Genomic DNA, 68,170 nt, shown 5'->3' with positions numbered 1-68,170 from the left:
ACGACAGGCGAGTCCGTCCCCGGGGGCTCGAGAACGGAGACCTTGTCCTGCGCCGGATACAAGGAACGAAGGCCGGGAACAAGTTGACTCTGAAATGGGAGGGGCCCTTCCGGGTAGTGCAGGTGACCAGGCCGAGGGCTGTCCGCCTGGAAACCGAAGACGGCTTGCCGGTGCCCAATAGCTGGAATATTGAGCACTTGCGCAAGTTCTACCCGTGAAGCGGCGGAGCCCGACCCTCAGGTGATGCCTCCGATGCATACCTCTCGAACTAGTGTAACCGGGCAGCCCCCGCGTGTAAACCGCTAGTTAATCGTGAATAAAAGATAAGTGTTTCGCCCCTGAGCTTTGGATTTGCCTTGTTTATTCGCGTGTTCCTCTCTCTTCTGTCTCCCGCTTCAAGTGCACAAAGGTGTCTTTCCATACTTGGTTGTGAGCAGGGGGCTGTTGAGGTCTCGAAACATAAACCCGTTGCCGGATCATTCCGGCACGGGACATGCCGTTGGCGGGCTTCCCGCAACGTGCATCACTGGACATGCCATTAGCGGGCTTCCCGCACGGTGCATCACTGGGTGTGCAGTTGCCAGGGCCCCCGCAGCGTGTACCGCGCAGTCGCTGCGCCTAGGAAAGGAAATGCTCACATCCAAGTTTGGCATTGACCCCTTTGTGCCCGGGGGCTGGGAGGCAGGAGGGGTTTGTCTGTGTTGTTTATTCTCGTAAGTTTCGAAAAAAATTGCAGCACCTCGGGCCTGGTAAGAGTCTAACCTGCAGAAAAGGGTGGAATCTTGTACACTGTGGTGCTCGTGAGCTGCCCACGGGTCGCACCATATACCGATGCCTTGTGGTGCGGGAGGACCGCAACACAAGGGGCTCACCGCACTTCGAGGCTTCTGACTCGGCAGGTTGTCGCCACGTGTGCCACGATTGCCTGGTAAACATGGCGGCGGAAACTGCGCTGCGTTCGAGGGAAGGGCGCCATGGGTGCTGCGCGGGTCCGTCGCGCGTGGTGGCAAACCCCCCTCCCACGCCTATAAAAGGCGCGCCCCAACCATGGAGCGGCTCGGAGCGAAGCCGGGTCCGGGGCCGTTAAGGCGGGTGATGCCACGGAGGCGCGAAGGTGGTGCTTCCCGTCAGCGCTTAGCGGCGGCGGGTGCGCTGCCATCGCGCCCCCGCCGCATCACCCCATCGAGCCCGCCCCGAGGGACGCCACAGAGGCACGATGGTAGTGCATGCCATCAGCGTCCTGCGCCGACGGGTGCACTGCCGTTGTGCCCCTGCCGCGTTTCCTCAAGTGGGCGGCTCCTGGGCGAGGGTCGCCGCAGAGGCACTGTGGTGGTGCATCTCATCAGCGTCCGGCACTGACGGGGTGCATTGCCGCAGTGCCCTTGTCGCCCCCCTCCATAGGACACCTCCGCAAGGAGCAGGGGCTGCCGCGGAGACCCTATGGTAGTGTATGCCATCCGTGCCTTGTGCCGACGGGTGCGCTATCATAGAGGCCCGGCCGCATTCCCTTTGAGAGAGCCTTTTTTCGGGCGCAGGTCGTTGCGAGGACGTTGTGATGGCGCCGGTGCCGGCGCCCGCCGCCGTTCCGACCCATCACCGCGTCCCTGCCACGACCCTCGAGCAGTTCTGCTCCCGGGCAACAAGGGTTGTCACATCCCTTAGGACGAGCTCCCTAGAAAAAACCAGGTCTCCCCGGTTGCGGGGGCTGTCGCCGGGAGGCTATAACTTCCTCGCCACCCGTGCCCGCCGTTCGTGGTGGGGCGCAGCTGGCGGTGAGGACGTTATAGCCGTCTTGCGGCTGCTCCCGGGGTGGAGTCCTCCTAAGCCAGGGTCCGTCCCGGGTCCCGGGTCCCTGGTCTGGTCAAGGGTGAGGCGTGCGAGTCCCCCGCAACACAAGGCAAAATACGCAAAGGCTAAAAGGGCCACCCCGCTAGACAGCACCGGGAACAACGAGCATGTCGAAAAACTTAATTGACTAAGAATTGGACGCTGCTTCGCCAAGTGTGGCCCCAGAACCCGCGCGTGGCCGGGGTGTGAGGAGGACGCTTGCGGGGGGAGTGCGCTCCCCGTGTGGCTTCCGGGTCCGTCTTGGGAGGGCATGGCTTGGAGTAATTACCCCGCAAGTGGAGTGGCTCGCCGCCTACCGCTTGACCCCAGGTCGGCACTGCGGGTCCGTCTCGGGTCCCTGGTCTGGTCAAAGGTGGAGCGTGCGAGCCCCCAGCAACACAAGGCACAACACGCAAAGGCTAAGGGAACCACCCCGCGAGGCAGCCCCGGAAACAAGGAACAAAAATTGAGCAAATTAACAAGCTTGATTGACTAAGTGCCGAATGATTACATGGCCTAATCAAAAGGTGATTGTTCAAACGGCGCTAAGCGTCATACTTGCAGGAAAAGCAAACAAAGCAAGATACAGAGGGAGCAACGAGCACGACTGGGGGCTGCGGCAACTAGTTGTCGCCGTCTTCGGCCGGGGGGTCAGTGGGGAGATCAGGCTCCGGCTTCATCTGCATTCGCTCGACGACCTCATCGACGAACTCGCGCACTGCTTGGGTGTGCGTGGGCTCGTCCTCACTCTCGAACCAAGCGTCCAGCAAGGACTCGAAGGGAAACTCCGGGTCCCGGAGGTGAATCTGCGGGAGGATTGTCCCGGCAACCTCCCGAGCGCAGTTGGCAACTTCGTTGGCGCCGTACTTGGCGATCCAGACATCGAGCGCCCCGAGCTTCCCCACCAAGTCAGAGAAAAAGGGGATCAGCGTCGTGACGTCCGTGCTGTCCACCTCCGCCGCCTGCAGCTCAAACTTGGGCAGCAGGTCGCGCAGCGACTGGGCGATCTTCGTCAGCTTCTCCGTCTCGATCTGCCGCTGCCCGATCAGCGTGCCGTGATGGAGTCGGGCGTCGTGCGCGGCCTTCTTGGCCTTGCTGACGAGGCCCTCCAGCTTCGCGAGCTCTGCAGCCTTGGCCGCGTTGTCCTCGCCGGCCTTGGCGAGCTCCTCCCGGACGGCGGCCAGCTCGGCCTCGTGCCTCGCCGCCGCTCTCGCCGCATCCTCAGCAACCTTGACCTGCACCTCCAGCATGACGCAGAGGCCTTGGATTTCGCCGCGGTAATTGGCGATCAGGACGCTCTTCTCGTCCAGCCAGGCCTGGGCCGCCGCGACCACCTCGGCGTGTTCCTTCCTGGTCGCCTCGAGGGTGGCCGACATCGAGTCGAGCTTCCCTTGGAGCTCCACGCGCTGGGCCTCCAGTTGTCGGTGGAGCTCGGCCTCCGGGACCACCGGCTCCCGGGCGTCCTCCAGGGCTTGCCGGGCCAGCCACGCCTCCTCTTCCGCGAGGCGCGTCTCCTCGCGCAGCCGGGACAGTTCACGCCGTTCTCTCTCCACGGCCTCCCGCACTTTGTCGAGTTGATTCTTAGAGGTGGTGTGGTGCTCCCTCACCTCGTTGAAGGAGGTGACGAAAGCCAATTGCTGGTCCCTTACGGCGTTCAGGGACCGGTGCCCCCGCTCGAAGACGCTCGGATCCCAGATAAGGGGGTTCCAAGCGACCTCGGCGAGGGTGCCGAGGTCGGTGCCGGGAAGCGCAGCCGAGGACGATGAGGCCCCTGCTGCAGATGTGGGGCTGTGTGCCGGGTCGCGAGCCTGCTCCCGTGGGCCTTGCTGTCCTCCCCCGGCAACCTCCCCTGCGCCTGCGCCCGGGGACCCCGGGGCTGGAGAAGCTTCCCTGCTCCTGGCGGGGGTTGCCCCTTGCTGGGCGGCAGGTGAGCTTGCGCCGGCCGCGCCCGCACCAACGAGCGCGTCGCTTGGCGCAGCCGTCACGGCGGCGGCGGTGCCCCCTGCTGCCGCTGAGTCCGCCGCAGCGGGATTGGATGTGCGAGCCGGTTCCGGCTCCACCTCCGCCCCCACGACCTCGACGACCGGGTCAAGATCGACCCCGGCCGCGCCCGTTCCGGGCGTGGGCGCACTTGTGCCTGCAACAATGAGAAGCGTGAGGATCGGCAAAGGATGGCGCCTTCAAAGGCGGCCGAGAGCGGTCAGGGCGGTTACCTTGTGCGGCCGTCGGGCTTGCTGGGGCAGCCTCCTCTGCTTCGCCTGCGCCGGCGGGAGCATCCACGAGGATTGCCGCGGGCGAGCTGCCGCTTACTACAGAAAGAAGGTATGTTCATGAGTTTGGCTAACGAAAATTGCGATTGCGAAGTAGTGATAAAGACATACCGGTTGCCGGCCCTGCCTCCGTGGGGGCTGGGTCGCCAAGGGGCGCGCCCGCGCCGTTGCCGACCCCTACGGCGATGGGGTCGGCGGCGCCGCTGGTGTCGGCGCGCGTCCTCTTGCTGGGTGTACCGGGAGAGGAGTCGCTCCTCGCCCTTTTGCTGGTACCCGCCGGCGAGGAAGACTTCGGAGGGTTACGCCTGAGCGCGAAGCCCCGGAAGACCCCCCGAGCGGGTGGCGCCGTGGGCGCCCTCGGAGTCATCGTGACCCGGAGAGCTCCGGGTGTCGACGGCGAGGCCGCCGCAGCGTCGGGAGCTGGACTCACGGAGGCCCCCGCTGCCGGGGCGAAGGCCGTCGCCGGGGCGCCGGTGACCCCTGCAGGCGCTGGCGCTGGCGGGGTACCGACGGGCACCCCGGGACCGGCTCCCGCCACGGTGCTGGCGGCTACCACCAAGACAGAGGCCGCCGCCGAGGCACCCACGGCCCCTGTTGCCGCGGATGCCGTCGAGGTGCCGACGGGCGCCCCTGAAGCGACCGCCGCCGCGAGGTTGGTGGCCGCTGCCGGGGCGGACGTTGCCGTCGAGGAGGTAGCCGCGGCCGCCGCAAACGCCCTCGATTTTCTCACGATCAAGGGCGCGCTGTCGTTGCTTTCCTCATCGTCGTCCTCCACGGCGACGACCTCCGGGGACGCAGCCACCTGGGCCACCTCGTCGTCCAGCGACTGGAGGGAGGGCCAGCTGGGATCGGACCCACCCTCGCTCTCCTCAAGCACCTGCTTCTTACGGGGTGCTTGCGGGGGAGCGTGCGGGACCCGGGTGGGGGTGTCGTCCTTCAACCCCCACTCGTTGCAGGGCGGGAAGGCGCCGACGATGTCGCTGAGCGCCTTGATGCCGGCGTGAAGAGAGGAAACCCCCGGCGGGAACTCCGTCGATGGGAAGACCTCGCCGGAGATCCCCCTCACCCATGTCCTGAGGGTCTCCAAGTCCATGCCGTCCGCCTGGAGGCGTGTCCTGTCTCCGGAACCTGTGTACATCCACGCGGGCCAGGAACGTAGCTGCAACGGGGCAATGCGCTGATGGACGAAGGTGCGTGCCACGTCCACATCGGTGAGCCCCGCCAGCCGCAGTGCCTTGATCTTCTCCACGATGGGGGAAAGGTCGGCATCGCGGTGGTACCTGTCCTGCCAGCCGTTCTGGGGTACCAGCAACTCCGTCGGCGACTGGATGAACTCCTGGGGGTCCTCCACTCGGACCCAGCACCAGTCGTCCCGCCACTCTTTTTCAATCTTCTTCCCCGACCGGACGATGAACTCGGATTTCATCTGATCGCGGGCGCGGAAGACCACCCCTGACGACATCGCCTTCGCGTTGTCGATGCGCGGGTAGAAGTAGTGGCGGAAGAGCCCCACCGACGGCATCACCCCCACGAACGCCTCGCAGAGGAACTGGAAGGTGGTGAGGAGGAACAGCGAGGTGGGGTGGAGCTGCGCCACCCGCAACTAATAAGACTCCATCAGTGCATGGAGGAACAGAGAGAAGGGCGGCACCATGCCGCAGAGGAGGAAGCGCGCGAACACCCGGAAATCGTTGTCTTGGTGCTCGGCGCCCGCCGGGAAGATCTGCGTCTCCCCGTGCTCGTTGAAGCTGGAGGCGACGACGTGCCGGAGCTTCCCCAGCGCCTCGCCGTTATAGCCGGGGCGGAACAAGGCAACTTTGGCGCACATCTCCCGCCTCTTCTGGTCCTTGGCGGCACCGCTTTGATCGCCGCCTCAGTCTTGCTCGTCGCGGCCTTCTTCGAGGTTTGGACCTCCTTCCCCTTTCTGGTGGTAGGAGGCGCCATGGAAAGCGAGGGGGGAGGCTAGCAGGAGCGCAAGGATGCGAGATGCGGAAGAGGATGGAGACGAGGGGGGCAAAGTATTGTTTCCCCTTTTGGCAACAATGGTGGCTTTATGACGCCTGGGCGTTGGTAACGGCCGGTTCCGTACCCTACGGGTGCGCGGGGATAACTCCTAATCACTGGGAGTAATGCGCGGAGTGGCCTTAACTTCCCTATTTAGGGGGGCAGTTAGGGCTGAAATCACGCGTCCACCGCTCCGTTTGTAACGGCTCCGTACAGGAGGAGGCGAAGGGACGCGGGCCCGCGACTGATCGGGGCCCACGCGTCGGTTGGGGGCGTAGCCCGGCAACCGACCGGGGGAGAGACTCTTCCGGGAACAGGTGATGCCAGCCCACGCCCGGGGGCTACTGTCGCACCAGTGGCACCCTGCGCGATGCGTGGGCCCCATTTCCGAGTTCCCAGGAAGCTTTCATCCCGGACCGCGGCTACGGGCAGCCCGGCAAGCTACCAGTCCGGAAGGGGCTAGCGGGGCTTCGGGAAACATTCCCGCCTGGGCACCTCCCGGAAAGCTGCTTCCCGGGGGAGGTTCCCGGGTCTGCTGGGCCCGGGTGCTTCCCGGGGTCGACTTGCCGAGACTGGAGGTTCTCAGGCGCATGCCCCCGCCTCAGGCGCGGGGCCCAGTGGTCAGATCAACAGCGTCACGTGGGCGCGTGGCGGGCGTGGGATGCGCGGTCCCACCAGGGCAAGGAGTGAAGCGCACGTCTCAGTAAACGAGCCGATCGACGGGTAGTTACCCGTCCGATCAAAGGAACAGTGGCTGTCCAGTCCTACCCTAGGGTTTTAGACCCCTAGTGGCGGAGGTGGCACTCATGCACGCCACCAGCTCACCGGCGGGAGTTGTGTGCCTCCCCGCTGGACACTTGTAGCCCATGCACCGTAGCACTTGTGGCATCCCCTTGTGTATAAAAGGAGGACCCATGTCAACGGTCAGGGGGTTGGACAGTTGTTCGGTTCCACATTTTTCTTTGGCTCAGTTCAGTAAGTTCACTCAATCTGGCTCGGCAGAAGCTTAGTTTGCTCCAGAAAACAGCCAGCAGAGAGCAGTGGGGAGTACCTAACCACTGAGAGAAAGCCCGGGAGCTTGCCCGGCAACTTGTAAACATTTGATCCACGATCAATATCAGCCCAGACAAGCAGGACGTAGGGTTTTACACCTCCGGGTGGCCCGAACCTGGGTAAAATACGTGCATGTGTTTGTTCTCGGGTGAGCATGCACCACTAGCACTCCATCTCGCCGGTCCCACGGGGCCTCATCGGCCGTGCCGGTGATCGCCGGGGCTCTGCCCAGACGCCTCTACCGAACCTAAAAGGAAGCCGTGGCCGCACGCCCCCGGTGTCGGAGCACCGTGCGACGACACAATGCCCATCTATGTTTTTTTGTCAAGGTTGATCAACTTGTGGATAAATTTTTGGCAGAGGAAGCTTGAGCTAAAATAGAAAATAGTCTTAGAGACCAATTTTTCAAAGTTTGATAATAATCAACAGAAATGGCTCTCGAGAAACTATCTTTTTGTTGGCCCTGTACAGATACAAACAGCAGGATTTTCCCTATATATGTGGTTTGCCCAGCTCCGACCCGGTACCTGTTAAACAGGTCTGGCTCGGGCATGGCCTGGTGAAGCCAGAGAATAGAGGGGCCAGGCCGGTCCAAAATCACGTCCTCTCGGCCCAGGCGCAACACGAAGCCTAGTGGGCCGGGCCGGGCCCGATAAGGCACAGCGGGGCCTGAGGAAGTCCATCTATGCATACGGCCCATCTAAGAAAAAATAGTTTGAATGATCCAAAATAGACAGATGATGGACCAAAACTGTTGGCGTAAGCCAGAATTTTGAGGATAGATAGGTCAAATATAGAAAAACTAAAAAAATAAACTGGCCGTGACGGGCTGGCCCGAGGACCTGAGGATGAAGCCCAGGTGCGGCACAGGCAGGCCCGGCCGATTTTGTGCCAGGCCAGGCACAACCGGGCCAAGCCTGCTGGGTTTTCGGCCTTTCCGAAAAAGGGCAGCCCGATGGCCATGTATAGTTCTCCCTTCTGTCTCGAGTCTGATTCTGAACCATAGCCAAGAGCGACCAGGACCTCGTGCTCGTCGCAGTCAAAGGCTAAAGCAGCAAACCGGCACAGACTCGCGGCGCATCGCGGGCGCGGACAAGCGAGAGCGGGCGGCGGCAATCCCTGATGGACACCGGCGAGCAAGCGGAGGAGTCTTCGGCCAGTCGCCGGGAGCGCCTCCTAGCCCTCCGCTCCGCCGCCGCCTCCGCTTCCTCCTCCGCCTCCTCGCCATCTGCCGCGCCGCCTCCCCCGCCGGGGACGGCCGCTTGGGATCTCCCGGAGCCCGACCTGATGCCCTCCTCCGCCCCGCGCCCGCCTCCGCGGTTCGACTTCTACACCAACCCCGGCGCGGCCTTCTCCTCCGCCGCCGCCCCGCACAAGCGCAAGAGTGCCCACTCCCCGCCCCGTTCTCCCGCTCCAGCCCCGCCTCAAGGTCGGTACCTCACCCTACTAGGGTATTGCTCCTTCTCTTCTCCCCCTCATGTTTATTGCATATTGTGCTTCTAGGTTAAACCTGATGTTCATATTTGTTGGGTTTCTAGGTTAGTTGCCTGTGTAATATTCATATTTGTTGGATTTAGATGTATTAGTTCTCTTAATTTGTAACACTTTTTTATTTAAAATACTGTGTTTTCCTGGGATTTGCTAAACTGCAACAAAAGAATGAGACACCAATTGGACTCGAATCGACAACGCAGCAGTTAAAAAGTATGGTACTCCCTCTGTTTCATAATTCTTGTCGAAATATTACATGTATCGAGACACTTTTTAGGAATAGATACATCCATTTTTAAGCAAATTTGAGACAAGAATTATGGAACGGAGGGAGTACATGCTAATTTCTAAATCTTGGATGATCATTTAGGTGAAAAAATTAATATAATTTTGAATATTTTACATCAACAACCATGGCGCTGAAGGGGTACAGATGCCACCTGTCGACGTTATTAAATATTAATGTTAGTTCATAAAACCGGCTAGGACAAAATTTGGACTCTTTACTGCTTAGTGCTGCAATAAACTTGCCTACTATTTTGGCCTTCTGCGTGTCCTGTAAATATTTTACATCAACAACCATGGCGCTGAAGGGGGTTCAGATTGCACATGTCAACGTTATTAATGTTGGTTCATAAAACTGGCTAGTACAATTTTTTACTCTTCAGTGCTTACTTAGCAATACTGTGCTGCAATAAACCTGCCTACCATTTTGGCCTTCTGCATGTCCTGTAAAATCTGAAAATTGCCACCATTTGTTAACTTCTAGCGAAACATAACTGTTTTATCATTTTTCTTACTGCATTGGTTGATCTTAGCTAAATGGCCATACAAAGAACTGGATTGTTAGGATTGAGTTAAAGAAATACGTGCATTGATATGTACCTCTGCTTGAGATTTGCAATTTACATGTAGGGTGCCATAAATAACTGATACAAATCATTGTTCTCAATTTGCTTGTTTAGCTGGATCAGGGAACTATGGTAACAATTATCCTCCTCCACACCAGCAGCATATGCCTCGGTCACCAATTCACTCCCCATTCCCGATGGCCCCGGGTACACCTGGGAATAGTCAATGGCAAAGTCATATGCAGTTCCAGACTCCAATGTCAGGATACCGAGGAACACATCCTGGTCCTCCACCCCAGTGGAACCCACATTCTGCTTCTCCAGCTCAAGTTTATCATCCACATCCTCCCAGCTATGGGTTCAGAGGCCCTAATGTTGGCCGAGGGGGCACCCCGATGAATTTTGTTCCAAGAGGTAGCCCGTATCCATCTCCTGGACAAGGCAGGGGCGGGAACTACTACAGCAACCCAGGTTCGAGAGGAAAAGGGGGAAGGGGTTTTCAGAACCACTCTGGATGGCAAGACCGGAGGAACTACTACAGCAAGTCTATGGTTGATGACCCCTGGCAGGACTTGCAACCTATTGTTGGCAACATAATGATCCCCGTTGGTGCCGCCTCCCAGTCCTGGCTTCCAAAATCATTGCGTGCAAAGAAGGATACATCTGATCAAGGGCCTCAAGGCTCAGGATCAAGATTGAGCCTGGCGGAGTACCTTGACTTGTCTTTCAACGAGACTTCTAATGAGACGTAAGCACTGGTGACATGCTTTTTTCTACCACAAACTTTTGTATTGTTAGGATTGCTGTTGTTCTCAGTATATTTTTGTGGCCATTTATTTTAATTCTCCTGTATGTTTGACTGCCTCCTTTCGACAAGGGAAAATTGGCTGGGGGACACCGTTATTTTGTGGCCTTTGTCGAAACACACCGCCGGAATGTGTCTTTGTCCAGTACCATTACAATTTTGTGGACATTTGTCAAAACACATTGTATGGTCCAAAACGGGAAGTTTGACTTTTTTTTTCACATTGAATTATCATTCTACCGTTCAGCAAATGTGTCTAGAATCTTTCAAACTTTTTGTTCGAAGCGTTTTTCTCTCCTATAGAGTGCAGCAACAATGGTAATGAATGCCCACATCGACCAACGACGGACCCTAGTAGATGTCAAAAATCGATTTGTACAAAGGAAAAAAGTTTTCAAAATTGGATTTACGATGGTAGTCCCAAGTAAAATGTCAAATTCTCAATTTTAGTCGATGCAGTGTGTTCTAGCAAATGTTCACAAAATTGTAATGGTACTGGGCAAAGACATGTTCCGGCGGTGTGTTTCAGCAAAAGCCACAAAATAACGGTGTCCTCCAGCAAATTTCCCCTTTCGACAGATATGAGCATGTCTGTGTGCAATATCTATCAGTTCTGTTTATGCACTTCTGCGGTCATGTTGTAACCTTGATCTAGCGTGATTTAAGGCACTAATACACTGGGAAAATAATTAAAACGTATCCTTTGAGCTGGGTGTATATCATTCACAGTAAAAAAAAATCAAATCAGGAAACATAACATTAGATGTCATGGAGCCAGGTACTAATTGCACGTTGTGAAACCGTTTGGGTGCACAGCGAAATTAGAACTCAAATATTCATGCACGTAGGAAATATACAATTGTGGAGATGAAACAAATCGAAGGTTTAGGTATCATGTTGTGTATTGTGTTTTCCAGGGCATGATGACCTAGTCACTGTTGTCTATCTTTGATACGAAATGAGCAGCTGAGATGCTGTTGTGCCAAGGTTTCGTGAATGATTCGATCTTTTGTCTGTTGAATCAAAATGAGGCTCATGTTTCCTAAATTGGCCGCATTCATGTGTGGTTTGGTCAAATGTGAAAATTACTTATTTACTTACTGGCCATGCATTTGAGGCAGAAGTGCCCACCAAAGGGTATTAATGTGAACCAGGTCTGATATTCTGCCAAACCGTGATCTTTTGGTTCCACGAATGGAGTTTTCCGAACCATAAGTATATCTATGAAAATTAGCTAGAAGGCTTTGACGAATGAAAGCAGAAAAATTGTCTGATACCGCAGCACGAATAACCTCCAATCCTCTGGCCGGCGGCTGGCATGTCTAACTCCAAATGGAATATCCTGAACAATTTAGTCGTAAATAGCATTTCACAAGAACAAACATATGATGATTTTAATTGTTTACGACAGCTCAAAATGAACATGCAACAATTTCCTACACACTGATATTTTGCTCTGAAGAGGAAATACGCAATGTTTTCAGTCACTTCAGCAATCAGTTGGTCTGTAAGTTTTGTGCTGATTTTATTTCAGTAGTGCTCACAAGGGCTACGGAGCACCCAAGCTAGATATTCCAGCCTGAACCTCAGCAATTCAGCATGCCATGACCCAGTAACTCCTACTGAATACTGATCATAGAAAATCTCCATAAAATGCATATACCTCCCGACAATCTACACTCTAGAGTTTGCTTCCCTGGAAAAGAGAAGACAACGAAAATCAAACATCCTTATTGTTATGCAAGAACAAAGCAGGTACAGGCACAGAAAGCTGAACCAAGGCAACATTACATTTGACTGACATTAAGACGTTTGCTTGTGCTAATTTTGTTAGAAAGGATAGCACAAGTAAACACAAATTGGTGTGGGGTTTATTCAAACAGTTCCCAGTATTTCTCTATAAAGCATTGGTGTCTTACATCGAGTGATTTTAGAGGTGTGACGGAGGAGGAGACTTCAGAACAATGCATGGAAAAAAGAAGATGCAACAAAATGAAGCTTAGCCTCATACGGTCACGGATCCCACAGTGACAGCTTCATCCAATGCAACGACTCCAGGAAGTTGCTTTCCTTCCAACAACTCCAAGCTAGCACCACCTCCCGTCGAGATGTGGCTCATAACATCAGCAACCCCCACCTTCTCAACAGCCGCAACAGAGTCTCCGCCTCCAATGATAGTCGTAACACCCTTTTTGCTAAGCTCGGCCAACTTCTTTGCAACGGCCTACGCGAGAGATCACAGTTAAGTTTCTTTGTGTGCAAAATGCTCGGTGGTAAAGCTGATAAATGTAACACAGGGCATTACCTCAGTTCCTACTGCAAACTTGTCAAATTCAAAGACACCCATTGGTCCATTCCAAATGATTGTCTGTGTTGTCTCCAGCGCCGCGTTGAATGTTGCAACTGAGTCTGGGCCAATGTCCAGCCCCATCCAACCATCAGGAATAGCAGATGCTGCCACAGTCTATAGAAGAATTATATGACAAGAAATTATGAGCTGCTTCAACCTGACTAGTAAAGGTCTACTGATAATTATCTTTCATGATTAGGCAAAATGTAACATACCTGGCTGTTAGCATCAGGGGCGAACTTATCAGCAATGACAACATCAGATGGCAACAAAAGGGAGACACCCTTTTCTTTTGCCTTAGCGAGGAGAGATGTTGCCAGCTCAAGTTTATCTTCCTCAACCAAGGAAGAACCAACAGAGAGTCCTTGTGCCTTGTAAAATGTGAAGATCATACCACCGCCCAAAAGAAGGATATCACACTTCTCCAACAGGGATTCGATAACCCCGATCTTGGATGACACCTTTGAGCCACCCACGATGGCAGCAAACGGGCGCTTAGGGTTTGAAACAGCTCCATCAAGGTAGTCAAGTTCCTGCAATTTAATTTTGTAACAACTATGTACAGAACTTCAGGCTGTGTCTGAAAGGAATAGAAGGACAAAAGAAGACTTTAAATCTTCTGCTCTAGATACTGTTTTTATTTAGTTGCGTGTTGCATTGTATCTTTTGAATTCAAGCGCCTAAGTTCGAAAACAAAAGTAAAATAAAGTAGTGACCTTCTGCAAAAGGAACCCTGCAACAGAAGGCTTCAAAAAATTGGTAACTCCCTCAGTCGATGCATGTGCTCTGTGGGCTGTTCCGAAAGCATCGTTAACGTAAAGATCTGCTAGTGCAGCAAGCTTCTTTGCAAACTCTGGCTCATTCTTCTCCTCTTCCTTGTAAAACCTTACATTCTCGAGGAGCAAAACAGCACCATTTGGCAGGGCAGCCACCAATTTTTCAACTTCTGGGCCAATAACATCATCTGCTTTTTGCACCTAATCCGTGACGCAAGAAGTATTCTAGTCAGTACAGCCACTGTGGCACATGCTCATTAGTATCAATGATGTAGGATAAAAGAATACCTGTATGCCAAGAAGCTCGGATAATCTTGGCACAAGGGGGGCTAAACTAAACTTAGGAGTAACACCCTTAGGGCGACCCTGCAAATCCATAGGAGACAGTGTTATGAATCACATTGTGATGGCATGAGCAATTATAAGCACCAGTGTCTCGGTAGCTAATAAAACAGGAATCTGAAGTTTCGAATTCAAATCAAAGGGACAATTCACCATTGGAGAAGTCAGCTTCCAATTTTCTATGATTGTAGAGCGTATAGTAGATGATGAATTAAAAGGATTAGGCCAGCATTTTTTATCTACTAGTTCCCTGGCAAGGATGATCAGTCGTTTTAGGACAGACTAACCGTCTGTTAATCACACGACGCAAGAAGCAAACTGGCAATAAATAGCTAGACGTTATTGTTCATATATCACATCTTCGGATCAGAGACTGTTACAATACAAGCAGTCACATTCTGCAATTCCTAGGTTCCTACGCGAGACCAAGATCGTTAATTCCTAGGAAAGGAAAAGGCTGAGAGGTCGATGCTTACCAAGTGGCTGGTGAGGATGACCTTGGCGCCGTTGCTGAGGAGGTACTTGATGGTGGGGATGGCGGCGCGGATACGGGTGTCATCGGTGATGTTCTGGCTGTCGTCGAGCGGCACGTTGAGGTCGGCCCGCACGAGCACGCGCTTCCCCTCGAGATCGGCGGGGCCGAGGTCGCCGACGCTCTTCTTCGCCATGGTGGCCACGGCGCGCGTCCCGCGGGCGGACGACGCCGCGCGGCAGCGCGAGGCGACGTGGATCGCGAGCCGCGGGTCGGCGCCGCCGCCGGCCGCGAACGCCAGCGACCGCGCCGGTTGGCACCCGGCCGCGAGCCCGGCCCGGCGGAGCGGCGAGGCGGCCGACGACGCGGCGCGGCGCGCGGCGACGAGGGCGGCGGGTGAGGCGGCCGTGGACGCCATTTGGGTTTTCGGACGGAGCCTCTGCTGGGGGCGGGGGGGGAGAACCGGAGATGCGTGCGCGAGCGAGTGAGGTGGGAGCCGGGAAGGAAGGGAAGGGGGCAGGGGGTCGTAAAGAAAGGGGGTTTTGTGGACGGGAGAAAGGGGAGGCGGATTTGCTTATCGCTGGTGAGAGGTCGGGACGATGGCTGCGGTGGCTGTGTGGGGGAGGGAGGCGGCGGCGATCACGGCGATGGAGACGTTTGGGGGGATTGGTGCCTTGTGTGCCCCCCCTGGCCCCTGTTCTTCGTATGATCTGAGCTTGGCCTGTTCTGATCATGCTACAACATTGTGTGACCGGAGTGGAATTGTCACGGGCTCATTGGTTCGTAAGAATTTTAGAGGATTTCTGTAGGATTTAAAATCTTAAGGAATTTCTTTCATAGGTGTAGCATTCGTTACATAAGAATTGGGATGCTAAATTCTTAAGGATTGGTCTCAAATTGACCTAATTTTTAAGGATTCTATACATAGGTGAGATCTCATTTAGACATGAGATCTCAATCCTTTATTTTTCCTTTTCCTATAATTCCAAAACCCTACAAACCGAATAGGCCCTACAACGCAGGACTGAAACCAACGAATGTGCCAGCGATAGGGTGGAGACAGGTAGGGAATTGTCAGTTTAATTTTTCTACCTGAAATTTGATTTAAGGTTCAGAAAATAGTTTGGAACCGGGATACATGTGAAAACCGCTTGTGTCGTACAATGACATAAATGAATGCAGCATTGTGATGCACACTAGTCTGCTCTAATAACTTTTGATTTGAAGTAGTGGTGTCTTTATTTTCTAAACTTGTCTTTGCCATCAAGTTTGTCAGTGACTTTAGTCTTAGGACGATGGGATGTTACGTACCAAATGTTGTTAGTGACTTTAGTCACGGACATGAGATGTTACGGTATCAAGAGTTGTCATTGCTAGTTAAAGAGGACTACAGAGTAGCCATCCTTTCATAGGACTGGTCTTTTGGGATAGAGAAGGCGGCTATGCTGAGTGTACATAAACGCCTGAGCGTGGAGCTGGGCTGACGAAGAGGTTATGGGAAACGACGGAGAGCAAAGACAATTCCTAGCAGAAAACCTCTGTCATTCCAACCGGACGCCTCTAGTGTGCGCGTCGTGGACGAGCAGTCGAGAGAGGAGTCCATAGTAGCATGCCCTTTTTTGACGAAGCAGCAGGAGCACTGCTTTTTCTATTAAGTGGACGGGAATAGCTGTACAAGGATCAAGTATTCTGAGAAAATAAGATAAATGAAAAACAAACACTAGCTAGCATGCAAATTAGCCAACAACTTCTCATGTTCAAGAGCACAATGCAAATAACTGAACTTTTCTCGGTCCATCAAACAACTGCACTAGCTGATTCGCTTCCATGTCCGTTGGAGAATGACCTCACCCCAGCCACATTCTTCTTGCACTCCGCATCATCGTCGTCGTCGTGGTCGTCTCCGGTCGCGCTGGCTGAGGCCACCGGCAGCGTGGTCTTTGCGTCCGCCTCCTTGTCCTGCGTCTCCCTGTGCTTGCCCCATAGCACGGCGTAGAGCCCGATCACGATCACCAGGCCGCCTAAGACGCCCCCGAGGTATATCTTCTCGGACAGGATGAACGTGCCCATGACAGCCACGATGATCATTGTCAGCGGGTTGAACGCCGATGCGAACACCGGCCCTTTCTTCTGCATCACCAGCCCCTGCACGTAGTACGCAAGGCTCGACGTCACGGTCCCCTGAAAAATCAAACACAACAACTTATCGATCATGCAAGAATGACCCACAAAACCGTCACAATTTGGGAGAAGCTAGCTAGATCATGGAGATCGGCCGGGTGGTATGGGAGTAAGAGTAAACTTACGGCATAGGCGGCGGCGAGGAGGTTCATGTCGAAGCCGATGGCCCAGATAGAGGGGCGGCGGTCCATGACGAAGGTGACAACGGTGGCCTGAAGCGTGCCGACGAAGCAGATGAGGGTGGTGAGGGAGAGCTGGGCGGAGTACTGCTTGATGGTGTGGGTCTGAAGGATGAAGAGGGAGGACCAGGCAAAGGTGGCGATGATGAGGAACATGGAACCCAAGAACCACTCCCTGGCAATGGCATCCACGGCGGCGGGGGCCTCCGGGATGGCACCGCCGTGCCTGTTCGTCCGGCCCAGCTCCATAAGCGGGCCCTTGTACAACGTCATCAGCATCGCGCCGGCCACCGTCACCACGGTCCCCAAGATCTTCGCCTGGCACCGAACCTTCTCCAGCTCTATCTTCTCCATCCTGACAATATTCAAACACCATGCATATATGCAACGTTAAACAACTTCTCTCTGGTGATCTATCGATCCGTGCATGCATGCACCAGATCAATGTGCAGATCGACTAAGTTATTCGCGAATAAAAGCTAGAGTACGTATAAAATTGTACTACCTGAAGATCATGGCCATGACGAAGGTCATGGCCGGCAGAATGTTACTCATCGCGCATGCGAACGTCGGGCCTGTGTACTTGAGCCCGAGGTAGTAGAAATTTTGGTCCATCACCGGTCTGCATGCAGCAGCAAGCGTGCAATTTCAGATGCTTTCACTTGGATCGATTAAAGATCGAACTGATAATTTATATGATGATGTTGTTCGTTAGAGGCAACGAGCACTAACCCGAGCAGCGCGAGGATGAAGATTTGGAAGAAGATCGACCACGTCATCTTCGGCCTCACATTCCTGCCGTTCGCATATCAAGTGGTGTCAATATCCGTTAGCAAGATGCATGCATATGGTAGTGAGATAATATATGTCATGGGATACGTACCTCTCGAAGACATATACTTCCTCCGATTCTAAATTGTTGTCGAAATATTACATGTATCTAGGCGTTTTTTAAAAATAGATGCATTCATACTTGAGCAAATTTGAGTTAAGAATTTAGGATCAGAGAGAGTAGTTTATTTCTAGTAGCTGTGGGTAGTCCAATATACGTGGGACAGAGAAAACGTTAAAGATCCAAGAACGTGACGGTATCTCCTCCGGGTTTTTTTTACCTCCCCCACCCCCACGGTGTTTCTTCCTAGAGACTAGCCTTTGATCCCGTTTGTACAGTGATTTCCTATTAATCAAATGCCGAAAATCGACCGTTTTTCCTCAGAAAAAAGTTGTCTTCTTCTATATGATCCACGTCATTTAAAGAAAACAATAAAACATGTTTCTGTACAATAGGTTATCTCTACATGTCCCTTCTTGCAATTAATGTTTAAGTGAATAAAATTATTAAACTTGAAGCAAAGTTGAAATTTAGGACAACGAAAAAGTGTCATTATCTTTCTTGTAAAGAGATCGTCTAGGTAAAAGAAGGACCAGGCCATTTTTTCACTTCTCTCTCTTCCAAATTAGCAATCATCTTATATAACATCATTTAGAGAAGACTGACACGCCTTAAGGGCACGTACAATGGTTGAGAAGATTACCTTATTTTATTCATCTCACGTCGTTAGAAACACACAACATATTATCTCTTAATTTCATATATACAATTGAGTATGCAAGGTAAAATGCTTTTCCCATATACAATTAATGCTTAAATGAGTAAAATTGATTAAAAAATGTTTAGAAAAGATGAAATCTATAGAATGGGAGAAATTATCTTATCTTTTGTGAAAATATAATCTCTTAGTTAAGAGAAGGCTCGTATTTTTCTTTATTACGTACTCTCTTCCACATCAACAATTATCCTGCGTGACATTGTTAATAGAAGGCTTCCTATTATACACGCCCTAAGTACGGAGTACCTTGTAGCTTTAAGCCACTAAGGTCGATATTTCACGACGTACAACGCATATGGATCTTGAAGTTTATGTGTGCCGTGTGGACTGCGGAGGACACTTGCACCGACCATGTGGCTTATATATGCCTTACTTTCTCTGTTACACAAAACACATCATATAGATTTGTGCACTTGGACCAAAACAGCTCTCGTTTCTAGTGTTTGACCACTCTTGTTGGATTGAGAGTAAATGGGTGCGGGAGGAAGAAAATCCTATACGACCCCCTGTCTGGAGACCCAATGCTGGACCACTACACTGACCGCACGATTTATATATTCTGAAGGAAGCAACGATGCAGTTGGGATTTGGAGCGGGAATCAATCAAGGGATCAAACGGTGAGAAGCTGGGTCGACGCACTTGGTCGTTCATGCAAAGGGTTGTACTCCTCCGTCCAATAAAATATGTTTCAAGTTTGTCAAAATTTGGATGTATCTAGACATGACTTAGTGTATAGATGCATTCAAATTTAATAAAAGTTGAGACATCCATTGTTGGACGGAGAAATATATGATTTTCTCTGTGTGGGAAACAAGAGAAATATGAGGTGCGTTATGAAACAAAAGTAAAAAATTATATGAGGTGTTTTGTGAAACAGAGAATGCATGCCCCTTATCCTACACAATCAACCAGTACGCCACTTATTACTTACTAGTAAGTGTGCAGGTGCACGCAAGTCCTAAAGTGTCAAATATGCATAATTATAGGTCTCCATATGCGTGTGTTTATAGAATAAGAAACTTGACGTGAAAATATACGAGTTAGCGATTTGATGGGGCAAATACTTCTTTTTATGTCGAACTCCATCCTGGCAGCGGACGTCATGATCTCTCTATCGCATCGTTGGAGGTTTGCGGCACACGGTTGTGCCCAGCAAGGAATTAAGACAGAGGAAGACAACAACATGAGTGGTCCTCGGCCTCGGTCAGAGGTGGCGCAGGAGCAGGTAGATGCGTAAACAAACTTAGGCCATGCCTGTTTGGACTTCTGCTTCAGCTTTTGGTGCTTGTAGCAATCTTAAAAGCACTTCTTCCGTTTACACATGAAGCTGAGAAGAAACACCTCAGCTTCATGTGTAAACGGAAGAAGTGCTTTTGAGATTGCTAAAAGTACCAAAAGCTGAAACAGAAGACCAAACAAACATGGCCTTAGAAAAGATGATACATCTCTAACAGCGATTATAGAATGACAACGATTATAGAAAGAATGTTACGCATTAACAAACTCTTAATATTATGTTTGAAGAATCAACTTAAAATTCCTCATGTTGCTAAAATCGCGATTCTTGTAAATATCTTTTTTTTTTGACCAAGTACATATCTAATTTTTTGTGACTGTCTTATCAATTATTTTCAACTCTCTACATCGAACAACTCCGTCCGATCCTGCAGAAATCCCAGCAAATCCTTTTTTTTCTTTTTGCAGAAAATAAATTTATTATACGACTTAGAAATATCCGGTCGGCCGCACACGGCTGTTCTCTCTCTTTCTTTCGATAGTCCTGGGAACCAAATGGCTGTTCTCGATCACATCTAGGTTGGCGAGAGCTTGGGCTTGTTTTTTGGAGTAATCAATACTTGCATTATCTTTGCTATAACTCGAACTCTCTATTTCTCCGACGTGGAGAGCGTGTATGCTGATCGATCTGCTGCAGCCAGCCCCGTTCGAACGGATCGATCGTCGCGAGCGCGTTATTAGCGCCGTCCATCTCCGTGCATGCATGATATGGCCGGCCGTATGCTGTATCTCCATTGTAATGCTAACGCGTTATTAGCGGATCAGAAGAGAACATGAGCGCAGGGCACAACATGCCGAGAAGTTACCTGAAATTTCCCAGCAAATCTGAATTATGAATCAGAATCGAAATAATTGGGAGATTGTATCAATAATTCAATATAGTACTCTCTCCGATCCTAAATTGCTGTCAAAATATTACATGTATCTAGACGCTTTTTAAGAATAGATACATCCATATTTGACCAAATTTGAGTAAAGAATTTAGGATCAGGGAAGTACAAAAGAATATTAGTTAAAGGGGGAACTAGTTTTTAGAACATGCATGTTTTCTTATGTACAAGGGGGGATATTAGTACAAGAGTAGATTATAACAAATTTTATGAGCACACCGAAAGACCGATCACCCTTGAATGATTTGCAGAAATGGCAATGAACCAGTTTTCACTAGTTTATTAGATGTTGGAGGAGATACACACCACGTTTTCCATGTAGCAATTTTTTTATGGCCCAGAAAATATTTCAGACGAGATCAACTTAGCAATAAGGAAAAAGAATTCAAATAATGGAAGGCGGTATGGACTCACCTCATCTGGTCATCCATCAAGAGACCCATTAGAATCAGGAAAATTGTTTTTTAAGACCCATTAGCAGAGAGAACTATCTACGGGCTCTAGGGCAAGGATGAAAAAACTCTGAGAACGAAAAGAAGAAAGGCAGGAGGAAGATTCCTAAAAAGCTGTTTCCCAACCAAGGGTGTGTAGGTGAGCATTTTCAGGAACCCTTGGACTCCGAAATGCATCCCAAATGATAGTTTTGGTATTTTAGGAGCTTTTGTTCTTGAAAGGCCTTCGATTGCACTCTAACCAAATTTGCCATGAGATTAAAAGAACCAGGGTATGAATTCCTTCCTGCGCCCTGCGTCGCAGGTGCTGAACTATCAGCGATTAAAGTATGGGCTCCTTCCACCGAGACATCTGATGGCCAAGACCGGGGAGGCCAGAGGGACGACACCCAGCCCACTGACGACACCTTCCAAATTTGGCGCCATACCGAACCCTGATCCAGAAGATGAGCCGAGGTTTTCTAAGTTTCGCATGCAGACCGGACAGAAGTAGTTGTTGGGCCATCCTCCACGCAATAGTCCATCTTCTTTGTCGAGGATCGTCAGATCGATATGCAGAGGTCGGTACGAGTTCGACGAATGCTGGTCTCATCCTTTGGTAGGGCTGTAGTGTAGGGGCATTTTTTTTGTCACTTAGTCAGCGTTTCAATTGCGGACGCCGGTGACATCCATGGTCAGACTTTGTATTTTCGTTATGTTTTGCGTAATGAAAATAGTAGAGATCCTAGGTTGACAAAAAGTACAGAGTTCGGTCCTCAGTGCGCATGTCGGGCTCTGCGTTGTCCTGGCGGCAGCACGGGCCAGGCCTAGTGGCGGTATCCATGTCGCGGGCCTCGTGGCAGCCGTGCCCCAGCTGCGGCAGCTGGCCCTGGCCAGTCTTGGCGGGGGCGACTGTCTGCTCGGGCTGCGCAGAGGCGGCGGATGCCCTGGCCACGGTCGGGGGCACGGGCGGGCGCGGCTGCGTCCTTGGAGGCAGCGGCCTGCGTGGCTGCGTCATTGGAGGCAGCGGGCTTGCTCAATCCGGCTGGGCAGCCATTGGCATGTTGTGGTTGTGGCTCTCTTCACCTCTTCGGATCTGTGAGTCGACGCTTCGTCGGCTTTCGTAAAGGCAGAGTGCTGGTGGTGCGGGTGTGATACCGGTGTAAACTCTTGGTCGACTTGTCCGATCACGATGACGGTGACATTTCTGGACGTCTCTTCCCTTCCGTGAGGCGTTGTCGAGGTGCTCCCAAACCCCCCTCTCAAGGTTCCCGGGTGAAAATCCAAAGTTCTCGGACTAGAATATGGCGGCGCTGGTGGCGGCGCTCTCCCCCTTGGGGACGCCGTTGGGGGAATGCTTGATCTGCGGGTGGGATGATCTTGGTCTGCGACTGGGCACATTTGGTAAGGCTCTGGTATGCGTTGTTGTTGCCAGGCCTGGCAATTTCAATGCGTCATTCTCTCGTCTGAATATGGGTTGGTGGAAAACGGTGGCAGCCTGATTTTGGAGTGTGCGCACTCGGCATACGTTGGGAATTAGCTTGTCTGGTTGTGCCTTCGTGACCTCCGGTTTTAGATGTTGGATGGCTCCGATAGTAACCACACCCTTCATGAGGCTAGTATGTATAACTTGGTGGCTTTGGAGTTTCGATTGATGTATCTGTTTTGCTGGACTTGTTTAAATAATTAATAAAAGATGGATGTATGAATCATTTTGATGCAGCCAGTTCCAACCACCTTTTCCGAAAAAAAAAGTATGACATCACCGAGTACTGCACATTGGACGTAAGCTTTCAACGAATGGTATCCGGCATGCCCTCTTGGAACACTACGCCAGCCTATTGATCATTCGCGATAAGCAAATGAAAAACCCACAACATATCATGAGTGAACTGGTGTCGGACGTTCCTAATCCGGCAATCGTTGTCCAAAGCCGTGGCAACAGTTCCGTTTTCCAGGCAGGAACATGCGAAGAGCCGTGGCCACAACACGCGAAGCGGGGACGATGCCAGCCAGCAGGAGTGCCAGAAGAGGGCGCGCTGATCATCCCCAATATGCAACGCGCCACCACGTCGGCCGCGCGACATGATCGTGCTCAAGTTGGTCGAATGGCCTATCTGGCGCAGCCCAAGCGAAACGGAGCCAGCGGACCCGGGGCGCCCGAGCAAAAGTTTGCAAGTCCGGCAGGCAGACCCATCCCACCAAGGCTGAGGGGGCCAGAATATTTCGGTGACACGTGAATACGAGCCTAATTCAAACAGAACACGTTCTGTCAATTTTCCTCAGCCTTCGGTTACTTTGTGTCAAATTCAACAACAAAACAAAAAGGTCTTCTGCTTCTTTGTTTTTTGCGGGAATCTTTTTGCTAAGTTGAAAACTCAAATCACTGCAAGTACCACCAAAATATAATCCAAACCCAAAATTGGCACCCGGAGGAGAATTTCCCATCAATGAGTAAAGGCACCATCAGTCGCTATGCACAACACTGGACCGACAGTTGAGCAATCAGCATATGAAAGGCACATCGGCATGCTCGTTGCTGCAGTAAAGTCCGGGCTGCTGGACGTAGCCCTGCTTGGACAGCAACTCCCGCGCTCTGAGCACGAGCTCCCTGTTTGTCACCTTCCGGCGCTTCTCCTTGGCGAGGACGGCCTGGATGGTGTTGCTGAGCGCGCCGTAGGACGCGCCCTGCGCCGTGGTCAAGTCCGCCGAGGTCTCGTCGGTCTGGCACCCGCTGATCAGCACGCCGTTCCTTGGCCGCCGTGGCACCCCCACGGCCCGGGCGAACACCTCATCCACGCTCTGGAGCAGCTCCTGTTTCATGGCTGGGCCGAGCGCGTCGGCCTGATCTCCTTCTTCGTCGCCCTCCGGCTTAGCGTTGACGCCGTTGGGTATCAGCCCTGTGCCAGTGGCGGCTGCGCCATGCCGAAGCATGCCGCCGGCCATGGCCTGGACGAACTTCTTGATCTTGGGCGTGGCGTCGTCCCCGAAGTGGTGGAACAGCGTGGTCCGGATCGATCCCACGGCGACGTCGTCCTTGCCGGTCTGCTCCCTGAGCATCCGGATGAACGTCGGCAAGGGCAGAGACCGGCTCGTGGCCGTGGCCGTGGCGCGGCGAGGGAGGCGGATGCCGATGTACTCGAGCGCGGCCCGGACAGCGTCGACGAGCGTGGCGCAAAGCTTGCCGGGGGCGGAGGAAGGAGGGCGGTGCTGTTGGGCCTTCTTGCTCTGCTTGGTGCTGCTCCCGATCTGCTCCTTGGTCTTGTCGATGAGGCCGCCGCTGTGGCACGAGTCGGACACCATGGTGAAGAGGCAGCCGTCGGGGACTTTCTGCACCAGCTCCGTGAAATCTTGGTCTGCAACGCGTAGAAAGACAGTTGATCACTCACTCAGCATCCTCTTGACAAAGTGAGCTCTTTGCAGCTTGCACTCTAGCTTGTCGTGTACTCATGTTACCTTTGATGAGGTTGACGTCGGATGGCACGATGCACTCGTCGTAGCCAGTGTCGTCGTCGAGGCCGGTCTCGGCGGGCAGCTGCAGGCCATGGCCGCTGTAGTGGAAGAAGAGGGAGTCCCCGGGCCGCGCGCCGGCGACGAGCTGCTCGAGCTCCAGCCGGATGTTGGCGCCCGTGGGCGGCGGCGTGGACGGGTCGGCGTCGGCGAGGACACGGATGTCGGCCTCGTCGAAACCGAAGCGGTCCACGAGGCAGAGGCGCATGCGGGTCACGTCGTTGAGGCAGCCCTTGAGCTCCCCCTCCGTGCCAGGGTAGTTGATGCCCACCAGCACCGCGCGCTTCCGGCCCATCGTTGTTCGTCTCTGCCGGAGAGACTAGCAGCTAGCGACGCGCTTTGGAGAAGGCCGGCAACGGCACCCACGGCCGGGGGACGCGGTTGGGGTTGTTGGGGAGGCGAGCTGTGCGGACTGGCGTTGTAATCTGGCAGCTCGTGGTCATCGCTGCCAGAGGCCAGTGCTCCATCTTTTTGTATTAGCTCGTGGCGCCACATATTATTCAGCCAACGTCTCTGCAGATGAACTTTCCGTGTCAGCATGATACTCCGATGGTCCTATTGTTCTGGGCTCTGGCGGTATTGGCAAGCATATGGTATTTTTTTTTTCCATACGCCCGTAGAAACTGCGGCTGGGTTACATTATTGCGGCGACTACAGAATGATGCATATCAGTTGCCACTTGCCACAGTTGCCACTAACAGAGAAAAGGCAGCAGAGTCGAAAATATACTAATGAAAAGGCAGGTTTATAGTGCCCCTTTTTTTTCTGCTTTTGAGAAAGCATGAATTGAGTGTGGAGTATGTATTATCTGTGTGGATAATTATATCCTCAGGGTATGCATGTGAATGTCATTCTGTGCTGAAGGCCTGAAGCCTGAAACATCAAACAAACCATTCTTCACACAAGATATACCATCCAGGTTTCCAGTCCAAACCCACAGGAAATGGCAGTCGGCACTCGGTTCACAGTTGACACAAGGAGAATCCTCCCATCAATGGATAAAAGACAACTAAAGTTTCAGGTTTTCAGCATATGAAAGCCACATTGGTGTGGTTGTCGCTGCAGTAGAGTCCAGGCTGCTGTTTGTACCCCTGCTTGGCCAGCAAGTCCCGCGCCTTCAGCACGAGGTCCTTGTTCGTCACCTTCTTGTCCTTCTCCGCGAGGATAGCCTGGATGGCGTTGCTGAGCGCGCCGTAGGACATGCCCTTGGGTGTGGTCGCATCTGCAGAGGTCTGGTCGGTCTGGCAACCGCTGATCAGCACGCCGTTGCTGGGCACCCTCGCCGTTGTCCCGGCGTACACCTCCTGGACGCTGTTCACCTCTTGCTCCATGGCCGGCTTGAGAGCATCTTCCGCTTCTTCTCCTTGCTTGCCCTCCAGCTTAGCCTTGAGGAACTCCTGTGCCAGGGCGCCCACGAAGCCCACCACACCGCCGTACTGGCCCTGCTGGAGCTTCCCCAGCATCACTTTCATGAACTTCTTGATCTTGGGGCTGGCATCGTCACCGAAGAGACTGAACAGCGTCATCCGGATTGAGCCAACCTCAATGTCATCCTTCCCAGTTTTCTCCTTGAGCATCTCGATGAATGTTGAGAGGGGCAGCGACCGGTTCTTGATGCTGCCATCGGTGCCTGAGTCTATCTCTGGCTCCTCAGCCTCACTGTCAATGTGCCCGCTCTGCTGGTGGCCGTGCTGAGGGAGGTGAACTCCTCGAGACTCAAACGCGTCCCGGACGGTCTCTTTGAGGAAGGACCGAAAGCCGGTGCCGGAATCAGACCGCTCTTCACGTTTGCCTTGCTTGACCTGTTTCAGCTTTGTGCTGTGCCCAATCTGCTCCTTGGCTTTGTCGAGCAGGCCACCGCTGTGACAGGAGTCAGAGACTATGGTGAACAGGCAGCCATTAGGGACTTTTTGCACAAGCTCTGTGAAATCTTGGTCTGCATAGCATACAAAAAAGTTTGAGAATGCCACTGACAGAAAGAGATGCAAGATGTTAGTTGTTAATAATTGCTCTACCTCTATGTATTGGTTGCCTTCTCGGTTACCACTACTTAAAAACAGAATATTACCACAGCACTAGCAATTTATCTGCAGATAGCGCTCATAGAATCGACCTAATTGACTGGCTAAGAATTGAAGCAAGCATGCAGCACCCTAGTGCCAGGAAAAATCATGAATCAGGCAACCCGAGAACAAGTGCCAAATTCAAACATGGCTTGGTAGTGAACTTATATACTCCGTATCTTTTTTTACCGAGCGAACTTATAAATCTTCTGTCAACTATGTTTTGCTTTAAATTTATACCTTATTCACTAGTGTTTAGTTCGACTTGGTGCCGTTCCACTACAGGTTTGAATTAACCTGGTACCCTCCGCATGATATAGGCTCAATTCACCTATAAGATTGGGGCCTAAAACTTAATCAGTTTAACGGACTTGAGGCTTACTTGGTTTGATGTTTGTAACCAATGGCATGCCTGACACGCCTAAAATTTAGTAATTCTACACAATTAGCAAACTCTTGCTTATAACAAACAGAACCAGAATTTGCTGACCTCGCAAAATTTGGTACTCCCTCCGATTCATATTAGTTCTCGAAATATTGCATGTATCTAGATGCTTTTTAGGCACAAATACATCCATATTTGGACAAATTTGAGACAATTAATATGGATCGGAGGGAGTAATAAACCAAGTAGGGTCTAAATTCCACTTGTTTTACAAATGTTGATATAAAATTGGCATCTAACAGAAAACCTGCAGCGCTCTCTTAAGTAGTGCAGATAGAGAAATTACATGATATTCCTACCCATTAAAATTGTCAACAATTTTTTTGCAAATGGCAATGTATTAGTGCTTCTGTTATTCTGAAGAACCAAGCAGGAACTCTTAAAGTATAGTGCTCTCAAGAAAGGGAAATGGAGTGTTTACTACTACCTCCGTTCCTAAATTCTTGTTGTTGTTTTAGTACAAATTTGAACTAAAACAGCGACAAGAATTTAGGAATGGAGAGAATATGTATTAAGACTTTAGTTACATAAACTGTGCTATGCAATCCTAGTTTTAGGTGCATAATTCACATATTTATAAGATAGCAGCTCCAATAAGTATTAGTGGAGAGATGGAATCTCAGAACAAAAGGAGAGACGAACTCCTTGTGCTCACTTCCATTTATGTACATTTTGAGAGAAACAATAGTATTGCTTACACCAGTGGATACATTTTACCGAGTATATCGAAATCGTTTGTTCTCTATCTGAAAGTTTAGTCACTCAACTACTAATTCGATTATGTACTGAATAACCACAATATGCTACTCGCTCAGTTCCATATTAATTTTGTCGCTGATTTAGAACAAAGTAGTAGTGTCTAAACCGTAGTCACCTTAAAGCCAATCCAATCAGAAATTACCACAATCCAGCCTTGCTTAGTCGTCGTAAACGGGCCAGCAAAATAGCATCCCTTTCAAATCTCACCTACCATTCGATCCCCACTTCTTGACTAGTTCGAAACAGAATAATGACAGAAGCAACAGCGCACGGAACAAAACAAAAGGCAATCCGAATCCCCCTTACCGACCTGTGATGAGGTTCATGTCGGAGGGCACGATGCACTCGTCGTAGCCGGTGTCGTCGTCCTGGCCGGTCTCGGCCGGCAGGCGCGTGCCGTGGCCGCTGTAGTGGAAGAAGAGGTAGTCCCCTGGCCGGGCGTCGGAGACGAGCCGCGCGAGCTCGCGTCGGATGTTGGCCCCCGTGGGCTGCGGCGCGGCCGGGTCGGCGTCGGCGAGGACGCGGATGTCGGCCTCCGCGAAGCCGAAACGGTCGACGAGGGAGCGGCGCATGCGGGCCACGTCGTTGAGGCAGCCCTTGAGCTCCGCCTTGGTGCCCGGGTAGTTGATGCCCACCAGCACCGCGCGCTTCCGCCCCATCGCTCCTGGTGGTCGTCGCCCTCGCCGGTAATGGTACGGTGCGGTTGCCGGCGTTTGCGAATTGCGACGCGAGGCGCTGCGGCTGCGGCTGCCGGCGCTTTGGCGAGTCCGATGGAAATGAGTAATGACGCGGGGTGGGCTCCCGAGCTGTCAATTGGCGTTCTGACCTGGCAAGTCGTGAGTGGTTGGTGGCTTGGTGCCGTGCTGGATGGTCGTTGGCGTCCACCGTTTTGTATTTGGCCCGGTTTGTTTATTCAAACCCAATGGGTAGATGGTGCAGCTGCACTTTTTGAGACGAGCGAGAGCACGCTCCTGCGACTCGCGCGTCCGATCGACCGCTAGGCCACGCCCCGACCAGGTGGGTTTCTACACGCAACGGGAGCACACGATCCCTCCTTACCATCCCGTTATCCTTCCCTTTCCTCCAGTCTCCTGTTGCTCCTCCCCGTTTCCTTGTGCCGCTCTTCCTCCCGTCCCCCTGTCTCCCCTATCTCCCGCCTGCTCCCTCCCTCCCCTTCTCCTCCCCCGCTCCCCCTCCTCCCTACATCCGGCGCGGCGGGTACGGGGCTGGCCGCGCGGCGCCGCCACAGCACGGTGAGGGATTCCGACGGGGCGGGAAGGGCTGGCCGCGCCCAAGCAGCGGCGGAGCCTCGGCGGCGCCGCCACGAAGCGGTGAGGGTCCAGCAAGGTGGCCTTTCTGCGAGGGATTCCCAGCTCAGCGGCCTGTTAGGTTAGTGATTTGATGTTGGCCTATGACTGCTCAATAAACAACAGAAAAACAATCTCCAAATTGGAGAAGATAAAGGAGATGAAACGGGGAGCTAAAGGGCAGAATCGATTCGTGGGGTGAAGGGAAATAATTCCAATGTATCAAGTTGAGGAGAAATCATATGGGGGAGAGAGAATTGAAGGAGAATTCAACAGCTTCCACTGGAGTTGCTTCTGTAGGTTCAACGTGAGGACTGTGGAGGAAGAGGAAGACGACCCGTTCGGTCGGATGGGCCAGCAGGTGCGGTCGGCCACAACATGGGCACATGCGCCAAGAGTAGGAGGTGCAGCCCAGGAGGGAAAAACAAGGAGGAAGAGAAAGGTGGGTTGCGGCCCAGGAGGAAAAAGAGATGGGAGAGGGATATGGTTTGATTTTTTGAATGTAAAGTTGCTAAAGTTATTGAAAGGAGGATTTTCAACGCGGAATATAAAAACATTTCTCTCTGTAGCACCTGTGCTAAGTACTCTATGGTTTGCTGTTTTAGCAGGTTTATTCCCAGATGCTTTGTCTTTCCTTTTTTTTAATTCTAGTTATTGCTATGCGAGAAATCGAATTCTTCATGACATGAAGAAATTTTACCCTTTTCAATCCTTTTTTAGTATCGGAAGGAAAGAGAACGAAATGCTGGATTGGGCTGAACCTCAGAGTCATGAAAAATTTGGTAAATCCTATTCTGGAAAACGGAAATTCAATTAAAAGCGATATCCAAAGAAATCAGAGCATAGAAAAAGACCCGGCTGACAAATTAAATGAAAGGATTTCGAAACAAAATCTTTGCTAATTCAACAAGGATTGTATTTTTTAATCATTTCTCTATTTTTTAGTTAGTTGCTAGTTACCAACAATAGTTGTATTTTTTATGTTTATATCTGCTTACATGTACTTTTATTGTGCTACTTGTAGAATTGTTTGACACATTTATTTCAGTTGTAATAACTTATCACATGTAGCTTGTTGGAAAAATATGCCAAATAGTTGCTTAATGTTAATCCAAAGTTGCTCCACTACACACAAGGCATAATCGTGCCTATATACAAATTTTCTAAAATTTGTAGTTAGTTGCTAAAATATGTCAAATTGTTGCTTAATGTTGATCCAAAGTTGTTGCATCCCACACAGGTAGGATCATGACTGAATATAAAAGTTGTTAAAATTTGTAGCTAGTTGCAAAAATAGGCCTAATAGTTGCTTAATGTTGATCCATGTAATTTAGTTGTTCCAATTACACAGAAAGTTGCTGGGTTTTAATGACAGAGTTGCTCAACGTGTCCAAATTTGTTGTTGTGTTTTTCTGTTTTGCGCAAACAGGCAATACCCACCGCAGATACTGTTATTTTAGTGCTAAGAAAATACTGGTACAATATAACTTGGCAACTCATCCAATTGTCGTGCTCGCCGGTGACGGGGCACTGGCTTGATGCATATCATACATTAGATTAATGTGTAGATTGTACTTGTAATCTCTTATCTGTAGGGTTTTTCATTTTAATTTTGGTTGGAATGGCTTATTATGTGTAGATAGTTGGCGACATAACCCAAATAGGTGCTTCCTGATTGATTCAAAGTTGTTATACATGGTATATCACTAGGATGATTTTGAATATAAATTTGTTAAACATGTATTTTTGTTTTGATAAATATGAGTAGTTAGTTGGTAAAATACCTAGCGTGGTTATTTTTTAATACAAATTGTTGCACTCATTTAAAGTTGCGAGAACATGAGACAAAGTTGATAGACATAGAATAAAAGTCGCAAGGATAAAAGACAAAATTGTCACACATTAGCAAAAGTTGCTTGAGCAGAGCAAAAACTGTCACTTACTCCCTCCGTCCCATATTAAGTGACTTTCTATTACATGTATCTAGAGGCTTTTTAGCCATAGATACATTCATATTTGGACAAATTTGTGTCGGTTGATATGGGACGGAGGGAGTATATGAAAGCAAAGTTGCTAGTATGAAGTCATAGTTGCCAGCATATGAGCCCAAATTGCTAGTACACAAGTTAAATTTGACGGCATGAAAGACAATATTGTCATCTCATTGGCCAAAGTTACCACCAAGCACACCAAAATTGTTTGTGGAGTGGATGTTGTTAGATTGGATCGAAAAGTTGGTATTGTGTGTGTCAAAATTGTCGGTATAGCAGTCAAAGTTGATATTATGACAGTCAAAGTTGTAAGCATATATAGAAGACAAAATTGTTGTTATGTGAGTCAAAGTTACCGGTATAGCTGCCAAAGTTGCTACTATGATTGTTAAAGTTGTAAGTATAAAAGTCAAAGTTATAGTATGTGAGCAAAAGTTGCCGATATAGCAACCAAAGCTGCATGTCAAAGTTGTCGGTATTTAAGTGAAAGTTGCATGTATACTAGTTAAGGTTGCTAGTACGTGAGTCAATCATGCTAGTAGGATAGTCAAAGTTATCGGTATAGCAGCCAAAGTTATTATTATGTAATTCAAAGTTGCAATTATAAAGCTAAAGTTGCTAGTAAGTGAGTGAAAATTGCGAGTATAGCTGTCAAAGTTGCTAGTATGCGGATCAAACATGCTAGTAGGATAGTCAAAGTTGTCGGTATAGCATCCAAAGTCGATAATATGTGAGTCAAGGTTGCAAGTATAAAGCGAAAGTTGCTAGTGAGTGAAAGTTGCGAGTATAGCAGTGAAAGTTGCTAGTATGATAGTCAAAATTGTCGGTATAACAACCAAGGTTGCTAGTACATGAGTGAAAGTTGGCGATTATAGTAGTGGAAGTTGCTAGATGATAATCAAAACTGTCGGTATAACAACCAAAGTTGCTATTATGGTAGTCAAAGTTGCTGATATAACAGCTAAAGTTGCAAGTATGATAGTCAAAATTGTCAGTGTAACAGGCAAGATGCTAGTATGTCAGTGAAAGTTGTCGATATAGAAGCAAAAGTTGCTAGAGTATGATTCAAAGTTGCCAGTGTAGTATCCAAAGTTGCTAGTATGTGAAAAGTTATTAGTACCCATATTAGTGATAGGCCAATTAAGCTAATTAGAAACTTTCCTATTTGGGGCCGTTGGCTGGATGGGCTTAACTAGGCAACTGCCGCTGACTAGTCCCATCCTATGTGGCAACAAAACAAGTTGGTTTCTAGACTCCAAAATAATTTTCGAAATTTTAGACCCAAATAATGATTGTCAAACGAGTTGTTCGAGATTTCTTAACTAAGAGGCTTCGCAATCGACATAACGATTTTGGTCATGCATCTTTTGTAGAGAGAAGAGGATTTAGTGACACGTGTTTTCTTGTGTAATAAGGAGTCATGATCCAAATTGAATTTGAGTCCTAAAGTGGGTAGAGAGTTGGAGGCTGAGCTTGAGGAATTGTAGCATGTCCACATGGGCCATATACTCCCTCCGTCCAACAAAAGATGTCTCAAGTTTGTCAAAATTTGGATGTATCTAGACATGACTTAGCGTATAGATGCATTTAAATTTAGTCAAAGTTGAGACATTCTTTGTTTATTGAGGAAGTATGCCGATTGGAGAGAGGTTTTGCCGTTGGTTTTGAGTTATGTGGGCCCAACTAGTTCTCGTTGCTCAAATATCATGCTTGGGGGGTTGGTTGGGCCACCCTTCGTGGCTCTTGCCTCTTGGGCTGTGGTTGGAGTCCCACCACAACCGGCATCTTGGTGGTTGTCTTCGCCTGATCATGGGAAATTCTTGGGCGCTTTGACAGTTACGGTCGTTGGTCTTACTGACCCAAACCCATCTGCGCTTGAGGTAAAGACGTGCACCAAAGCCTTATCTTTGGCCGAAGAACTTAATCTCCAAAGCTTCCTAGTCGCGTCGGATTGCCTGTCCGTGATCAAGAACTTAGGGGGTGCTAACCTTTGCTATTATAGTGCCATTCTCAAGGACATCGAGGATCGCAAGAAGTGGTTTTATGAAGTTCAGTTCAAGCATGAGAAGCGAATCTTTAACTTTGATGCTCATAATTTAGCTATTTCGGATGCCGCGTGTGGCTAGTTGATACATCTGGCATTGCTTGCATCCCTTTTTGTTGAGACTTGAATAAAGTTGTGTCTTCCCTAAAAAAAAAAGACAGGCTCAGGCGCTCAGCCAACGCGCGGAGCTCACTGGCGCGGTCCCTGGGAGTCCTCGCTTGACGAACGATGAGGTTCCGCCGCCGCGTCTGGGTGATATACTGATCAGATCGAACGGCGAAATCTTTGTCGATCGGATGAAACAAGCGAGTGCATGGAGAATATGTTGTAACCTTTGCCCGTGTCAGCCAAGACAAGAGCCAATGCTGTCTCTGTCAGTCTCAAGGGCAACCGGACGGTTGGCCACAGTTCCCAGTTCCAGCCAACTAAATTTCTTTTGTAACGGGGCTTTTTTTTTCCATGTCCCAGTATAAAAAAGAAAATTTTAGACTTCTCTTAGCGCAACGAGCCAGCGACTACACATCCACCTGGATTCTACAGTTCATCTTCGTCAACATCTGACAGTGTAGTTTATTGTCGCAGGTCATCGTGCTAGATCACGTTGAATCGATCGATTCGGCCTCCTGTACGTGCGTACGTCCAAGGTCAAGGAATATAAAAGAAAGAAAAGAAAGTGACCGATCGTTGGATTGGTTCCACCTCTGCGCGTACGTACGTGCGTCCATGCGTCCAGACTCACGATCAGTCCTGCGGCCAACTACTATTGCAGTACTGTTTCGCGCAAACCGTGGACGAAGACAGCATGAAAGAGTCGTTTGAAACGAATCGACAGCGCCCTCTGGGTGGGCATATCCATCAGTTGCTTGATTTTGTTTGAGAAAAATTTAGACTTCGATCAACATCGTCAAACTGCTCAAAAGCTGCACCAATTTTTCAGTCAAATTGTACACACCTGAGTGCAATTTCAGGTGACTAGATTTTCAGACAACTGAGAGTTACTAGCAAACTGAAACGAGGAATGAACTAACACACGCGGTACCATCGCGACATCAAGGATACGAAAAGTTGTACTGTATGAAAGGATGATCCAAATTAAGATCGGCAACGTACATCGCCGTGCCGTGCGTTCGGGATACAGAGTGACGCAGAATCAAGCGCGCGCCCGTGCGTGCATATGCCTAGCTTCGAGGGGCGATCGACGGACGGATGGATCGGTCGACCCCAAAGCCAGCTCTATCTACTCCCGGTTGCACCCGTGCGAGATCCTGGGCGTGCTCAGGCAGGACGACACGGACACCGGCGAAGACGGGAAAGAGAAGGACTGATGATGATCGGCGCCGTGCGGCATGACGCGGGACGACGACGTCTGCGACCGGCGCCAGTACGAGAAGGACGACGACAGCGTCCTCAACCGCGCCCCAGCCCCGCCGCCCCGCGCCGCCGCCTCCCCGGACGGTGATCTCCTCCACGCGCCGTCGATGCCGCCGTCCGCGGACAACGCCGACGGCGACGAGGGCCACCACGTGGAGAGCGACGCCGAGGCCAGGAACGTGACGCGCTGGGACGCCGCCGCCTCCGACGCGTAGTAGTAGTCGTCGGGCGTGCTCTCGTCGCCTGGGCCGAGCTTCGCGAGCGGGCCGGGCTGCTTCAGCTTCTTCTTCTTCTTCTTCGTCGGGCGGATCGGCAGGTGGAAGCAGAGCAGCGCGCACCCGGTGCCCATGTCGGGCCGCCGCGGCGCCCGGGCCCGATCCCGTGGCGGGCTGCCGTTGTTGGTCTCTCGGTCAGGCGACGACTGCTGTTTGGTCGACACCGGCGCGTCTTCTCTGGGAGAAGTCATCGTTGTGTCGTGTCGTGTTGTGAACTTGTGATGGGGTTGAGCTTTGGAAGAATGGAGGCAAAGCGACTGCTTTGGACAACTCGACGTGGTTCGGCGAGGGGGTTTATAGCGGAACAGAGATCGTGCCCTTCGCATTTTTTTAAGGCGAAACGGTTCGCGGTTTATTTGTTGTTGCGTCAGCTGGGAAGTGGCCGGCATAACCAGGTGGAACCTCCCTAGAATAGTGTAATTTTAGATTATTTTGTCAAGTTCTGTTGAAACATGAATGTTTTTCTTTAGTTATTTCTTTGCGGTTACGAGACTGATGTGCGCACGTCCACACGCACACAAAGCAACTGCGTCTCCATGTATCACACTAAATTTCTAGCAAACGCAGCAAAGTGTAGGGCCATTGAAATCCTGGTGATAGACTCACGCCCCACGACCGTACCATCCTACCAAGAGATGGCTATTGGCTTTCCTTTTCTTGGCAAAGTGAATGCCTTGTGTTATTGCTCTCTGTAGTATTTGGAACCAATCTTGAAATCATATACTCCCTGAAATAAGGGACTTATTTCAGGATGGAGGGTGTAGAGAATCTTTTCATGGTTTTCATTCTTTTTACTGGATGGGGCTCCCTGAAGTAGAGAACGGGCAAATAAGAGTAATGCATCTAAAATCCGTTGTATTCAAACATATCCAATTGATGGGTCGGCTCCCACACCCTCTCCATCCGGGTATGTAAGCCCACACGGAATTTTATACCAAATTTTGACCAAAATTTACATTAGCTATATCAGTTTATTGTGACACAAAAGAGATATTGTTGGATCCGTATTGAAAAACTCTTTCTAATGGTATAAATTTTATATACATATTTTAAATGTTATTTGTATAATTGTTGGTCAAAGTTTGGCACAAACCCAACGGAGGCCTTATAAACCCGGACAGAGGGAGTATGTTTCTTCTCTCTTATATGTTTTTTTATCATCTTTCTCGCTAGGACAAGAAGTGATCGGGAACAAGGTGGATGCGGCAATACACACCAAAATATGTTGTTTGTGTCCAGTCGATACATACCTGTGAACGAACATCTTACATCTTTACTCATACCTCTTCTTCTGACTTCCATGACAAAGATATATCATTGCTCACGGCCTCTTTGTTCAGGTGCTCCCCTCATTCCAAGGTTTTTGTTTTTTTCAAGAATGCAACCCAGCTGGTGCATCATCAATTAAAGGAGAAGAGCCAGAAGGCTAGTACAACGTCGAAATGGCTACAACGCCACACAGGGCAAAGACAAAAGGGAAATTACAGCCTACCAAGCAACCTACTCGCCGCGAAGGCCGAACCAACACTCCTATTTCTAATGAGGGCGGCAGAGCACCACCGATCCAACTCCTCCCGGACAGTAGACAAGACCCAATGGACCGAAGGAGACACCCCGTTGAAGATAATGTCATTACGGTGGCGCCAAATGATCCAAAAGACCAGAATGAAAGCCGTCAGGAAGTCTTTCCGCCCTCGCCGCGAAAGGGGTCGGGAGGTCCACCACTCTCGCAAGTCAGCCCCCGGACCGGGGCACCAATCCCCGTGGCCCCAACAGGTCAACAGCTGCTGCCACACCTGACATGAGAAGACACAGCCAACCAGTAGGTGGGAGATGGTCTCATCACGGGCACCTAGGCGGGGGCGGGAGACCACGCCTGCGAAGCCGGTCCGCTGTCCAGCATTAGCCTCGGGCCCCGGCCTCGTTCCAAGGTGAAAGGAGGATATTTCGTCACGATCCAATGTGCCTAATGGCCTCAAATATATGCGATGGCAGTGGGCGGTTTATGATTGCGGATGTCGGTGGACTTGTGATAGGGATGATGTCGGCATTTGAAAGCGCAGCCGTGCTACAGAATGCCTATAATTGGATATCATTTTTGCTAATTACAATGTCATGTTCAAGGCGCTGCCTCCCATTGGAGCAGAACAAAGGCAAGTTGGGGAGCAAGGAGAGGGATGGTGTGAGCATGGGCGAGGCGAAGAGATTTACTGATTGAAAAAGCAATAACCAACTGCATTTCAGAAGATACAACACAAGAGACATGCCTCACGCATTTACAAACAGTCTTATACATTTAGAAAGAACGTCGTGCTCAATGTGCCTTGTGCATTACTATACTGGCTTTTTAAGGGACCTCTGGCGGGTTGGTGTGTGCGCCTTTTACCTAAACTCATCCACATGCGCCATTCACATAGTGATCCTTCGTTGTCCAGCCACCTTATCTCCACCATCGTTACCTTCAACGAAATGTCCTCTCCCCCTCAAGTTCTTCACTATTTTCCCTCCTCGTCCATTTTCCTCCTTAACAGGAATTGCATTGCCTACATGTCTTACCACAGTCATTGTTCACCGTTGCATTTAATACTCATCATTGTTGGCATGTGCTGGTCATCGTGTCGCCATGAAGACCAACCTATTACCGATCTCCTATCAACTGTCTGTCGCCTCCCCTTCCCTCGAAGCCCGGTAGGGTTAGGACATGGTGAATCATTATGACCCCCCGCCCTCCTCAAAATAAAAATAATTAACACAATACAATAGAGTATATTTGCGTGTGCAAATTTGTTCTCGGATTTTTTATTGTTAAGCGCGTAATCTCCTTGTCAGAAAATCTGATGTTTGATGATCTACCGAGAAACGAGCAATCACATCAACACGATCCCAATGCTCGTTCATGAGGTTCACCACTTTTGGCTACATCGGCGGACCTCTGACTACGTACGCCCCTCCACAATTAATGATGCAGCTACAATACCGCACCACATTGTTGGGGCGCACATGCCACCGGCTCCCTGTACAAATGTGCTATTCAATGTATACCTGATTACATTTGCTCGACTCAAATACCTAACTCTTCGTATCTACTTTTCCATTGTAAATAGCACCATTGTAAATACGACCTTTTATAAATGAAAATAACGCAGTAGGAATCTTCCCTACTGTCTTTACGGAAAAAAAAAACTCTTCACTGAATAATTATTTTTAGAAAAAACTCTTCACCAATACACATCAGCACAAAATTCCAACGGTCATTGTACGCCTGCAGAGAAGGAAACGCCGAACGAGTGCTGCAACAGCAAACGCATAGCGACAAAGTGTGATAATTTGTCTAAACAATTGCACTGCATTAGGTGTAATTATATATTCGTGCTCAAGCTGGCAGCGTCTCTTCTGAGTACCCAACAGGTCACACTTCGTCGAGCCAGTTTCTCATCAGTTGCTGTGTACGTGCGCTACGCCCCGAGAGAAACTATTTCATGCTAATCACGCACATCATGCGCTGGCTCTTGGGCTGGATGAAGAAGCTTAATCGAGAACATAAGTGGTTAGCTCGTGGTCGTTATTGGGGGCACACTCCTCCCTTTGAGCTGGATCGATGCACTGTTAGCTTTTTTTTTTTTGACAATACACTGTCCTGCTAGCTGATTAGTTTTGCTGACATGAGGCTGGCGAGGTCTCCTTAATTGTATTTTTCTAATGGAATTTTGTTAAAACATTTCTGACAACAGCCCATTTTTTTCCTGTTGTAACACGAATTCCCCGAGATGACACATTCCCTGCTCTCACAGAGCCACAGTCTCACGGAACTCTAAAATGAAAAGGAGCATATCTGCAAAAAAGAAATGAAAAGGAGAAGCACGTTAAGTTTCAACTGCGTGCTAATGAGTTCATTGACTCTCTTTTTCTTTCTAAAAGTTAGCTAAACCATATGAAGATGGAAAATTGACTCATAACTCACCGAAGAAGGCGATTTTCTGATTATTTGTTTTTTGAGCGAAAGGCGATTTTCTGATGGGCTGCTTACTGGGAGACTTGGGAGTTTTTTAAGCCTGGCCTGGCCTATGTTATGGACTGAGTTTTTTTCTCAGTGGGATGGGCTGAGGTGACGCAAGCAAATTGCAGCCTGAGTTGTGCCATATATGGGCCCGTCTGGCTCACGTATATAGCCCAACATAACGCAGCAGTACTCCATACCGAAAACCGGTTCAATTCCATGCCCACATCCAGCTAGGAAGCCGAAGCCCACCATAGTCCAGCCCAACTCTAAGAATTTCCCAATTAAATTTGGTCTGACATCTTGGCTCTCCAACGCGAGGACGGAAACTCTCCCACATTTTCAGTTTTCCCTCCCAAATTCCCCCCAAAATCCCCAAATCCACACTCCGTTCTCGGCCACTTCGACTTTCCCCAAATCTCCCCACCACCGTGCCCCCCTAGCCTCCGTCCTAGCCCCGGGCGAACGGCGGCAAAGGTTGCGGTGGAGATCTTGTAGCGGGCGGGTGTCGTCGGCTGAGCGAGCGGCATCGCTGCGGCGGCGCTCGCGCTCCCGTCGCTCGCTGCTAGGCTTTGAAATATTTTGGTGCCGCTCTTCCATGGAGACCTCACCGCCGCATTCGCCTTCGCTTTCGCCGGCGAGGTCGCCGGGCCGGTCGGTGAAGCCACGGCTGTTCATAAAGGAGATGGTTCTCCGTAACTTCAAGTCCTATGCCGGGGAGCAGCGTATTGGTCCTTTCCACAAGGTATCCTTTCTCGCGCGCGTGCGCCCTAGCTAATTTTTACTTTGACGTGCTCATATTTTTGACCCACGGAGAGAAAGTTACGGCGGCCGTCGGTCAGTCACATACACGGGTGTTGCCCCTTCGTCTTCCCAATTTTCGCTCGATGACAGCTGATTCAGCGTCCTAGGAGTGCAATTTTGCGTTGCTCAGCTTACATTTGTACTTGATCTATAAATCATTAAACCCTAGAAATGCCAACTGGAACAGCTTTACGTATGTTATGACGGCCTAGGAGGGATTTTGTATTATTTCCGTTCGGAATTTGCATCTCTGGACCCCTATGCCCCAAATCCTAAATTAGGCACACTATGTTTTTTAGCTTCACCTGCCGGGTTTGGGGGTGCACCAAACCCGAAGGATCGTCTAGTTGTGATGCCAGATAATTTAAGCTGGAAGTTTATGGCTAACTACTTGTTATGGGATTGTGGTTTAATTTCTGTAACCCTGCAGGTGGCATTGACTCGCTCGTCAGTATGTGCTGTTCAATTTGTTTTAGTTACATATTGGTACCATGATAACAAACACATGTTTTGACTGATATACTCTGCACAAATAATGCTCAAAATAGTGTTTATGCACTTTACTCAACTCACTTGTCCTGTGGCAACTGTGAAATTTTTGAAGCGTCATTTAACTTTAACGATGTTTAACTAGTACCATGAGCAACTTTTAATCCCCAAAATACACAAGCAACCGTTCTGAGGATGAGGAAAATTGGTGTCATACAGTCACAGCACTAATCGGTTATTATAATCTGATAAGTACAAATACTGTCAGAGAGTAAACTAGAGTTCTAAGCCTTACAGATTTTCCGAACACAGAACTTCCATGCTGCAGTTAGGATGGCACAATCGAGTTATTTCTATTGCATGTTTTTTTTCTAAACTCTAAAGATGCTCATCAAGTGATGATTCATGGAGACCAAAGGAAATCTGATAATTTTTATATCGGTTCCAGAGCTTCTCAGCTGTTGTTGGGCCAAATGGCAGTGGGAAGAGCAACGTCATTGATGCCATGCTGTTTGTGTTTGGGAAGCGTGCAAATAAGGTGAACACTAATGCTCCAAATTGTAAATATTCTTGTTTCATCATGATATTTGTTTGTTCAATCTGCTAGTGCATTCCAATCCATTTACATCTCGGTGAATCATATCATTTAATTTCACCTATCCAATTGTTAGATCCAAAATGCCAGAGACAGCATTTCAGTCTAAGTTCCCCAATGATTTAAAAGGTTGAGGGCAACAACCTACCATTCTTCCGAGTTAGTGGTTTTGAATAACAGACAAAAGTAAGCATATAAGTCTTTGCCTAAAGGTGTTATATAATCTAACATATTTGTACTTTGGTACTACCAATCTTCTGGTGGCTAAGCAAGATGTGTTTATTAGTTGGGCATGGTGGGATCCTTCTTTACAAGTATTGTCTTCCCGTTTTTCGTTCGTCATTTCCTGCAAAGATTTATTTAGATGTTCGGATTAACAATTTGAAGTTCTTAAGTATCTCAAGCCCATGAAAGATGACCTTATCCATTCACTACATGTTATCTTAACTCAGAACAATATATTTATTTAGTTGTTTTGCATTTCATATTGTTTCTGATTAGTTCATGCCATAACTGCAGATGCGCCTCAACAAGGTGTCAGAGCTCATACACAACTCTTCCAACCACCAGAACCTAGACAGCGCTGGGGTTTCTGTCCATTTTCAAGAAATCATTGATCTGGTATTGCTTGAGCCAAGTACCTATAATTTCTTAGTGCTTTATTGGTGCCATAATCCTTTTTTTCTTTATTCCTCTCTGTGGACATATGCAGGATGATGGCAACTACGAGGCAGTTGAGGGCAGTGATTTTACCATATCAAGAGTTGCTTCCCGTGACAACAATTCTAAATATTACATAAATGAACGTGGAAGCAGTTTTACCGAAGTAACTAAGCTGTTGAAGGGCAAAGGAGTGGATCTTAATAATAATCGCTTTCTGATCCTTCAGGTTTTGTGCACTTTCCCCTATTTACATGTGAACAGAACTGTTTCTTTATGTTTTGTTTGGTTAGATAACTCCTAGATTGATTGAGTACCGAGACTTCAAATTTTTTCCAACAGTTGCTTATTTCGTGGTTCAAGTTTTACATGGAATTTGGTAGGCATTATGACGCGCTAAGTGCATTTTATTGGTATTATTACAACTGCATAACTTCTGTGCTTGGCACTGTACAGGGTGAGGTTGAGCAAATCTCCCTGATGAAACCAAAATCCCAAAGTCCACATGACGAGGGGTTTCTAGAATATCTAGAAGACATCATTGGGACAAACCAATATGTAGAGAAAATTGAAGAAGCTAACAAACAGTGAGTTTCTTAAGAACCTTTTTAACGCATGTTGTCATGATGAGTGTTTTCTGTCCATTTTTGTGCAATCTAATCATTTCTCATTTTCTGATACCTTTAGACTGGAAGTGCTGAATGAAAAGAGAACTGCATCAGTACAGATGCTGAAATTGGCTGAGAAGGAAAGGGACAGTTTAGAGGTGCTGATTGGGTTGTCATAGAATTGATTCTTTTGGTCAATTAACACTACTGATGGGGTTAACTTCCTGTAGAATGCGAAAAATGAAGCTGAAACTTACATGCTGAAGGAACTGTTGCTTTTGAAATGTCAAGAAAAGGCAACCACAATGGCTTCTGAAGATGCTGCCTCACATGTTACCCAGCTCCAAGACAATGTTACAGACCTAGAAAAAAACCTTGCCTCTGAAAGGTGATTCATTGGCATGGTTATACATGAATTCTCCATTCATGAGTTTAGAGCTGATTGTTTTCCAATCCAGGGAAAGAATTCAACAGAATTCTGAAGCTCTGAAGGAAATGGAGTCTGCTTACAACAAACGTGTCAAAAGGCAAGAGGTATGTTCTTAAATTTCATTTTCTGGAACCTCAATCACCATGAATGCAAAGCTGAATTATAATTACATATATCTTAGTGACTGATGTGCTAGTTTTAAACTATTATTACATATTATAATGCCTCTTTATTTACCCTCTCTTATATATTCAGGACCTTGAGAATAACATGAAGGCTTGCAAGGATAAATTTAAGGAGTTTGAGCGGAAAGATGTTAAATATAGGGAAGATTTAAAGCACCTTAAGCAGAAGATCAAGAAGCTAGAGGACAAAACTGAAAAGGTGAGTTTAAATGATTTCAGATGTAGTTCAAGCAATCAAGTCTAAAATTTGTCCTATACCTTGATCCAGGATATGTCAAAAATCGAGGAATCAACAAAAGAGATTGAAGAATCATCCAATCTCATTCCACAGCTTGAGGGAGAGATACCAAAATTACAACACGAATTTAACCAAGAAGAGAAGGTGTTGGAGCGAATTAAAGAAAGCTCTCGAGGTGATTTTTTTAGTTGCTTATTTCTCCCTTTCACATATAACTGTTGTCTGATAGCCAATTTTCTTTTAATTACAGAGGAAACAGAGAAACTACGTGCTGAACTTACGCAGGTAAGGACTGAGCTTGAACCATGGGACAAACAAATTATTGATCATAAAGGAAGGCTGGATGTTGCATCCGCGGAGAAAGAATTGATGAAAGAAAAGGTTAGCATCCTTGCCTTTCGTTCTTTTTAAAATGTGAACACAAAATGATCCCATCATCAATTTCCTTCAATATGTTTCTGCCAAGATATGAATCACTTGGCTGCCAGTTCTGGACATCTGTTCTGCTAAAGGCACACGAAGTCCTGTAACAACTGCCTAGTTTTTTTTTTTGGGTAAAGCAATAGTGACATGTAAAGTTCTGGCTTTTGTTAATTTACCTTTTGACCTCATTACCTGTTTTCAGCAAGATGGAGCTCGAGCAGAATTAACTGATGCTCAAAACCAGATGGAAAGCATTAAGGAGAAGATCAAAACGAAGGATACTCATATTATGGAGCTTCAAGAACAGATAGAAAAACACCAGAGTGAAGCATCTGAAGCTCGCAAAGTTGAACAGGTAAATCACTTCCGTATTTATTTGTTATCTTCTCCTTGGGACCATTAAGTTGGTCAATATTTTTGGGTTGAGGATCCTGAATTTCCTAACAACTTGGGATTCGTAACAGGAATGCCTAAAACAGGAGGAGTCCCTAATTCCTCTTGAACAAGCAGCTAGGCAGAAGGTTGCGGAGATTAAATCTACAAGGGATTCTGAGAAGAATCAAGGCACTGTTTTGAAAGCAATTTTACAAGCTAAGGAATCAAAGGAAATAGATGGTATTTATGGCAGACTTGGAGATCTTGGTGCAATTGATGGTAAGATATACTCCCTCCATCCCAAAAAATGGTCATTTTAGTTTTTCCTACTTTTCCCACAAAAGAAAGAGTAACCAAGGCCGACCAACCAATTAAAGGCTGCTCAGCGCTAATTAAGCCCCCAGAAAGAGGCTCTCGAGTTGCATACATCAGCATGCACTGGCTCCCACATGTCTGCATGCAAACTGATTTAATTTTCTGGCTTTCTGCCTTCGGCGTGGTTAAAACAGTTGCTAACTTGGCCAGCTCATCACTTCCTTGGTATTCGAGATACACCTAAAACGACTTATAAATTGAGATGGAGGGAGCAATCGATAGCTACAAAACAATGACATCCTAGAATGCAATGCAGTTAAACTACTCCGACTCTTTATAGGACTTTTGATTTTCTACACATGTGGCTGCTGATGTTTCTAATGTTTTTTCTCGCTTTATTTGGTACGTGGGATCACATCTTGATTTGTTGCTCAGGAAATAAATTCTCGTTTGCTTTGACATGAACCAGAGCCATAGGGGTGATGCACCCACACAGCCACACACCCCCACTAGGATGGGAACCCATCCCTATACTTACTACTCCCTCCGTCCAATATTAAGTGACTCAAAATTTTGTCTAAATATGGACGTATCTATATACTAAAATACGTTTAGATACATGTAATATTTCGGCACTTAATATGGGACGGAGGGAGTATATCTTTTGACCAATGATATCTGATTGAACATATGATGTGATGAGTAAACTTGCCATAGAATTTTTTTCATGTCGCACTTGCACATTAAAAAACAAATAGATTGCAACATATTAATATTGAATTCTAATAGCTACTGTAGACTCTGGAGATAAAATTGTAAATTCTTTATTGGAGGTGAAAATTTGCTCTTGGTAAATTCTCTGCTTGTATTTTACTGAAACTGTGTCTGCTTATACCCTCTCAAGATGACGGATGATGTGGACCCTCCTCACACTCAAGCCTTAGAGTTGAATGCTTATACTTAGACGAATATGATTCTTACCGTTGAACCAAAGTACAATAAATAAATTTTTGATAGTATTATTATTGTGTGTGTATATTGTTAGTTTAAATATGCTACAAAATTTCAGGCTCTTTTTGCCAAGCATTCCAGGTTAAGAATTTATATTGGGTTCAGGCTTGGTCAAAGATACAACCTTTATTCGAAAAAACAACAACAATAGTTTCTCTTGATGTATGCTTGGGTTAGGTAGAGGCTTCTCCAGCTGCTCAATATTTTCTTGTTACTAGCCAGAAAGCCCCGACAGCCTCATTTCAAAATGCAGGGTGCTAAGTTTGTCAACTCCCCTAAGTGAATTTGTCAAGATTAAAATTACATTATTTCTATATCTATTATGATCTGGGGGTGCCATTATACACCATTGGACAATATTGGTGAGTGGGAACCTCATCATGATTTTATCTTCCTTGTTGCATCTATCTAGGTAACATTATTAGCTATTCTACCTTGCAGCGAAATATGATGTTGCCATATCAACAGCATGCCATGGACTTGATTATATTGTTGTTGAAACAACAAACTCAGCCCAAGCCTGTGTTGAACTATTACGCAGAAGAAATCTTGGGATTGCTACTTTTATGATACTGGTAATGCTCTTTTATGTTGTTAGTGCTTTCCTGTTTATTTATACACAAACTCAGCCCCCTATTGGATTTATTGCTGTAGGCATGATTTTTGTATTTACCTTTACAGGAAAAGCAAACACATCATCTTCATAAGCTACAACAGAAAGTAAAAACGCCTGAAGGAGTTCCACGTCTCTTTGATCTTGTAAAGGTTAAAGATGAGAAGCTGAAGTTGGCTTTCTTTGCTACCTTGGGCAATACTGTTGTTGCAAACGATCTTGATCAGGTAAAACCTTAATCACACTATTTTAACTTCTAACTGTTTGCAGTTATCACGTGCCTTATATCTTTCTTTCTCAACTAAGTACCCAATTATCCAGCTAGCATTTTCATCGAACTGCGAGCCTTGGGGAACTGTCATTAGTTCAGAGAACTACTTTATTCAGGACATATAATATTCTGTTTGCATGGAACCTTTTGACAACTGTTACCATCTATTTTGTCAGGCTACCCGAATTGCATATACTGCAGATAATGAATTCCGTCGGGTAGTTACCCTTGACGGTGCACTTTTTGAGAAGTCCGGGACCATGAGCGGTGGTGGTAGCAAACCACGGGGTGGCAAGATGGGCACATCCATCCGAGAAAGTGTTCCAGAAGAGGCGGTTATAAATGCTGAAAATGATCTAAAAAAACTTGTTGACCAACTCAACGGGTTACGTGAAAATATTAATGACGCAAAAAAACGCTACCGGTCCCTGGAGGAAGCTAAATCCCGTCTCGAGATGGAACTGGCAAAAGCTAAAAAGGAGGTAGCTAAACCATGTGCATTCTTCTTGTCCTTGTAGTTGTTTGTTATGTTGAGATCACCTGACCTTTTCCTCATGTAAAAGGTTGAGAGTATGAAGGCACACTACAGTTACAATGAAAAGCGACTAGATTCACTGAAAGCTGCAGCACATCCCAAAGAAGATGAGGTTGGCAGAATGAAAGAGCTGGATGGCATCATATCTACTGAGCAAGATGAACTAAATAGACTTGCAAAGTGTTCCAGCAAGCTCAATGATCAGGCAAGTGCCTATACTCATTTCAACCTGAAGCCAAGTCAATCTGGTTTTGTCAGCATCAACTTCAATTCAGGATTTTTTTTTTTGCAAATAATCAAACATTCAGACCTCTCGAATGCTTGTGTCTACTCTACTAAAGCTGTTGAAGCACTGTTGTTACAAGTACCTTTCCTACGCAGCCTTAACTTATGTTTGCTGCAACATTAAACAGGCATCAGAACTTCAACAGAAAATTGAAAATGCAGGGGGGAAGGTGCTAAAGGATCAGAAGGCCAAAGTTGCAAAAATCCAATCTGTAAGTACACTACATAAGTGCTCTTTATTGCCATGGAAATTTCTTATTGCATAGTTGTTTAAACGTGTGTCATCACAGTCTTTAACTTTGTGCAGAACAAAAAATTATCTCAAAATATAAATAAATAGAATCAACTATAGTCATACACAAAATAGGGTTGCAGATTTGTTAGCAAACTTTGCGCGGGAGGTTCGAGGATCAGATTGCCTGTTGAATCAACCTCATCCGTGTGTTTCTGTAGCGGTTGCTGCTGATTGTAATCCTATTCATGATTAATAAAGCTCACTTTCCTCGCAAAAAAAGAAACTAATCAAAAAATCGTGGTACATATTTGTACTATAGCATGTTTAATTGTTTTGTTGGCAACTTAAGAGGTAATCTCAGTGAGGGTGAATGCACCGTCACTAACCCAGATCTTTATGAGAACTAAAGATGCTTTGGTGTCTCATTCTGATGTTTATATTTCGTGCTTCAAATGTCAGGAATTTGACAAAACAAGCTCGGATATCAACCGCCACAAAGTTAAAATTACTACATGCGAGAAGTTGCTGAAAAAGTTGACCAAGGGCATCGAAGAGGCCAAAAAAGAAAACGAGAATCTTCTAGCTCAAAAGGAGAAGTTGATGTCTGTATTCAAAGAGATAGAGAAGAAGGCTTTTCTTGTTCAAGAAGATTACAAGAAAAACCAGGAGGTAGTTTAGTTATGTTGGTCTATGGTTTGGACCCTAACTGGGTTGTTGCATGTTTGGAAGGGTAATGATAATCGGGTTAACTTGTAGATGATAGACAGCCATAAAGATGAGCTTGACAAAACAAAGGAAGACTACAATAAAACAAAGAAAGTGATGGATGAACTAAGAGCCTCTGAGGTATCTTCTGTGACTTTATCTTGCTAATATCATAATTATTTCCACCATATGACTTGAACTTGTTTTTGAACCAAAATAATATGAACTGCTTGTGCATAAAAACAGGTTGATGCAGAGTACAAACTGCAAGATACAAAAAAGCTTGCCAAGGAGTGGGAAATGAAGCTGAAGGCATTTAGGAAAAGGCTTGCTGACATTCAGACTAATCTTGTTAAACACATGGATCAGTATGTCCACATGTTAATTTTCAATTACATTGTGAATCATGCATGTTTTCTGTACAGTTTCAAAGACTAATTGTGATTTCTTCATCAGAATCCAGAAGGACGCTATTGATCCTGAGAAACTCAAAGAAACACTGTGTGATAAGAATCTCAGTGCAATATTTGACCTGAAAAAAGCAATGGAGATGGTCGCATTGTTGGAAGCTCAGCTTAAAGACTTGAGTCCAAACCTGGATTCAATTGCAGAGTATGGGTTGATGAGATCCACCTATTGACAAAACCTGTTTTTCATTAACAATTTCCTTACTTCTCTTGGTTGAATCAGGTATCACATGAAGGCTCGTTTATATGGCGAGCGTGTTGATGAGCTAAATGCTACCACTCAGGAGCGTGATGATCTTAAGAAGCTATATGATGGGCTGAGGAAAAGAAGGTATCTCCTTATTTTCAATATTATGTTTCTGTTGGTTGATTTACCTCCTTACATACAAATATACATAATTGCAGGTTAGATGAATTCATGGCAGGATTCAACATCATTTCTCTGAAACTGAAAGAGATGTACCAGGTATGAATACACATATCGGGCTTCTAATTTGATACTCATCCTTTCACAATTTAAGTCCAACCACCCCGTCACCGTGTGACAGATCAAGGCATCATTGTAATCTCATTAGACTGTGCTTACCGCCTAGTAACTGAGGGTCGACTCAAATTCTTGGCAGCTTTCATGGTTTGTTCTTACACATTTGTTGTAAGACTGCAATTCTGAAGGGATATTACACGAAAGAAAGACTTTGCTCATCACTGCAGCAATGATGTGATAGCATTGCCCTTATTTGTCGTGCAAGTTGTTGATATTAACTCTTAAAACATGATTTCAAGAAATAACAGGGGGAAAGGTAGTGAAAATGTTGACCGATCATATCAAGTACAAGAAGAAAAAGAAAAAAGCTTCTTGCTCAAAAGATATCTATTTTCGTAGAGATTGTGAAATGATAAAAAATAATTACGTTTGGTTTCAGATGATTACTCTTGGAGGTGATGCAGAGCTGGAACTAGTTGATTCATTGGACCCGTTTTCGGAGGGTGTTGTTTTCAGTGTAAGACCTCCCAAGAAAAGCTGGAAGAACATTGCCAATCTATCTGGCGGTGAGAAGGTATCATTTTCCACACTTCTAGATGTATTACAAAGTTCGTACCATTTTATGGAGAAAGATGACACGCAGAAAGCCATTATCCCTTTATCGCAACTGGTCATTTCAATGGAAGTTTACAGTTTTACTTCAAACCAATAGAAGGTGCATATAATCCTAAGAGCGAAAACCATTTCATGTTTGTGTTTGTTCTCTAATCTATAAAATGGGCTCCACAAATGATGTCCCTTGAAAAATTGAGAACATAACATCCGATATTATCAGAAACGTTGTACTGCTTTATTTATTTTTGAATTTAAACTGTAAGATATTCACGATAGCAATCTGACAGTATATAGATACATATATTAATTTTCACAAGGTGAGGCACCAGAATGGGGCCCTCGGGGGTCAAACCCTGGTGGGCAGCCAGCATACCTCGCTTGGCTGACCACCCAAGCTGCTGGTTAATTGCACATTTGGGAATGAAAACACTTTCTTGATGTGACATTTCGCATGAAAATATATAAGGTTTTCAAGATGGGTATGTAAAGATCTGGTATGTAATTAATCTTGATACAAGGCATTGGTCGGGTCTTGTTAAAATTGCTGTATGTACTGAAGGTACAGCTGATTTTACAGTGAAACTCAACTATTCAGAACCTGAAATGAGCATTTATGATCCCACATATATCAGCCCAATGCGACACACATGAGAAAAGCCACTGCACAGGTTCTAATATGCTAGACACATCTATCTTTTGCTTATTTTATACATGTGTATGTTTTCCCCTCTGAATTAATCGGTTATATATCTTGTTGACTGCTTCAACAGCATAAAATATCTTGGCGCAAGATCTTCATGCTGCTTGCATGTACTTCAAATATGTTGCTCGATTTTGCATGTTTGATCTTATAATGCAAAATACTTCACCTTTACTCCTTTGCTCTGCAATGTTCGTGTGTTACATGGACTACTAAATATTTGTCATCCTAGTATTACTCTTTTAGGGATATACTAATTTAAACATTTGCTGTCTTACAGACGCTTAGCTCCCTGGCCCTAGTATTTGCTCTTCACCATTACAAACCAACTCCTTTGTATGTTATGGATGAGATAGATGCAGCCTTGGGTAAGTCTTGTGACCTTTTTCTTTTGCTAGTATTATCTGACATTTCAATTTTATGGATTAATGAAGCAGCTTTTTACAGATTTTAAGAATGTATCCATCGTTGGACATTATGTGAAAGACCGAACAAAAGATGCCCAGTTCATTATTATTAGGTAAGTCTTTTTTTCATATCTTACTTTTTTGTAGGCTTTGCCCCCATAACATATGTTCAAGCTGCACAATCCTTTTAGAGCTTGTTTGAGTGCGCTCTAATTGGGCACAGACCCTTTGGATACGACTAGAAACTGATCTAAGTCCTTGTCTATCAAGCAAATCTAAAGAAAAAACATTTAGCTCCGAGATATACACGAGTAGACCAACTGTGCAGTGTAATTACCAAACACCCTTTACAGTCCAGATTTAATCTACAGAAGTGCACAAAATAACATATCTGAAGGATTGTATGGAGGCACAGTGTTTTTCTTTTTTACTCTTTGTGTTTGATGAATCACATAAACTCACTTTTGTCGCTTGTTTGCAGCCTCAGAAACAACATGTTTGAACTAGCTGATAGGCTGGTTGGCATCTACAAGACAGATAATTGCACGAAGAGTATAACCATCAACCCTGGAAGCTTCGCCGAGAGCATGCAAGTAGTTTAGTCTGTACTGTGGAATTGCGGCTGGATGCAGTAGTCTTTGGTGTCCTCTTGGAACCGAGGTTCCTTAGGCTGGTCATAGTGGAATTGCGGCTGGATATATTACTAGTCTAAATTACTACCTTCATGGTGGGTAGTAATATGTATGTGGTGTTATGCATTATATCATTTATTAGGTTGTAAACTCGTCCTGCCTTGATTTGTGTGATTTTATGGGAGTAAATTTCATAGAACCACAGGTTTTGAGGCAGCCTTTTCACGGAGCACTGTTAGATGCTAATCTGTTTACAGAACCACAACTTTTGTGTCCAATTGTCTCGGTCCACCCAAAACACGGGTTTAAACTCGTTTGACACTATTTCTTACAGGTGGGGCCTGCAAGTCAGGCATCACGTCTTTTTCATGAGACCCCTTGTCTTTTTCTTTTTTTTCCTCACTCTTCTTCTTATGCGGTGGGAGTTTTTTTTATTATCCAACCCACTGTCCATCTTTTGTGCCAAAAAATAATGATTTTGCAGTATAGTAATCTTTTTTATTGCAGAATCTAAGGCAAACTATCCAACAAGAGTACCGATAAGTTGAGAGGAGGATTTTTAGCAGGCCAGCGGGGCGGGCGGCGGTGGGGGCGGGCGTGAGGTGGCCGGGCGTGGCAGCAGACGGCAGGTGGCGGTGGGGGTGGGCGTGCGGCGGGCAGCAAGGCGGCGAGGCAGCGGGGCAGCAGGGAAGCACGGCGGGCGGGCGGGCGAGGCAGCAGGCGGCGGGGCGGCGGCGGTGGGGGCGGGCGCGCGGCGGGCAACAGGGCGGCGTGGTGGCAAGGCAGCAGCGTTCGGGTCAATTTCCATGGCCAGTTCGAGAAAACTCTGACCGTAGAAGAGCAATGAGGAAAAAAAAAGAAAAAGACAAGGGGTCTCATGAAAAAGATGTGACGCCTGACGTGTGGGCCTCACCTGTAAGAAATAATGTCAAACGAGATTAAATCCGTGTTTTGGGTGGACGGAGACAATTGGATACAAAAGTTGTGGTTCTGTGGACAGATTAGCATCTACCAGTGCTCCGTGAGAAGGCTGCCTCAAAACCTGTGGTTCCGTGAAATTTACTCATCTTAGGTAACATATCTAATTACCACCTTCCTCTTTTCTTCATTTAATAACATGCCATGTCACGAAAATGCCTAGTTGGCATCTTATTTTACTACCTAAGTTGCTCTCACTATGAGTAGTCTTAGGCGCGCATCAGGCTTTTTATTAATACTAAGGTAGTTTTATGTCGTGTAAATACATGAATGCCCTGACTGTTATTACGTACCATGGAGTTACTCCCTTCGATTCTAAATTGTTGACGAAATATTTCATGTATCTAAACGTGTTTTAAAAATAGATATATTCATATTTGGGCAAATCTGAGCGAAGAATTTAGAATCAGAAGGAGAAGTACTTGTTACCATGCTATCTAAGTTCCGAAGGAACCCTTTTGTTCTCCATATCAGTTTGAGCTTACACCCATACGTGTGTTATCGGCAATGGTAGATGTATATGTTTTGGCGCTGCGAGCAAAGCACTAACATTGTCAAAACAAAAATGGAAGTAGCATCAAGAACGCGTTCTGCTGGCATCGTACTTTATAAGCGTATTCCGTTCAAGCTTCATTGTGCCGATAAACACCAGAACGCAAAACAATAAAACGAATGTTTATGCAGCGGTTAGCAACTACTCGGCGTGAGCCCCTGCAGCAGACCCTGGCGCACCCAAACGAATGTGTACGCTCAGCGTGAGCCCCTGCAGCAGATGCGACGTACCGTGTTAGATGGAGACTGCGCAAACATAAACTCAGATGCAGCAAAACGCCGGAAGTAACGCTATTTCCCTTCTCTCCGCATTTTGCCAGTCTCCAATCAAAACCGTTTTAGAGATGCCCAAGAAGATCAAAGCAAAGTATACCAGGGGGTAACGGAGGAAAAGATGGACACAGGACACAGCAAAGGAGATGGATCACGAAGGCCAAACTTTGCTTAACTAGGTATATGTACATAGGGACCAGTGTTTCTCCACTCACCTTCTCCGCTCTCTAGTCTCTACCATGATCTGATGATCCTACCCTTACAACTCTACTCTACGATCCCGCGACCGGCAGGATGAGATTGCTCACGATCCGAACAGCATCGACGGGGGCTCGTTGAGGTCGAACGTGGGAGTAGCACTCGGCCCCGTACGGAGCTCCAGCACCGTGGACGGCAGCGACGGCGCAACCAACTCCCGCGCCACGACCGGGCCCGGCGCCTGCGTCAGGAAGTCCTGAAGCCTCGACGGGAAGTAGACGAAATGCCATGGAGAGGGGTGGGTGACGTCGAGCCCGCCGAAGGTCGTCGCCGCCGGAACGTGCGCCACCGGACGCGGAGGCTGCTGCTGCTGGTGGAGGAGGCCGAGGCCGGTGCCGGAGCCGGAGCCGAAGTTGGTCCTGGCCTTGGAGCCGCGGAGCGCGACGGCGGCGCGGTCGTAGGCGAGCGCGGCGTCGACGGGGGTGTCGTAGGTGCCGAGCCACACCCGCGTCTTCTTCCACGGGTCCCGGATCTCCGCCGCGTACCGGCCCCACGGCCGCTTCCTCACCCCTCGGTACGGCCGCCCTCCCTCGGCTCCCGCTCCCCCGCCGCCGCTCGCCACGACTCCCCCCCGACCACCGCCGGCGCCGCCACAGCGGCTCCGCTGATCTCCGCCTCTCATCATCTCCTGCATTGCCTGGCTTAATTAAGCTCCCCCGCACACCCTAACTTCACGGCTTGTTGTTGCCTTTGCCTGCCTGCGTTGCCGGTGACAAGTGCCAATATATGGAAAACTCTTAACGCAGGAGTCGTTGGTCTTATACGGAGCGCGCGATGATGGGTTTCTCTCTATGCAGGGCGCCCTCGTGAGCTACTAGAGGGAGAGGGAGATAGGGAGGCAGTGTAGAAGTAGGTTTCTGGGGCTCGGTGGGCGTAGGCTTTGGGGTATTTGAGGCTGTCGCTGACCAGGCCGCGGCCTCGTGCGCTGCCTCAGCCGCCGCGCGATTTGACGTCCCGCGGCCCCCCCGCGCTGCAGCCTCCTCTTCCTTCGCACCGTGACGCCAGCCCTACCACATCCTTCCCCGTCCCGTCCCGTTCAGATTCAGCAGCCGCTCTCATTGAACCAGCACAGCACGGACTACTGTACTCTGCCGTGCGTCGGCGGGCAAAAAAGGCCTGAACCACCCCCCCTGCCCCGTTACGTTGTGTCACGCAGCGCGCCAGTGCTACGTGTACGTACACACGCGCCCTTCTGCAGCCTATTGGCTATTGGTACGTACAAGGGTTCACGTGCCAGGAAACGATTCGCGGGGTGCGCCGTGCGGCTGGCGTGTCGTGGGTCAGGAGGCAGCACGGACTACGGTTGCTGGGGTGGGCAGAGGGGTCGCGTGCGTGCGGCGCCGCTCAGCACCAAAAGGCCGGCGGGGCCCGGGGGTGAGCGCGCGCCCGTACGAGCCACACAAGGGCGTGGGCGTGGTTGCCCGATTCGTTTCTCGGGCGCAGCGAAGGCTCCGGTCGGCCGGGCCCGGCGTGGGGGGGAGGGGGCGGGGGCATTCATTTTGCGAGACGTTTTTCGGGAACGGGCATGCATGCAAGGCGACCCCGTCCGCTGCTGCTGCCGCGGTAGCAGATGGCCATCGATCGCCTTGGGAACGCGCGAGCTAGCCTAACGTAGCCACCTTGACTGCCATCCTGCCTTCTGGCTGCGGCTGCTGCCGCGCCGGGCGAGACAGTGGCAAGCCTGTCGTGTCCTCGCTGCCTTGGAAAGAGGCGTACATTCAATACGTGCCAAAATCGTTCCGTGCACACCGGCACGGCACAGCACACCGAGTACAGTAGATGAAAATGGTTGGTTTCGCTGGGGTATCCACCGTCGAGTTAAGTTTTCACTGCTGACACTGACTACCGATGTATGGCTCCTGCGTGGAGTATGACTACTGGTACGCTCCATAATTACTTCGTCCAGGTTTCAATGTGTTTCGCCCGCCTTGAATTCTTGATTTGAAAAACAGCTTGCCAGTTTTTCACCGCAATGCACCCTTGGAATTCATGATTTTGCCTCGCACTGGATTCTCTAGGGACCGGACGATTTAGACTCGGAAAAATTATGGTACTGATGCTCTTTTTCTGGTCTGTTTTGTTTCCTGTTTTTGATTCGCTAACCAACTATTGTACATTTATATGTATGGATTATTTTTTACAGCAGATTATAAAACAACGCAACTCATTTTTTTAGCAAGAACTTCGAAGACGAATCTTTTGGTATAAATTTCATGTAGTATGAAAAAACACATCTTATTTCAGAATTATTTTTTCCAAAGCCTTTTCAAAAACAAAGGTGCCGTATTTGGTCTCAGTGCACCAACCTTTGTGAAAAGTAAGGAGTATAATCTTAATCCATCCAATTTGTTTTACTTGTAAATGCAATTTTTCTTAATACAAAATAAGCTCGATGACAAGGTGCTAGTTGGTGAGTTAATTGAACGACACATTCGATCTTTCTCCAATTTCTACTCTCTCTTAAATCCTAACCCAATGTGGTGTTAGCGTTAAACCTTTTTTATCTACAATAAGCAATAGTAGAACAATCCATTATGCTTTGGAAATCTGGATGTACATGCATACGATTAAAAAAAAATGGAGATAGTATTTTTTTTTTACAAGTGCTCCCATTGGATGATGGGAGATGGGAGTAGAGATTACAAGATGACTTAAAGGGTGATGCAAAAGCTTATTTTCTTCTTGAGAAGACTGTTTATACAAAGTAAGAAAAATAAAATAAAAGCATGGGCACTAAACAATGCACGCGACATCATAATCCCCTAAGATGTGATAATAATAGATGTTGAGCAATGTCCTCCCTCCCTCCCTCGCCAAACTACGGGTGTCATAAGTACGAATGATACCATAAACGCCAATGTCAAACGTTTTAACATCTCCGGCCGTGCACAAGCACACCACAATATTTAGCATGAACCAAACCGTGCCCCCCCCAACTGCCTCTCACACGCAACCTTACGCTACGGCTTTTCAGTATCAGTACGTGTACGAATGATAAGTACCAAACCCTTTGAAGACTCTACGCCCGTCCCGTCCGTGCCTACCACCTCCTAGTAGTAGTAGCACCAGCTCTACCAAAGACGGACGCCCTGACCGGTCTTGTCCGGTGACGCCCACCACACGTACGAGAGAGAGTATTACGTACACACACAGTACAGTACCCACGTACACGCTTGGCCTGGCCTGCCCCGCGCCGTGCTGCCTGGATGCACTTCTGGCGCTAGCTTAGCTGCGCGGCGGGATTCCGGTCCGTCCGGGCCGTGCATGCGGTTCCCCCCCCCCATCCGTGCCCCCCCCACAACAATAATTTCCTTTCCCGATGCCGTCCGTCCGTCTGTCTCTCTGACGCCCCTTCCCACCGCCGCTGCCAAAGGAAACGCCGTGCGCCGCTCCGTGGCCCCGGCTGATCCTTGTTGCTTCCTTCGCCTTGAAGATCAGTGCTTTTGCCGTATCCGGCTCCACCGAGCACAGTCCACACAGGCGCGCGAACCGTGCAACTTTTTCTTTCACAGCCTCGCGACACGATCACGATGGATCCATCCATCGACCGCCATCAAAGCGCCGCACGAGAGAAAGGAACAGGGGAAACACATACGCCTTAACTACACCACGAAAAAAGCAGACACAGAGAAAGGTCGAGGCATCGCCACGAGAGAGCTGCAGCTGCTAGGAGTACATCAATCAACTACGCATATGCACCATCAATATTGGGTCCGACGGACGAGCGCTAGCTAGCATGCATAGCTAGGCAGGTCGGCACGTGTGACGTGTCGACTAGGCAGAGGCGGACGGGGATTGTGGCTCCATGACGGGAGCGGCGACGATTTGGGTGAGAAGGAGAGAGAGATGCGGCGGAGCTAGCCGCACGTGGGAGAGGCAGGGGGAGATGTGGTGTCACCGTGATGGGGGCAAGGTCGGCCCGGCGCACACTGGATCGTGAATTTTTTGGCACGGAAAAGACTACTAGTACCGTCTCGTCGGCTTTGGCCTTTTTGACCGCGGTGCAGAGTCCTATTGGCCGGTGGACTGCAGCCAGCCGCCCAGCCGGAACCGGATTTCATGCTAGAAGCCCCCTGCTTTCTGGTACACGCCCGGTCGATCATCCGGTCTTCCCTGTGGACGTCCCCGTTTTAGATTTGGGAAGGCGCTTCGATAATTAGTGGATAAACTCCTCTAGTAGGAGTATTTTCGATTAGGCAAATACCTACTCGCGCTGCCGGCCTTCGATGAGGCTGAGATTCGCCAGTGGATACGAGTACGAACCGCTCAGCAGGAACGAAGGAAAAAAGCTCCTATGATCATTAACTGCATGGCACGACCTCACAGGATGATGGCTTGACATCAGCTTACGACCCACCCCCGTCAGTTCTTCACGCCCGTCTCCTGAAAAAAGGCAGCAGCGGTTGCCGTGCAGCAGCTGCTATACACCGGACGTACTACTACCGCATGATCTGACCATGCGGCGCGCGGCGGCCAACCCCTGCAACTTTTTATTATTACCGCTCGGATCCACCGATCCATGCAGATGCAGACGCAGACGATCGTGTGACGGAAGCGAAGACCAAAGGTGAGACCGTACAAAGGAATCAACGCAGAAAATAGTGTAGTACGAGCAGCAGCAGGCTAGCAGGGTAGAACTAGGGATTAGGAGGCTAGCAGGGATAGAGCACTACTGTAAGGGAGCTACAGCAGGTGTATTGTAGATGGGCACGGTCTCACACGGGTCGTGACGCCTAGCGCGTAGACAGGTGACCACGAAAGGCGGAGGTAGAGGAGGCGTAGCTGCAGGCTGCTGCTGCGGCTAAGCTAGCTACTGGGTTAGGCGTTGCGTGCCGTGCAGGGAGAGCGTGGCCCGCAGAGGAACCGAGCGTGCGCATCGATTTGCCCATGTGAGAGGCCCGCTCGTGCGGGTGTTTGTGCAGCTGCGGCTTTGTCGTAGTACGTGGAACCGGACCCGAGCGTGTGGACTCTATCAAAAAAACTTTTAATTCAAACAGCTAGTCTGTTTTGAATTTAATCACGAGAAACTATGTACTTTCGCTGTTTCTCAATACTGCTGGTAGTATTTGTATATCTATGCAATTATTGAATCATTCTCCATTTCTCCTCGCACCGAATACGACTCCGTGCTAGTAGTAGGCAATACTAGGAATGCATCATCAAAATTGTTTGCCTACAGAAAATAATAGCCAGCGCCCTGTTGGGGCACCGATAGATGATTTTGCTTTTCTTTCCATAGCACGATTGGGGTAGATGAGTAGCAAAAGCGATGCAGCAGCCGGGAAACTTTTGGACCGTGCGCCTCCCTTTTCCATGGTCTGCTTGTGATCGGCAGCCCAACTCAAAGTTTATGGGCTAAAGGCCTAGTGGCTACTCTACGTGATAACAAAGCAGTATCCTGTACGTCGGGCATTGCACTTCACTCCGGTTTCCTAAAGAAATGCACTCCACTTGGTGCGCATGATCCGTGGACCGTGGACTTCTGATGGGACAAGATAACCAGGGGCCTATTTTGATGATTTTTATTTTTATTTTTTATGACTAGTGTCTGGCTCCACTTTTACTTACAAAACCGTTTTCAAACGAACCATTTCTAAGAATAAACAATAGTACTGCTCAGGCTGGTGTTCCACGGAGCACCATGGTTGGACCAAACATATGTCAGTGTCACTGGTAGTCGAACGTCTGTCAATCGTGATGTGCCGATTGGGCTGGACTGACAAGTCGCTAGGCTCAGTAATCTCACGTTCGTTAAGCTTGTGATCGTTTAGCACGTAATCGTTAAGCCCTTTAAGATAACGAGCTGGAAATCTTGATCGGCTCGGTTCCTTAAGAAACCATTAAGTTCGTGACTGTCCTCGGGAACTCGTTAAGACAAAACATGAAATATTCTAACCATACTTTTGTTCTTAACTCCGTGTGAACCTCGTGACTTCGTGACGAGTGATGAGACGAACAAGAATTGGAATAGGAAAAGGGATCGCCAGATGGGCTAAGCTAGCATGTTATGCTTGCTAGTATTAAGGAATTAATGAGCACGAGCTAAACAAGTCAAGCTACCGAGCGCTCCTTAAGCTTGCGAGCCACGAGCTTTTAGTCTAGCCCTATGTGCCGTTACTTGCTTTGAGATGACAATGAAGCACAAAGCATAACGATGATGTAGATCTGAGATACGTGTATCTTAAAAGGAGGCGGCGGTCTTTGTGAGGTCTGCACCGGTTTATTGGACAAATAGGGTTTAAGTTTTGAAGGCGCTATGTTGCTCTCAACCTATTTGGAATGAGTCCATACGTCCCATTAACTTGATGATCACACTTTAGCGAACTATGGAGCTATAGTGCGCCACTTCTTATACACTTTCTCCTTTCCAAAAATATAATGTGTATATTATTGTTGACCGTCAAAGTTTCTAAAGATTCATCAAGCTTATGGCGAAAGATATATGAAACTTTACTAAATCAAATCAATACAACAAAAACATATTTCATGATGGATCTAATGTCTTGATATATGGCATTGTAGTTGTTGACATCTTTTGCTATAAATTTGATAAAACTTTGTCAACAACAAAGTCCAAATTATATGTTTCATCGACCTTGCAGGCTTGGACATTCAAACATTATCGTCTGCCAAATGAGTATAAAGATTGACAACATTGGTAATGAACAACATGTACTTGTCGAGTAACAATATCGAGATAAAAATGTACATATCGTGCTTACATTCGGTGTGCGGTCGGTGCCATGTGGTTTCGAATGAGCTCATTTGGAAAACAATCTTCCTATTTTCCCAACGATTAAAAAAATACTCCCTACGCTCCATAATAAGTGTCTTCAATTTGGTACAAAGTTAGTACCGAGTTATACTAAGTTTAAGTAACTTATTATGGATCGGAGGGATAACTATTTGTAAGTCAACAATAAGAAACACCATGACTGAAAGTTGAGATTGTGCAAGTATAAATGGATGAGATAGCCATGGATGTTGACCGAAAGGTTAGAACTCCCCCCATTTTCACTTTTTCATGCCCATCTAACAATCACAATATGCATGAAGAACCAAATCAAATGATAGGTCACATATTAGTGCAATGCATAATCACCAGTCTCCTTTAGGGTGTGTTTGGTTCACAGGGTCGGGCCGCCCCGCGCAGTGCTAACTGGCCCAAAACAATTTTTTTCTCGTGTTTGGCTTAGGGGCGTGGTCGGCTTGGACCGAAAAAAGGCCCAAAATGCTGGTCCGTGTGAGCCGGCCAAATCGGTCGACTCACGCGGCTCACGAGTGGGGCGACCTCTTCTCATCCACGCGAAGTGTCCTTTCTCTCGTTCGTCTTCTTCCTCACGCGCTTTCTCTTGCTCGTCTTCTTCTCTCTCGCTCGTCTCGACTTCACGCAGTTGCTGCTCCGACCTCGTTGCCGTCTCCTGCGAGCCCCCCCCGCCGCCGCCGTCCACGAGGAGCCTGCCGTCGTCGCGAGCCCCGACGCCGCCGCTGCCGTCCCCTCCGCCGTCTCCTGACCCCTCGCTGCCTGAGAAGGGGCGGCTGGTGGAGGTCGTGGTGACGGCAGACCCGCTGCTCGCCGCCGGCGCGCTCCCGCCGCTGAGCTCGACTTCCTCTACCCCTCCCTCTTCTTCCTCTGCCCCCTTCCTCTTCAATCCTGACATGGACGTATCTTGTCCTTCCTCCGGCCGCCTTCGGCGCAGCCGCGCAGGCCCCTTGCTCGCCTTCGACCCTTCCTCTAGTCGCCTCCAGCGCGAGCCCTTCCGCTGCTCCCTCCGTGTTCTCCCTCTGCCCCCTCCCCCTCGACATGTATGCAGGGATAAGAAAGACCAGAAGTTATTGACTTGCTAACCTAACAATTTTGATCCGAAAATAAGAAAGATTAAGGAGATAAAACGCAAAATTGATTCGTAGAATGATAGAGCATAATTCCAGGGCTTCAATTTGAGGAAAGACCGCCGGTAGTCTGAGAATCGAAGGGGAGATAAAGCGATGATGGTGGAGGTGGGCTAATGGAGTTACGACAGAGGAGGAAGAAGAGCCACACGAAAAAAAACTAGACAACCAAATGTCAAACTGGGCCGACCCATTCAGTCTGACTAAGACAACCAAACACGAATTTGGGTTCACTCCACCCACACAACCAAACACTCAGGTGGTTGGATCCAACCAGAAAAAAGTGGTTGGCCCCAACCCGCCCAACCAAACACACCCTATGAGCCTCATTCGGTCCGTAGTATTCAGTGGGACGAATTGACGCCACAAATCAAATTTTAAGAGAGAACTCAGATATTTCCTTTTACACGCAAGCAAATTTTGGTACTGTACGAGGCGGAACACCCCGCGCAGTGGGACGAATTGCCGCCAGACGACCCGCGCGTTGCTTTCGAACGGAACTGTCGACGAAAATTCACGAGTAGCATACCGCCGGTTTCCAGTTGTGGGCGCAACCAAATTTCCCCGGACTCCCCCGCCGCTCGCCAACACGTACGCTACGAACGAAACAAAAGAGAAAACGGAAAAAAAAGAAAAGAATGCCGCCGCACGAGGAAAGCAATAGAATACCCACCGAGGAACAGCGAGCCGCGACGAAACCGGCGGGCGGCCATCCCATTTCCCCCCGGCTGTCATCGCCTGCGCGTGTACGTGTGGCCAGATCAGGCGCCGCGCCGCTCGCGCACACAGGCCGGCGCGCAGCCGGGCCCCACCACCTGCCATGCGGGCCCGGGCATCGCGAAAGAAACTGCCGCTGCGCGAATCACTGCAGCTAGTAGTAGCTGGCTCGACGATGCCCGCCGCTCCCGCGTGTCGGGGCCCTGCTTGTCTGCCTGCCTGCCTGCCCCCGCGACCACGCCAGGTCTCCTCGCGAAAGCCCGCTGCTCCGCCCGCGTACACGCACCACCAAAATCCGCCACTCAGCGAGCGCACCAGCATGGCCACAGATGGTGTGACAGAGTGGAGAGCCGCAGCGGGGATCCGGGGTCCGGCCGGCAGGGAGTGGCCGGCAGCGGCGGCACACGTGGCCCGTGTGTGGGCGACCGTCGCCCACACGCTCACGTTACTCCCAAGGTCACGAGCGGAGGAAAAGAAAGGAAGAAAGGAGCCAAAGACAACCAACCACCACGCCCGCCGCGCACGGTCGCGATCCGGGCCGTACGGGGCCACACCGACGGGGCTGCGAGAAACGAAAGATCCATCCGCCCCACCACCCACAGCCAGCCAGTGTGGGCGCCGCGCCGCACCGCACTGCTGGCCGCCGCGCCCCCCGTCCGCTTTATTAATTGTTTATTGCATTTGACGCTTACGCTCCTGCTGCTACCTCGTTCGTTATCCACATGCCTCGCCTACGTCGTCTCTGCTAGTACGTACAGCCTGGAATGGCCAACACGTCGGACCGTTGTTAATTTAATTAATTGATTGATTTTCTCTTGCTCTCTGACACCGGACAGTTCGATATAGTGCTGCGCCAGGGCAAAGCAGGAGTAGAATACAATTTTCTCCGTCGGCACGGCGGCTGCGCCTGGGAGGGAGGATTTTTATCTTGTTTACACGCGTAGATCTGGGAACAATGCGCCCACTTGTGCTGCCCAGGTTAAAATATTCGGAAGAGGAAAATTACTTTTTTTCTTCCTACTAGTAACACCGTTTTTTTAGGGTGATCGTGAACGCGACATGGAAGTAAGTAGCAGTAAATTCGACACGTAGAACGCCTAGTCCTGATCCGTGCAGGATGAGGAGATGACTCAACTTTCTTCAAACCGACCAATAATGACGATGTTGCATGGGTCGGAAGCAAGACGCCGGATGAGACGGGTGCAAACGCGCCTGGAGTAGTAGCACAACTCATACGCTTCTCCCTATTCATTCATCTCACTTCCGTTTCAACGAAGAACTGGTAGTAATTGGAGCGGAGCAGAGATCCAAAAATATAATAAACTGTTCAATTATTGAATTGCAAGTAGTTTCTCGAGGCTGTTAAAGTAGTAATAACTCGATATAATTCGGTCCGTAACAACGCCGGCAGGACCTGTCTTGGCCTCTTGGGTGACAATACATCTTTGGTCTTCCTCTCAAGCCACAAAAGTCTCTGGCGAAAAAAAAATCGTATTTACAGAATTGCCCTTGCCTCCGTTACGCAAGAGGGGCGGCCTAGGCTAGGCATGAAGGTACATGGAATTTCTTCTTCTAAGGGAAAAAAGGCGAAGGAAGGAACGACTAGCGGTTATAATCAGCTAATTAAACTCCGGGGATCGATCAGGACTCGGCCGGCGGCGGGCAGTTCAGATCGAGATCAAAAACGACGACGGCCTTCTTTGCCGACACGGCGGGCGGCGACGGCGCCAGATCCACGACCGACGAGGAGCCGGAGTCGCTCGGGGACACGGTGGCCACCACGGTCACCGGCGGCGACAGCTTGAGCGCGTGGCAGCCCGCGGCGGCGGCGGCCGCGGCCGCCTGCCCGAAGAAGTAGTAGGGATGCGACAGAGGGTAGCTGGTGAAAGGGAAGCCGCGCATGCCACCGGGGCCGGCGGCGGCGGCGGCGGCGCGGTGGAAGAGGTCGAGCTCGAGGGAAGGCGGCGGAAGCGGGATGGCCTGCATGGGCGCCTGATCCTGAACGTCTCCGCCCAAGGACTCGACGGTGCTGCTGTTGCTGCTGCCGCCGCCTCCGGTGACGGCGGCGGAGGGGAAGGGGAAGTTGGTCTTGGCCTTGTTGCCGCGGTACTCCCGCGCCGCGGCGTCGTAGGCGCGGGCGGCCTCCTCGGCCGTGTCGTAGGTGCCGAGCCACACGCGGCTCTTCTTGGCCGGGTCGCGGATCTCCGCCGCGTACCGGCCCCACGGACGCTTCCGCACGCCTCTGTAGTGTGGCCCGACGGCAGCGCCGCCGCCGCCGACGCCGAGCGCCAGTCCGGTCCCCGCCGCCGCAGCAGCAGGCGTCGCCGTCTTGTCCGATGTTCTCGGCGCCATGGCTTCCTTTTCTTTTCTTTGTGGTGGTGTTGTGGATGGAGTATGGATCAATGTGTGTGTATGGATGGGGGTGCAGGATCCGGGGGAGGGAGGGAGGAAGAGGGAGGAGGAAGGGGGGGGCTTATTATAGGGGGGAGCGGCTGGTTAAAAAGGGTGGAAATGGGGGAGCGAGTGGTGGAGCGGCAAGAAGGAATAAAACTCGGCGCAGTCAGGGAGCGGTTTGACTGTCCGCGCCGCCGCCCCTCGTCTTTAGCGTGGCGGCATAATTTAGTTGCCGCTTTTTCGTCGGAGCCCTCAGGATGAGCACAAATTCCGCAGCCTGCCGGACGGTTACCGTCGCCAGTGGGATTTGTCCTTGGCCACGCGTTGCTCGGGCGGCGTCTCAGGTGTAGGCGATGGAAAAGGAAATTTTCTTTCTGTTCAGTGTAAATTCTGGCAAATTAAGCAACTGATCAGTGTACATGCACGAAATGTTAGTTAAAAGTGGGGTTCGACTGTATTTTTCATTTTTTTTCTTTCTTCCCGGTTGCCTTTTTTCCGTAAATTTGGTGTTTTCTTCTAGGGCATTTTTTTAGGGCAAAGGATTAACTTCTGAGAATTGCAAACATAGTCTATTCTTTTGTCTTATGCATCTTCAATTGTGCTGGCCAGTACGTCAGCCGACGATAGCTCTAAATTTACAAGAATGCCCAACATAAAATAAAATTTCTTGTTCGGTATAAATATTCGCAATTCTACTTTTTTTTTGTCGAATGCATCTTCGACTGTATTTGGAAAGCACATGAGGCGACGATAGATCCAAATCTAGAGCAACGATAAACCTAAATGGATGACGTTATAGTTCAACAATAGTTTTTTTTCACTTTGTTGCAATTAGTGTCATGTCGTTTTTTCTCGAGCATTTACTAAGAACAGCTCCAATGTAGAAACAAGGCCGGCCACAAAACTCTAAAGGTCTTGTGAAAACAAGTTGGACACTTTAGGTCAACCTCTGTCTTTGGGCCACCCGTTGGCTTATGTCTCGTTCACAGGAAATAAAGAAACAAAAAAAACTCAATTCTCTCCTCTCGCTCCTCCCCAAAGTCCTCGAGGTTAGCGTCGTAACCACGATATCTCGCCAGATACGACTTCAAGCCGTGTCTCCATTGCGCCACAAGTCCACAACCATGACATTTCACATGGGGTGCACATCACCTCGTGTCTTCGTCGTCGCATGTGTAATATTGTGAGGGGCGAAAACTGTGTTGACGAAGACGCCTGCTGGTTCTCAGTGAGGACGACCACCAAGATGGTGAAGATATTGCCTCTCTAAAAGCACAAGAAGATCGCCATATCTAGAAGCGAGTTCGATGGAATTCCTAAACATGCCTAAAGCATTGCACGCTTAATTTTTTCTGCCTGGGCCCAGCTAATGGTCTCTCGGAAGCATAAGGATTGGAGATGCCCTAAGCATAAAGGATACTGGTCCGGGCATTACTACCATGGAATGATTTCAATGATCTCTCCTTTTCTCATATGTAACTTTGATTGTCGAGGTGAGCGTGGCTCTAAGTTTCTAGATGAATGTTGAACATAGATGGATGATTTTAGTGCACACCTTTTCATTTAATTGTTTAGCAGTCATAGTTAAGATTTGTGTACAATTATACCTCTTTGCATGATTTTTTTCACTATAATTTTAAGGGCAACAGTTTTACAAAAGTGAAGAGAAATAGCTATGCCACATGCCGGCGTCTATTTTATTATAACTGCATTTCAATCTCAATGACATAATTAAGGTGACATCCTAAATTATGGATTCAAGAGCCAGCCAAATCGGATATCTTTATGTGAGAAGACCTTTGTGCCTGTACGTAATATAACCTGGAAAGCTGTTACATTTTTGCACGAGCTAAAGTGCTCCCTAAGCATGCCTGATTTTGACATTACCACTTAAGCACTCATCCCTTCCACAAAACAATTAATATAGATTTGTGCATTTGTATCAAGAAAGCTCTCTTTCTAGCGGGTGGCTACTATTATTGGATTAAGAGTAGATGGATCAGATGTGAGTAAGTATTATCAGGGTGCAGGAACTGAGAGAAAAATGAGGTATATTGTAGAACAAATGAAAAGAAAAATACTCCCTCCGCCCATATTAAGTGACTTTCTATACATGTATATAGATGTTTTTTAGACATAGATACACTCATATTTGGGCAAATTTTGTTAAAAATGAGATGGAGTGTTTTTGCATCACTTAATTTGAATCACTTAATATGAGACGGAAGGAGTATATGAGTTGTTTTGTTGGATGGAGTGAGTATAATTTTTCTTAAAAACATGATGTTCTTTTACAAGTTCCCTTTTCCCACGCAACACAAGTCTTTGCTTTTCTTAGCCCCCAACGAGACGCCTAGCGTTTTGGACCAAAACAAAACAAGACCATGTTACGGGGCACCAGAGTGCAAAAACACGAGCCGAGTCCGTCGCATAAACAAAAGGCATCAAAGCCGCCGCATGTGGGTCCCTCCCAGCGGTGCGTCGGGCGGCACGTTGTGGCAGCACGTCACGGGCCCTCTTCCCTGGTGGGGTGGGGCGGCCCCACGTCAAGGACGACAGGAGGCGCGCGGCGGAATCACGATCCGTGCATCCCGAGCCGCGGCCCGGGTCGGTCGGCGTACACCGAAACTCGCCGCCCGCGTGGGGGCGTACATGCACGTGGCTGGCTCCGCTGCTGCGAGTTGCCGGCCATCACACCCTGTGCGTGCACACACACGCGGCTGCTTCTCCTGATCCCACGCCTCGCTGCGTCCGTCCGCTGCCCCGCGCCTCACGTCGTCAGATTAAAGATTACTTTTATCAGGTCCTCCTCCCTGCCGCTCTCCAACCGCATCGTCGGCGCGCATGGCATGGATGCGTGACGTCGCACGCGCGGGCACGGGATCGCGATCCGCCAAGCCGCCGCCCGCCCGTAGCCACCACGTAAAAGTAAAGTAAAGTAAACAAAACGGCGAGAGGGACAGGTGACGGCAGCACGTTAGGCGGTAGCCGGATCGGGTCGTTTCGAAGCGAGGCGCGCGCCAAGTGTCGGCATCGGCCGGCTCCCACCTGCGTGCGAGTGCGAGAGAGAGAGAGAGCGCGTCGCCCGCGGTCTCCTGCCGCTGCTGCTGCCTGGATCACAAGATGGCGAGCGGCGTGAGGGCGCGGCAGCAGCCACCAACCGTTTTCCCCGCTCCCCACGCGTTGAAAGCGGTGGGAGGCGCGGCGTGGACCGACCGACAGCTCTCTCCCGGGCCCCTCCTAGCGCGCCCCGCGCGGATTGACCGGCACGCGTCGGTTTCGCTAACATACGAGCTGGGCTGCGTGCGTGCGTGACGAGCGCCTGGACCGGACGCCGCCCCACACCGCACGCTTGCGGCGTTGCCAGCCTTTCCTTTTCCTCCGCCAAGGACCACGGGCGATGGGCGGGCGGTGCACGTACCACGTACTACTAGTACCCCGTATACGCCGCGTACTCTACCACCGCCGCCCGTACGTAGGTGCGTATGCGGTACGGAACGGAAGGACGCAATTCCAGGTGGGTCTCAGGACGGGCAGTAAACGTTGTCGGGTGCCCAGGCGCCTAAACCACGAGACTCCGCGCTCTCGCTTGAGAAAGATGCAGTCTGGCCGGTTGTCTTTGTGGCTCCCGATCCGGAAAACTAGTGCTCGGGGTACAAACACTGGCACGGTGGAAGCATCGGCCCTGTGCTGGGTTCCGTGAGGGGTATCAGTGCGTGTTTGAATTTTTCTGGCAAAGGACGAAAACTGTCGGTGTACTTCTGCTAAACCACGTCGGACCGAATGATCGTTGATGCAAGATCGGGAGGCGTTCACATCTTGCGAGCTTAGTAGTACGAGGATCGAAAGCTCTTTTCAGGCTGCCGGCAATACATAATCTTGTTTTATGAAACGTAAGAGCAAGGGCACACGCGTTTCCGTGTCACATCGATAAAACTTTTCCTTATCGTGCCGTGGGATATATTGATGCCATGCCGTGTCTTGTCAAGTGTCAACCTTGGAATTTTATTTCTTTGGCCGCACAGCGATATATGTATAGTTCTACCAAATCAAGTGCATGACACTCAGAGAGGAGTGTAATTTTAAATTGGCTGCCTCTTGACGTGGATAAAGCCAACATTTTTTTTAAAAACGGGACAAAAGCTTTGCCTCATCTTATTAATTAAGGGAAAGCTTTACAGAAATTTGTATTTACAAAGCCGCAAAGCGGCAACACTATCAGAAGAGTCTAATCTCCGGACATTATGCTACCCAAATGATGAGCGCCCGCACTCGTCCAATTTGTTGTCTCAATTTTGATTTTGTCCATGATAATCGTTAGCATGGTTGCCACATTTCGGAAAACTCTCGCGTTTCTTTCTTTCCAAAGCTCCCAGCGACGAGCATGGCCATCGATGCGATGGCCTTCTTCCGATGGCCATGGGCAAGGATG

The 68,170-nt window shown here is 48.8% G+C and overlaps 8 protein-coding genes across 9 annotated transcripts; 2 read left to right on the top strand and 6 right to left on the bottom strand.

Moving 5' to 3' along the window:
* Positions 1-8,160: 8,160 nt before the first annotated feature.
* Positions 8,161-10,923, top strand: LOC100832764 (formin-like protein 20). 2 transcript variants are annotated; one of them, XM_010232915.3, is made up of 2 exons: positions 8,161-8,583; positions 9,620-10,923. In XM_010232915.3, exons 1-2 carry the CDS (start codon positions 8,277-8,279, stop codon positions 10,246-10,248), a joined length of 936 nt encoding a protein of 311 aa, XP_010231217.1. In that variant the 5' UTR covers positions 8,161-8,276; the 3' UTR covers positions 10,249-10,923. The 2 variants fall into 2 exon arrangements, with proteins under 2 accessions (XP_010231217.1, XP_010231216.1); XM_010232914.3 differs by having other exon boundaries at positions 8,164-8,583; positions 9,611-10,923.
* Positions 10,924-11,750: 827 nt separating this feature from the next.
* Positions 11,751-14,728, bottom strand: LOC100831948 (phosphoglycerate kinase, chloroplastic). Its single transcript, XM_003568141.4, has 7 exons — positions 14,246-14,728; positions 13,716-13,793; positions 13,368-13,628; positions 12,867-13,184; positions 12,607-12,765; positions 12,313-12,525; positions 11,751-11,997 (listed from the first exon to the last, which is right to left on the bottom strand). The coding sequence occupies exons 1-7, from the start codon at positions 14,657-14,659 to the stop codon at positions 11,983-11,985; spliced, it is 1,458 nt and encodes a 485-aa protein (XP_003568189.2). The 5' UTR covers positions 14,660-14,728; the 3' UTR covers positions 11,751-11,982.
* A 1,310-nt stretch (positions 14,729-16,038) lies between these two features.
* On the bottom strand, positions 16,039-21,847 carry LOC100821093 (WAT1-related protein At5g07050). The gene is made up of 5 exons (XM_003566037.1): positions 21,594-21,847; positions 17,334-17,396; positions 17,107-17,223; positions 16,548-16,956; positions 16,039-16,422 (listed from the first exon to the last, which is right to left on the bottom strand). Exons 1-5 carry the CDS (start codon positions 21,845-21,847, stop codon positions 16,039-16,041), a joined length of 1,227 nt encoding a protein of 408 aa, XP_003566085.1.
* Positions 21,848-23,096: 1,249 nt separating this feature from the next.
* LOC112271102 (metacaspase-6-like) lies at positions 23,097-24,975 on the bottom strand. The gene is made up of 2 exons (XM_024460071.1): positions 24,286-24,975; positions 23,097-24,185 (listed from the first exon to the last, which is right to left on the bottom strand). Exons 1-2 carry the CDS (start codon positions 24,632-24,634, stop codon positions 23,335-23,337), a joined length of 1,200 nt encoding a protein of 399 aa, XP_024315839.1. The 5' UTR covers positions 24,635-24,975; the 3' UTR covers positions 23,097-23,334.
* Positions 24,976-25,213: 238 nt separating this feature from the next.
* On the bottom strand, positions 25,214-28,470 carry LOC100831340 (metacaspase-5). The gene is made up of 2 exons (XM_024460070.1): positions 27,917-28,470; positions 25,214-26,275 (listed from the first exon to the last, which is right to left on the bottom strand). Exons 1-2 carry the CDS (start codon positions 28,263-28,265, stop codon positions 25,365-25,367), a joined length of 1,260 nt encoding a protein of 419 aa, XP_024315838.1. The 5' UTR covers positions 28,266-28,470; the 3' UTR covers positions 25,214-25,364.
* A 10,447-nt stretch (positions 28,471-38,917) lies between these two features.
* On the top strand, positions 38,918-50,951 carry LOC100831033 (structural maintenance of chromosomes protein 4). Its single transcript, XM_014898081.2, has 28 exons — positions 38,918-39,336; positions 40,333-40,422; positions 40,999-41,100; positions 41,192-41,368; positions 41,596-41,726; positions 41,827-41,905; positions 41,978-42,135; positions 42,206-42,281; positions 42,433-42,561; positions 42,631-42,775; positions 42,851-42,981; positions 43,226-43,378; positions 43,488-43,677; positions 45,166-45,299; positions 45,406-45,564; positions 45,785-46,090; positions 46,172-46,348; positions 46,557-46,640; positions 47,123-47,332; positions 47,420-47,509; positions 47,615-47,736; positions 47,825-47,980; positions 48,059-48,166; positions 48,241-48,301; positions 48,759-48,893; positions 49,915-50,002; positions 50,082-50,154; positions 50,523-50,951. Exons 1-28 carry the CDS (start codon positions 39,190-39,192, stop codon positions 50,641-50,643), a joined length of 3,732 nt encoding a protein of 1,243 aa, XP_014753567.1. The 5' UTR covers positions 38,918-39,189; the 3' UTR covers positions 50,644-50,951.
* A 1,670-nt stretch (positions 50,952-52,621) lies between these two features.
* LOC100846903 (ethylene-responsive transcription factor 12) lies at positions 52,622-53,609 on the bottom strand. The gene has a single exon (XM_003566036.4). It carries the CDS (start codon positions 53,366-53,368, stop codon positions 52,781-52,783), a length of 588 nt encoding a protein of 195 aa, XP_003566084.1. The 5' UTR covers positions 53,369-53,609; the 3' UTR covers positions 52,622-52,780.
* A 9,045-nt stretch (positions 53,610-62,654) lies between these two features.
* On the bottom strand, positions 62,655-63,822 carry LOC100830728 (ethylene-responsive transcription factor 8). The gene has a single exon (XM_003568137.4). It carries the CDS (start codon positions 63,694-63,696, stop codon positions 62,986-62,988), a length of 711 nt encoding a protein of 236 aa, XP_003568185.1. The 5' UTR covers positions 63,697-63,822; the 3' UTR covers positions 62,655-62,985.
* Between the last annotated feature and the right edge of the window lie 4,348 nt (positions 63,823-68,170).

Source organism: Brachypodium distachyon, chromosome 2 (genome assembly GCF_000005505.3).
Source record: "Brachypodium distachyon strain Bd21 chromosome 2, Brachypodium_distachyon_v3.0, whole genome shotgun sequence".
NCBI classification, from domain to species: domain Eukaryota; kingdom Viridiplantae; phylum Streptophyta; class Magnoliopsida; order Poales; family Poaceae; genus Brachypodium; species Brachypodium distachyon.
This window is presented reverse-complemented; position numbering and strand designations above follow the sequence as displayed.

Coding starts and splice junctions, on each gene's coding strand:
- LOC100832764 (XM_010232914.3), top strand. CDS start 8,277: ATGGACACCGGCGAGCAAGCGGAGGAGTCTTCGGCCAGTCGCCGGGAG. Junction 8,584..9,610: donor CGCTCCAGCCCCGCCTCAAG/GTCGGTACCTCA, acceptor TTGCTTGTTTAG/CTGGATCAGGGAACTATGGT.
- LOC100831948 (XM_003568141.4), bottom strand. CDS start 14,659: ATGGCGTCCACGGCCGCCTCACCCGCCGCCCTCGTCGCCGCGCGCCGC. Junction 13,185..13,367: donor CAGGGTTCCTTTTGCAGAAG/GTCACTACTTTA, acceptor ATTAAATTGCAG/GAACTTGACTACCTTGATGG. Junction 12,526..12,606: donor AGTTTGCAGTAGGAACTGAG/GTAATGCCCTGT, acceptor TCTCTCGCGTAG/GCCGTTGCAAAGAAGTTGGC.
- LOC100821093 (XM_003566037.1), bottom strand. CDS start 21,847: ATGACGCAGCCACGCAGGCCGCTGCCTCCAAGGACGCAGCCGCGCCCG. Junction 17,397..21,593: donor CGCACTGAGGACCGAACTCT/GTACTTTTTGTC, acceptor TGCGAACGGCAG/GAATGTGAGGCCGAAGATGA. Junction 17,224..17,333: donor TTCATCCTCGCGCTGCTCGG/GTTAGTGCTCGT, acceptor TGCTGCATGCAG/ACCGGTGATGGACCAAAATT.
- LOC112271102 (XM_024460071.1), bottom strand. CDS start 24,634: ATGGGCCGGAAGCGCGCGGTGCTGGTGGGCATCAACTACCCTGGCACG. Junction 24,186..24,285: donor CGACGTCAACCTCATCAAAG/GTAACATGAGTA, acceptor TACGCGTTGCAG/ACCAAGATTTCACGGAGCTG.
- LOC100831340 (XM_024460070.1), bottom strand. CDS start 28,265: ATGGGGCGGAAGCGCGCGGTGCTGGTGGGCATCAACTACCCGGGCACC. Junction 26,276..27,916: donor CGACATGAACCTCATCACAG/GTCGGTAAGGGG, acceptor TATGCTATGCAG/ACCAAGATTTCACAGAGCTT.
- LOC100831033 (XM_014898081.2), top strand. CDS start 39,190: ATGGAGACCTCACCGCCGCATTCGCCTTCGCTTTCGCCGGCGAGGTCG. Junction 42,562..42,630: donor TAGAGGACAAAACTGAAAAG/GTGAGTTTAAAT, acceptor ACCTTGATCCAG/GATATGTCAAAAATCGAGGA. Junction 46,091..46,171: donor TGGCAAAAGCTAAAAAGGAG/GTAGCTAAACCA, acceptor CTCATGTAAAAG/GTTGAGAGTATGAAGGCACA.
- LOC100846903 (XM_003566036.4), bottom strand. CDS start 53,368: ATGCAGGAGATGATGAGAGGCGGAGATCAGCGGAGCCGCTGTGGCGGC.
- LOC100830728 (XM_003568137.4), bottom strand. CDS start 63,696: ATGGCGCCGAGAACATCGGACAAGACGGCGACGCCTGCTGCTGCGGCG.